The 72,089-nt window shown below is 44.1% G+C and overlaps 4 protein-coding genes across 5 annotated transcripts in view; 2 read left to right on the top strand and 2 right to left on the bottom strand.

Annotated features, from left to right (window-relative positions):
* The window catches only part of LOC110505824 (synaptosomal-associated protein 23), a 20,137-nt gene extending 14,766 nt beyond the window's left edge, over window positions 1-5,371 (bottom strand). Inside the window, exons 1-2 of the mRNA XM_021585279.2 lie at window positions 5,189-5,371; window positions 554-668 (exon numbers count right to left, since the gene is read on the bottom strand). Coding sequence (XP_021440954.2) covers window positions 554-610 — 57 coding nt within the window. The 5' untranslated portion in view covers window positions 611-668; window positions 5,189-5,371. The remainder of the gene's footprint in view (window positions 1-553; window positions 669-5,188) is intronic.
* An 11,081-nt stretch (window positions 5,372-16,452) lies between these two features.
* Window positions 16,453-40,527, top strand: rin3 (Ras and Rab interactor 3). Of its 2 annotated transcripts, XM_036962474.1 has the most exons (14): window positions 16,453-16,974; window positions 24,926-26,246; window positions 26,496-26,610; window positions 28,596-28,668; window positions 29,024-29,115; window positions 30,181-31,349; window positions 31,591-31,754; window positions 31,965-32,119; window positions 34,742-34,938; window positions 35,073-35,184; window positions 35,512-35,646; window positions 35,794-35,957; window positions 36,800-36,933; window positions 37,678-40,527. In XM_036962474.1, exons 1-14 carry the CDS (start codon window positions 16,931-16,933, stop codon window positions 37,985-37,987), a joined length of 4,185 nt encoding a protein of 1,394 aa, XP_036818369.1. In that variant the 5' UTR covers window positions 16,453-16,930; the 3' UTR covers window positions 37,988-40,527. The 2 variants fall into 2 exon arrangements, with proteins under 2 accessions (XP_036818369.1, XP_036818370.1); XM_036962475.1 differs by lacking the exon at window positions 24,926-26,246 and having other exon boundaries at window positions 16,456-16,974.
* A 15,520-nt stretch (window positions 40,528-56,047) lies between these two features.
* On the top strand, window positions 56,048-57,086 carry pth2 (parathyroid hormone 2). Its single transcript, XM_036962730.1, is given in 3 exon segments — window positions 56,048-56,166; window positions 56,288-56,353; window positions 56,636-57,086. Coding segments are annotated over 3 exon segments (549 nt in total). The 3' UTR covers window positions 57,000-57,086.
* Window positions 57,087-70,515: 13,429 nt separating this feature from the next.
* The window catches only part of tmem121aa (transmembrane protein 121Aa), a 4,008-nt gene continuing 2,434 nt past the window's right edge, over window positions 70,516-72,089 (bottom strand). Inside the window, exon 3 of the mRNA XM_021585277.2 lies at window positions 70,516-72,089. This exon is cut by the window's right edge and continues 115 nt beyond it. Coding sequence (XP_021440952.1) covers window positions 71,521-72,089 — 569 coding nt within the window. The 3' untranslated portion in view covers window positions 70,516-71,520.

The following is a 72,089-nucleotide window of genomic DNA, read 5'->3' as shown; positions in this document are numbered from 1 at the left end:
CTGAATCCAATCGAGAATCTGTGGAAAGAACTGAAAACTGCTGTTCACAAATGCTCTCCATCCAACCTCACTGAGCTCGAGCTGTTTTGCAAAGAGGAATGGGAAAAAATGTCAGTCTCTCGATGTGCAAAACTGATAGAGACATACCCCAAGCGACTTACAGCTGTAATCGCAGCAAAAGGTGGCGCTACAAAGTATTAACTTAAGGGGGCTGAATAATTTTGCACGCCCAATTTTTCAGTTTTTGATTTGTTAAAAAAGTTTGAAATATCCAATAAATGTTGTTCCACTTCATGATTGTGTCCCACTTGTTGTTGATTCTTCACAAAAAAATACAGTTTTATATATTTATGTTTGAAGCCTGAAATGTGGCAAAAGGTCGCAAAGTTCAAGGGGGGCGAATACTTTCGCAAGGCACTGTATTTTCCCCCATCAACGTGTTACTGCTTCTCTATAGGAGTTGACACAGGAGCGAAGCTAATACTGCCACATAACACTTCCCCCATTCCCAGCATTCCTATAGTGTCTCCATGGATACGGGTGGCAGCTGTACCTCATCGGTCACTTGGTTGGCCCTCACGGTGATCTCTTCCGCTGACATATCCGCCATTTTACTGCTGTCGAAGTTGGAGGCTCCTCCTGTCACACCAAGCTCTACACTCTGAGGCCTGGGGGAGAGAGGGGTGGCCGGATAGAAGGGCCGAGAGAGAAGGGTTCATAAGTTAATGTTTCAAGAATACAGATATCCATTTGAACATGACTGAAAGGTACCATTGAACTTTGCGGACAGAATCAACATACTATGTAACTTTACAAAAAAACAATGGTTCAACTTTCGTCTCAACAAAGTGGGAAAATTAGATTCCTTTCCTGGCAGCAGAGGGGTCTATGGGGTTTGAATGTTGTGTGGAAAAGGAAACAAAAAAAGTTGACCGACGGACAAATGAGCAGCATTTTTCTGTGCCTACAGACAGCAGTAGGCTAGTTCCTTGTCAGTACCATAATGGCTTGGTGTCATTATGCAGACAGCACGGTTACAATGAGGAGGCTGGTGATAAGGAGAGGCTGATAGAGAAATGAAGATGTGTTTGAAACATCATTAACATGCCAGTCAGGAACACACAGCACTGAATGATGAAACGCTTGGTGTGGACAAGCTGCACCAGATTCTCCACCATGACAGAGTGTTTTTAGACACGTTTCAGTGTGTCCAATATCTAAAACTAGCATACGGCTTAGAATGTAGTGATGGGGGCAAACAATTATACAGTTTGTCAACTATTTACCGTCAAAAATGTAGCCTAAGTCCCAATATTATTCATATTTCTCCAGTTGGCTGTACCTGCACCAAAACTCCAGTATTTTTCCTCCACAGCTTGTTCGCCATCTCCTTTTTAAACGAGAAGCCAATTTGTTTTACACTTATTTCCATAACTGATCAAAACTCGTTTTCTCATGGCTCTCTCTAGTCCCTCTGCAGTAGACATATGGTGAGCAATACGTTCGAAACATCATATCGCAATAAACTCACAGTATTGAATATTTAAGTTGTGTATATTGTTTAATTTGATGAAATTATTTTATTTCAAGTAATCATCTCTATAGAGCTGCTGCCTATGCGGTCTGACAAAAGTCACTATTTTAGTAGTTCAAAGTATACTAACCAAAATATAAAATGTAACAATTTCAAAGATCGATGTCCTTATATGAATTGTACAGTTAATTGAAAGAACTGTATTAGGTCCTAATCTATGGATTTCACATGACTGGGCAGGACTGCAGCCATGGGTGGTCCTGGGAAGATATAGGACCAGCCACTGGGGAGCCAGGCCCACCCACTGGGGAGCCAGGCCCACAAAAGAGCTTGAAAAACAGACAGAATGCTGTTTAACCTCTTGAGACTAGGGGGAAGTATTTTGATGTTTGGATAAAAAACGTACCCATGAAACTGCCCATTTCTCAGGCCCAGAAGCTAGAATATGCATATAATTGGCAGATTAGGATAGAAAACACTAAAGTTTCCAAAACTGTCAAAATATTGTCTGTGAGTATAATAGAACTGATATTGCAGGCGAAAACCTGAGGAAAATCCAACCAGGAAGTGCTGTTTTTCTGAAACCTCTGTTCCATTGCATGCCTTCCCTCAATTTAAAGGGATATCAACCAGATTCCTTTCCCTATGGCTTCCACATGGTGTGAACAGTCTTTAGGCATAGTTTCAGGCTTTTATTCTGAAAAATGAGCGAGAATGATCACATTGCGTCAGTGGATAGCTGTGTGTCTGTAGCTGTGTGTCTGTGTGTGTGTGTGTGTGTGTGGGGGGGGGGATAAATGAACTCTAGACCAACTTTACTCCACACACAGAGACACAAAGCTCTCCCCCGCCCTCCATTTGGCAAATTGCCATAGTTCTATCCTCCCGATTCCAGCTTACAAGCAAAAACTAAAGCAGGATGTACCAGTGACTCACTCAATACGGAAGTGGTCAGATGATACGCTACAGGACTGTTTTGCTAGCACAGACTGGAATATGTTCCAGGATTCATCCAATGACATTGAGTATACCACCTCAGTCACCCACCTTCATCAATAAGTGCAATGACAACGTCGTCCCCACAGTGACCATCCCAACCAGAAGACATGGATTACAGGCAACATCCGCACCGAGCTAAAGCCTAAAGCTGCCGCTTTCACAGAGCGGGACACCAATCTGGACGCTTATAAGAATTCCTGCTATGCCCACAGACGAACCATCAAAACAGGCAATGCAGCAATATAGGAGTAAGATTGAATCAGACTACATCAGATGTGGCTGGGTTTGCAAGCTAGTTTGGACTACAAAAGAGAAACCCAGCCGTGAGTTACCCAGTGTTGTGAGCCTACCAGGCGGCCTAATGACTTTTGTGCTCGCGTCATGGCAAGCAACACTGAAGCATGCATGAGAGCCTCAGCTGTTCCGGTCAACTGTGTAATCACGCTCTCTGTAGCTGATGTGAGCAAGACCATTAAACAGGTCAACATTCACAACGCCGCGGGGCCAGACGTATTTCCAGGACGTGTGCTCAGAGGAAGCACGGACCAACAGGCAAGTGTCTCCTCTGACGTTTTTAGCAGATGACCATAGTCCCTGTGCCCAGGAAAGCAAAAGTAACCTGCCTAAATGACTACCTCCCTATAGCACTCATGTCAGTAGCCATGAAGTGCTTTGAAAGGCTGGCCATGGCTCACATCAACACTATTATCCCACAAACATTCCAATTCGCATACCGCCCCAACAGATCCACTGATAATGTCATCTCAATCGCACTCAACACTGCCCTTTCCCACCTGGACAATAGGAACACCTATGTGAGAATGCTGTTCATTGACTACAGCTCAGCTGTACCAACACAGTCGTGAAGAGAGTACACAAAACCTATTCACCCTCAGGAGACTGAAAAGATTTAGCATGGGTCCTCAGAACTGAATGTGTTCAACTGAAGTGCGTTTTCCGCATTTAATCCAACCCCTCAGAGGGCCCGGGGAACCGCCTTGCTCAGGGGCAGAACGACAGATTTTTACCTTGTCAGCCTGTATATAGCCTCGCTATTGTTATTTTACTGCTGCTCTTTAATTATTCTGTTACTTTTTTGGTGTGGGGGGGGGGGGGGGGGGGGGTGTATTTTTCTTACAACTGCATTGTTGGTTAAGGGCTTGTAAGTAAGCATTTCACTGTAAGGTCTACCTACATCTGTTGTATTCGTCGCATGTGACAAATACAATTTGATAATGAAATTGTGTATGGATTTTTGTATGTTTTCCAGATACATGGATCAAGAGGGACAACACCTTTACAACCAGTTCCTGATGTCAGTCCCTGATGGCAAGGCAGACACCGTCATTGCCGCCATCAAGGAGATGCTCCATCAAAAAGATACCAACAGAGAAATTGTACGGCCTGGGCACTGATGCGGTTGCAGTGATGACTGGTAAGGACTACAAAGCTTTAGAATTAACTTATTTAAAAAAATATATATATATACAGCATGTCTGGAGATAAATTGGATGCGCGCTGTGTTAAAATAAGCAGTGCGGCTTGGTTGGGTTGTGTTTCGGAGGACGCGTGGCTTTCGACCTTTGTCTCCCCGAGCCGGTATGGGAGTTGTAGCGATGAGACAAGATAGTAACTACTAACAATTGGATACCACGAAAAGGGTGAGAAAAGGGGGTCATTATTAAAAAAAAAAAAAGCTGTGTCGTTGGCTAGCTCCTTAACAGTGTATTGATGAGAGCGCACATGTTCTATGCCATGGATGTATCCAAATAAATTACACTAGAAAACAGCTTAAACACCGACTGGGTCGCGTCTCTGGCAACCCAACCAATAGAACGAATGACCAGCCAGCTTGGGTAGCACCCCAATACTTATGTCGGGACTATATCTTGTGGTAGGATGAAATAGTATGAATAAATCATCCAAAATAACGTTAATGAAAATTTGTCAATCATTATTTGTTATATGTTGGTAACCCGTTGTATAAACGTGATAATGACCTCGAAGCCGGTGTTTGGAGGATATGTTGGCAAAGTTTGCCAGGCCTCGACTTGATCTCGGGCCTAACACCCGTGCCAATATCCTACAAACCCGGCTTCGAGGGCATTATCACTTCAATACCACAGCCTTTCGTGCCTTACTGCTTAAATACATAACCCTCAAAGTGGCTGTGCCGACATTGTATGAGTTAGCTAAGTAGCTGGATATGCTGGACGTCAGTTGGCAAGAAGTTTACAAGTTCAGTAGCGAACTCGTTTATTGTAACAAGAGCGAGCAAGGTGATCGCAGACAGACTAACAACACCCAACCAATGAGTTGTTAGCTAGCCTAGATAGCTGGCGAAGTTAAACTAAAATTGGTGAAAAAGTTGTCGAGGGTAACCTGTAATACAGAACTGAGTTGCAATACCTTGAAAACATTGTTAACAAAGTTTACTTGCACTGGACTAACTTAGTTATTTCGTATGACGTAAATAAAAAGTTATTCCTGTAAAGTTTTTTTGTACTGTTGGCTAGCTCAAGGTGCCACTATGCGAGCAGTGGACGCTAGTTCCTCTTCAACACAACTCAGTCGCATAAAACTCCCCGTCAGATGATAATTTGACTGATGAACACATACTGAAAGACGGTTGTCTTCTGAATGACAGCTACTTACTGCTAAGCTTCTCAAATAGAAAGGACTCCTCTTTTTGGTTATCTGTACGTGATATTTGCAATTTCTGAAATTCCTTTAGATGGTGTCGACGAAGCGCATATCCTGTTTCCACAAGTGGAGGAAAGCGATTTTGCGCATGCGTTGGAGCGCACCTAAAACAACAGCGTTTCTGTAGCCTTCTTCCCACACAGCAGAAGTTGTGGTTATTGTTTTGACCTTTGATCACAAGTTGATTATATACCAAATAAATCTTATATTCCTGTCAGTTGAACTTAATATGAAACATCAATTTTCTAAAAAAAATTGTCAGTCAACTAATTTCTACCACTTCTCTCAAAAAATATATATACTTTTGAGCCCTTATGAACGAAGCCTTAATGCGTTGGCATTTGTATTTCGGAATGCCAAGGAAATGAATGCATTTTTAATCAAGTTCCTCCTTCTGTTCTTCAAGAGTGCATTGATGGGAAAAGTAAGTAAGTGGTGAGCTATCTCATGAATTAATATGATGTATTTAGGTGAGTGGACACCTGCAGGGTGGGCAACTCCAGTCCTCGAGGGCCTGATTGGTTAAAATATGTAATAATTAAGTAAGCTTTATGCAACATATTTTTGTGTGAACCCGTTACACCTCTTTGTTTGTCTGAAATCTAAGAAAACCCCACCATACATAAAAAAAAAAAACATTTGTGGTGGCTGTTATCCTCATTGTTTTTCTTCCAGTCCCACACACCACCCATATTCAAAGAGCACCGTATACCAAAAGTCCCCATGGCCTTATAGATTTTATCCATTTGAGTGCACATAGTTTTTTTTACTCTAATATTCTTCTCTATATATTTCCCATATTGCAATTCTTTCTGGAAAATCTATCCCTGGCCTTTTGCTCTATTTAAAAACCTGCACATTTGATTTTATTTACTGTAGTGGCGCAGTGGTCTAAAACACTGCATCTCAGTGCAAGAGGTGTCACAGTACCTGGTAAGAAGGCTACATCACATTCGGTTGTGATTGGGAGTTCCGTAGGGCGGTGCACAATTGGCCGAGTGTTGGCCGGGGTAGGCCATCATTGTAAATAAGAGTTTGTTCTTAACTGACTTGCTGCCTAGTTAAATAAAAACAAAAGTACTGTTGGCTACTTACCTACATAACCCATTAGAGGGTGCTAAATGACCTTATAACGAACCTGGTAAGCACATTGCTCTTTCTGGTGGTGGGTAACAAATGGAATGCCTTTAAGTTGCCCTTAAAAGGATTGATTACCTGTATTGGAGAAACACTGAATATCATTCACGGTTGTGAATTAGGTAGAGTAAACTGATAGTTCAGGTATAGGCTATATGTTATTAATTGCAAATGTTTGCCACTGTCAGTCTTCATTAAAAGTTGAATCAAAACATGAAAGGAATGACAGATGAACTGCATTCCATGACTAACAACAAAAACAACTTTTCATGTTCAACTTCGAGAAGCCATTCTACCCGGTTTGGCTGTTCCATAGAAAGCAGTAGTTATAGATTATATGTTACTTGTTACTTCTTGATAATTACTGAGTCATTATATTCACTCTATTATGTCATGCTTAATAATGCCAGCCAGCCAGTCACAGAACTCGTGATTCTACAATCACCAAACCTTTAGACAGCAGTATTCTCATCCTGTTCTGCTGAGTCCTGCTGCTGAGTGCATTCATTTGGCACCAAATGGAAGAAAAGGGACTAAAACAGTGAGGGACTACCTGGACATGTCCAATAAGAATAGTGTATTTTAATTTTCTGTTGCACAACATTTTAAAACATTTGCCATTGCACTGTAAAAAAAATATATATATATTGTACAATTGTAAGGTTACCAGCTGCAATAGGATTGTGAGTTTGGTCAACATTTTTACACAACATTTTTGTTGAGCAAAGGCACAATCCTATTGCAGCTGGTTGCCACACATTTAACTTATATTTTATTTTACAGTGTGCATGCACTACTGAATACAATCCTGACCACAGGGTGACTCTGGGTGGGGCTTCAGGCTTGACTTTCCGCTGAACACGTAGTAGAGAAGTACAGTCAGGAGTGGAAAGTTTAAGCTCAACACTAATAGTTTGGAATGGGAGTTGGCTGTGAGAGTTTGAGGGATGTGAGCTGTTGATGTGATTTTTTTTCTCTCTCTCTTTACAGTTCTGTATTCCTTTTCTCATGGCCTTCGTGACCAGATCAGCTGATGGTGTGTGTGTCTATGCGTCACAGGAGTTTGGTGGAACCTTTTTTGGGGAGAACGGGCTCGTTCTAATGACTGGAGCAGAATAGATGGAATGGTAACAAATACATCAAACACATGGTTTCCAGGTGTTTGATGCTATTCCATTTGCTTTGTTCCGGACATTATTATGAGCCCCCCCTCCCCCCTCACCAGCCTCCTGTGGTGTGCGTGTTCTTGATAACTACTCCACACACTGTAACAATGGGAGTTAATACACTAAGTAGCTTCCATCGTCTGGCAGGGTCTCTGTTACTCCCCTATCATGGATTAGGGCAATATATCAGGCTTAATTTACGGTAAGGTGCTCTATTTCTGTACAACTTGAGTGTTAGGGCCGGGGGAAAATAGTGCACCTATGTGTTTGCTGTCTACAGAGTTGTTGCACAATCATAGTAGCGGGAAGTAGTTTTGGGGGTGGGGGTGCTGTGATTTTTTTTGCAGAAGGGGTGGGGATGCGCTGAAGAAGTTTATATCAGTCTGCTAATACAGGACTAGTAAAGGCCCAGTGCATCACTTTTCTGCATTTTCTGCATTATTTAATGTATTTGAATGTATTTGAGAGTTTACCAGCATTTGTAATTTGAGTCTGATAATTATCTGTACAAAACAGTTAATCTGATAATACCTGTGGAATATAAAAATACTTGCTTGATATATGTTTTTCTTTAAATACTTTTCAAATACAATTAATTTCTATATGAAAACTGAAAGGATATATTAATTACTTTTTAGTAGACACTCTTATCCAGAACAGCTTACAGTAGTGAGTGCACAATGATTCATACTTTTTTGTACTGGTCACCTGTGGGAATCAAACCCACAACACTAGCGTTGCAAGTACTATGCTCTACCAACTGAGCCATCACCACATCACATTCGATCACATCACCACATCATCATCACATCACCACATCATCACATCACCACATCCCCATCACATCACATCATCACATCACATCATCACATCATCACAAACTACCTGACGTCTCAATGTGCTCTTACTGTTACTGTTTTGTGCCTTGTTTTGTAAAGTCTACAGGTACAGGTACAAACCTAGATGACCTCCTTCATACTTTTTTGTACTGGTCACCTGTGGGAATCAAACCCACAACACTAGCGTTGCAAGTACTATGCTCTACCAACTGAGTCATCACCACATCACATTCGATCACATCACCACATCATCATCACATCACATCATCACATCACCACATCCCCATCACATCATCACAAACTACCTGACGTCTCAATGTGCTCCATTACTGTTTTGTGCCTTGTTTTGTAAAGTCTACAGGTACAAACCTAGACCTCCCTAATCATTTATATTAAGTGGTTTGTAAGGATGGTAAATTAATACTGCACAAAAAGTGGTTGTTTTCCATGTTATTGATTTAAGATAAATATTCCATTTGATGTGGATGTTTTGAGTCTTTGCCCATAACTTCGCACCTTTTTATGTAAATGTTTGAGTACAGCATTTGGATCTTTCTGGATTCCATTAGTATGAAAATCGGAAAGAAAGGCACAGGGCAAAAACTCTTATAATTCCAACAATTAAATCCTGCAATTAAATCTTAATTACATTTTGTTGTTGTTGTTGCCAGCACTACAGACTTCTATATAGGTCCACTATTTTTTATTTATTTAAATTGTACCCCTTTTTCGTGGTATCCAATTGTTGTAGTAGCTACTATCTTGTCTCATTGCTACAACTCCCGTACGGGCTCGGGAGAGACGAAGGTTGAATCCGATACACAACCCAACCAGCCGTACTGCTTCTTAACACAGCGCGCATCCAACCCGGAAGCCAGCCGCACCAATGTGTCGGAGGCTACATGCACCTGGCAACCTTGGGCGCACTGCACCCGGCCCGCCACAGGAGTCGCTGGTGCGCGATGAGACCCCTACCGACCAATCCCTCCCTAACCCGGACGACGCTAGGCCAATTGTGCGTCGCCCCACGGACCTCCCGGTCGCGGCCAGTTACGACAGAGCCTGGGCGCGAACCCAGGGACTCTGATGGCACAGCTGGTGCTGCAGTACAGCCCTTAACCACTGCGCCACCCGGGAGGTCGACTATTACTAGTAAAGGACCAGTGCACTACTTTTGTGTTCCCCAATGTTTTTGTTAAAATAATGTTTTTCTTTCTTCAATTCAGGGGGTGCTGTAGCTACTACACAATAAGTATAGTATGTCTCACACACTCTTACCTATCTTTCACACTATCTTTCCTTCTCCCATTTTCTCTCTGTCTTTGTATCTCTGTTTCTGTGTGGATGTCTCAATAAAGAGTGTCAAAAGTCAAGGTCCCCCTTTCTCTCTCTCTCTCGCTCTCTCAAATCCACTGCCCAGCAGGGGTCACACACTCCACTAACAGGAAGCACCTGCTTTGTTACGCTTGGTTGCTTTAGATAAACAAAGAGAGGAAAAGCATTTGTGCAGATTTCGTTTAGATTTTCAATGACTGCTCACTCAAACAGCCAAAGTAATTGCACTGGCTGAAACTCCAAAAAGGTCCATACAATTATTCTATGAAGATTCAAATACAATACTTCTATGGGCAGGTTTGTTGAGAAGTGGGGATTGAGATGAGGAGTGTAGACTGGGTAGCTCGCATCCAAAATGAACTATGGTGTGAAACGGAGCGAATAGAGTAAAATTGAACAATTCAGTTTGAAGGGGGGTAAGAATGCCATTGTGCAGTGTTCACTAGTGAAACCGACCACATGCTATAGAACCCTACATTCCCCGGGTCTGGGTTTGAGGGGAGAGTAAAGCTGGTTCTGGATCTGTTTAAGCACCAAAGGGACTATATGGGGAGGAGGTTAACAGCTAAAACATACATTATTCTTCATACAAACCCAGATCAAGACGTAACACTGTAAAAAAACACATTATTCTACATATGAACCCAGATCAAGACATCATTTATTTTTAGTCTCCAGACTCCTTCCAGAGAAAAGAAGACGGGACCGTTGCGGAACTACGTGTGCATGAAGGAGAGACAGAGAGAACTACTGAGTGTGTGAGAGAGAGAGCACTACCAAGTGTGTGTGTGTGTGTGTGTGTGAGAGAGAGAGAAGAACACTAGACAATATGGAACACAAAGCTTTTACTATCTCATACTGGATAACAACAGGGTTGGAGGTCATCTGCCATTGGTCTAAAGAGCAGGATCCCAGACTTCATCAAAGAAATTGGAAATATAGACATTGTCATCCTACAAGAAACATGGTATAAAGGAGACGAACCCACTGGTTGCCCTCTAGGTTACAGATAGCTGGTAGTCCCATCCACCAAACTACCAGGTGAAACAGGGAAGCGTCTCAGGGGGTATGCTAATTCGGTATATAGCTAACCCACTTTATTAAATTAGTCCAAACAGGAACATTTTACATCTGGCTAGAAATGAATAAGGAAATTATCTCAACAGAGAAAAATGTCTTCATGTGTGCTACCTAAATCAAATCATATTTATTTACAAAGCCTTTCTTACATCAGCTGATATCTCAAAGTGCTGTACAGAAACCCAGCCTAAATCCCCAAACAGCAAGCAATGCAGGTGTAGAAGCACGGTGGCTAGGAAAAACTCCTTAGAAAGGCCAAAACCTAGGAAGAAACCTGAGAGGAAACAGGCTCTGAGGGGTAGCCAGTCCTCTTGTCTGTGCCGGGTGGAGATTAAAACAACATGGCCAAGATGTTCAAATGTTCATAAATGACCAGCATGGTCAAATAATAATAATCACAGTAGTTGTCGAGGGTGCAGCAAGTCAGCACCTCAGGAGTAAATGTCAGTTGGCTTTTCATAGCCGGTCATTAAGAGTATCTCTACCGCTCCTGCTCTCTCTAGAGAGTTGAAAACAGCAGGTCTGGGACAGGTAGCACGTCCGGTGAACAGGTCAGGGTTCCATAGCCGCAAGCAGAACAGTTGAAACTGGAGCAGCAGCAAGGCCAGGTGGACTGGGGACAGCAAGGAGTCATCATGCCAGGTAGTCCTGAGGCATGGTCCTAGGGCTCAGGTCCTCCGAGAGAGAGAAAGAAAGAGAGAATTAGAGAGAGAGCATACTTAATTTCACACAGGACACCGGATAAGACAGGAGAAGTACTCCAGATATAACAGACTCGCCCTAGCCCCTCGACACATAAACTACTGCAGCATAAATACTGGAGGCTGAGACAGGAGAGGTCAGGAAACACTGTGGCCCCATCCAATGATACCCCCGTACAGGGCCAAACAGGCAGCATATAACCCCACCCACTTTGCCAAAGCACAGCCCCCACACCACTAGAGAGATATCGTCAACCACCAACTTACCATCCTGAGACAAGGCCGAGTATAGCCCACAAAGATCTCCGCCATGGCACAACCCAAGGGGGAAGATCACGTCAGTGACTCAACCCACTCAAGTGACGCACCCCTCCTAGGGACGGCATGGAAGAGCACCAGTAAGCCAGTGACTCTGCCCCTGTAATAGGGATAAAGGCAAAGAATCCCAGTGGAGAGAGGGGAACCGGCCAGGCAGAGACAGCAAGGGCGGTTTGTTGCTCCAGAGCCGTTGCTCCATATACTGTACCTATATCCCCCCAATAAAATCCCCATACTTTAACAATGATAGCTTCTCCATCCTAGAGGGGGAGATCAACAATCTCCAGGCCCAGGGACATGTACTACTCTGTGGCAACCTAAATACCAGAACTGGACAAGAACCTGACACCATCAGCACACAGAGGGACAAACACCTGCCTGCAGGTGACAACATTCCCTCCCCCATATTCCCCTCTAGACAAACTACAACAAAAACAGGTCACAACTCCTGCAGCTCTGTCGGACGCTAGGTATGTACATAGTCAATGGTAGGCTTCGAGGGGACTCCTATGGTAGGTACACCTATAGCTCATCTCTTGGCAGTAGTACTGTAGACTACTTTATCACTGACCTCAACCCAGAGTCTCTTGGAGCGTTCACAGTCAGTCGACTGACACCCCTATCAGATCACACCAAAATCATATTCTACTTGAACAGAGCTTTGCTCAATCATGAGCAATCATGAGCCATCAAAGGAACTGAATAATATTAAGAAATGGTATAGATGGAAGGAAAGTAATGTGGAAATCTACAAAATATATATTAGGCAACAACAAATTTAATACCTCCTAGACAATTTCCTGGACAAAATGTTTCTCTGTAATAGTGAAGATGTAAACTTGGCAGTAGAAAACCTAAACAGTATATAAAATATTTGTTTTTCAAGTAGACAATCTAAGAAAGATTAACAACAATGACAAATTGTTTGATGAAGAATGCAAAAACCTAAGAAAGAAATGGAGAAACCTATCCAACCAATAAAATAGAGACCCAGAAAACCAAACGCCTTGACAATGGTGAATCACTAAAACAATACAGAAATACACTACGGAAAAAGAAGGAACAGCACATCAGAAATCAGCTCAATGTAATTGAAGAATCCATAGATTCTAACCACTTCTGGGAAAATGGAAAAACTCTAAACAAACAACAACAAAGAGTTATTTATCCAAAATGGAGATGTATGGATAAACCACTTCTCTAATCTTTTTGGCTCCATAACAAAGAACAAACAGCAAAACATATACCTGATCAATTACAAATCTTAGAATCAACTATTAAAGACTACCAAAGACTACCAGGACCCACTGGATTCTCCAATTACATCCAATGAACTTCAGGACAAAATACAAATCCTCCAACCCAAAAAGGCCTGTGGGGTTGATGGCATCCTAAATGAAATGATAAAATATACAGACCACAAATTCCAATTGGCTATACTTAAACTCTTTAACATCATCCTCAACTCTAGCATATTTCCCAATATTTGGAACCAAAGACTGATCACCCCAATCCATAAAAGTGGAGACAAATTTAACCCCAATATCTACCGTGGGATTTGCGTCAACAGCAACCTTGGGAAAATCCTCTGCGTTATCATTAACAGCAGACCCATACATTTCCTCAGTGAAAACAATGCACTCAGCAAATGTCAAATTTGATTTTTACCAAATGACTGTACGGCAGACCACTTATTGACCTTGCAGACCCTAATTGGCAAACAAACAGGCCAAAACAAAGGCAAAGTCTTTTCATGGTTTGTGGGGTGAGACAGGGCTGTGGGGTGAGACAGGGTTTGTGATGTTTCCACAGGGCTGTGGGGTGAGACAGGGACGTAGCTTAAGCCCCATCCTCTTCAACATATATATCAATGAATTGGCGAGGGTACTAGAATGGTCTGCAGCACCCGGCTTCAACCTACTAGAATCTGAAGTCAAATGTCTACTGTTTGCTAATGATTGTGGATTTCAGGAAACAGCAGAGGGAGCACCCCCCTATCTACATCGACGGGACAGTAGTGGAGAGGGTAGTAAGTTTTAAGTTCCTCGGCGTACACATCACAGACAAACTGAATTGGACCACCCACACAGACAACGTTGTGAAGAAGGCGCAGCAGTGCCTCTTCAACCTCAGGAGTCTGAAGAAATTCGGCTTGTCACCAAAAGCACTCCCAAACTTCTACAGATGCACAATCGAGAGCATCCTGTTGGGCTGTATCACAGGGTATAGGTACGGCAACTGCTCCGCCCACAATCGTAAGGCTCTCCAGAGGGCAGTGAGGTCTGCACAATGCATCACCGGGTGCAAACTACCTGCCCTCCAGGACACCTACACCACCCGATGTCACAGGAAGGCCATAAAGATCATCAAGGACAACAACCATCCGAGCCACTGCCTGCTCACCCCGCTATCATCCAGAAGGCGAGGTCAGAACAGGTGCATCAAAGCAGGGACCGAGAGACTGAAAAACAGCTTCTATCTCAAGGCCATCAGACAGTTAAACAGCCACCACCAACATTGAGTAGCTGCTGACAACATACTAACTCAACTCCAGCTCACTTTAATAATGGAAAATGATGTAAAAAATGTATCACTAGCCACTTTAAACAATGCCACTTAATATAATGTTTACATACCCAACATTACTCATCTCATATGTATATTTATATACTGTACTCTATATCATCTACGGCATCTTGCCATCTTTATGTAATACATGTATCACTAGCCACTATAAACTATGCCACTTTTATGTTTACATACCCTACATTACTCATCTCATATGTATATACTGTACTCGATACCATCTACTGCATCTTGCCTATGCCGCTCTGTACCATCACTCATTCATATATCTTTTTGTACATATTCTTTATCCCTTCACACTTGTGTGTATAAGGTAGTAGTTGTGGAATTGTTAGGTTAGATTACACGTTGGTTATTACTGCATTGTCGGAACTAGAAGCACAAGCATTTCGCTACACTCGCATTAACATCTGCTAACCATGTGTGTGACAAATTCAATTAGATTTGATTTGATTTGATCTGGTGCTTCTCTCCCCAACCAAGGAGGGCCTACAGCAGCATCTATACCTTCTGCACAGATTCTGTCAGACCTGGGCCCTGACAGTAAATCCCAGTAAGACAAAATGAATGATGTTCCAAAAAAGGTCTAGTTTCTAGGACCACGAATACGAATTCCATCTAGACATCATTGCCCTAGAGCACACAAAAAAATATACATACCCCGGCCTAAACATCAGCGCCACAGGTAACTTTCACAAAGCTGTGAACGATCTGAGAGACAAGGTAAGGGCCTTCTACAACATCGAAAGGAACATACAATTCTGGCAAAATATACTTGAATCAGTTATAGAACACATTGCCCTATATGGGTGTGAGGTCTGGGGTCCACTCCCCAACCAATTATTCACAAAATGGGACAAACACCAAACTGAGACTCTGCATGCAGAATTCTGCAAAAATATCTTCTGTGTACAACATAAAACAACAAATAATGCAGGCAGAGCACCCGCTAATGATCAAAATCCAGAAAAGAGACGTTAAATTCTTCAACCACCTAAAAGAAAGCGATTCCCAAACCTTCCACAACAAAGCCATCGCCTACAGAGAGATGAACCTGGAGAAGAGTCCCCTAAGCAAGCTGGTCTTGGGGCTCTGTTCACAAACACAAACAGACCCCACAGAGCCCCAGGACAGCAACACAATTAGACCAAACCAAATCATGAGAAAACAAAAAAATAATTACTTGACACATTGGAAAGAATTAACAAAAAACCTGAGCAAACTAGAATCCTATTTGGATCTAAACAGAGAGTACACAGTGGCATAATACCTGACCACTGTGACTGACCCAAACTTAAGGAAAGCTTTGACTATGTATAGACTCAGTGAGCATAGCCTTGCTATTGAGAAAGGCTGCAGTAGGCAGACCTGGAGAGAAGACAAGCTATGTTCACACTGCCCACAAAATTAGGTGGAAACTGAGATGCACTTTCTAACCTCCTGCCAAATGTATGACCATATTAGAGGTACATATTTCCCTCAGACTACACAGATCCACAAAGAATTAGAAAAACAAACCCAATTTTGATCAACTCCCATATCTACTGGGTGAAATACCACAGTGTGCCGCCACAGCAGCAATATTTGTGACCTGTTGCACAAGAAAAGGGCAACCAGTGAAGAACAAACACCATTGTAAATACAACCCATATTTATATTTATTTATTTTCCCTTTTGTACTTTAACCATTTGCACATCTTTACAACACTGTATATATATATATAGATAATATGACATTTGAAATGTCTTTATTCTTTACACTCTTCTGTGAGTGTAATGTTTACTGTTCATTTGTATTGTTTATTTCACTTTTGTATATTATCTACTTCACTTGCTTGGGTAATGTTAACATATGTTTCCCATGCCAATGAAGCCCCTTGAATTGAATTGAATTGAGAGAGAGAGAGAGAGAGAGAGAGAGGAGGGAGAGAGAGAGAATAACTGCCAAGTGTGTTAGTGAGAGAGAGAGAGAGAGAGAGAGAGAGAGAGAGAGAATAACTGCCAAGTGTGTTAGAGAGAGAGAGAGAGAGAAAGAATAACTACCAAGTGTGTTAGTGAGAGAGAGAAGTGGGACAAGAAGAGGAGAAAGAGAGGGAGGGTTTGAACCGTTTTTTTAGGAGATCTGTGATCTTCTTGGCAGACCTGAAGGCTAGCTGTGTGAAGGGGGAAGGAGTGGAGGAGAGGAGGGCGGCAGGCTGACCACACTGGTCTACCTCTTCCTGAAAGCAACTCCGCTCAGAGAGACAGGAAGTAGAGACACAGAAAGAGGGGAGGGGGAAAGAAAGAGTCACAGAGAGAGAGAATACTTTTCCTGTCACCAAACTTTTTGAAAACTGCGGGACTAGAGTGTGAAAAATAAAGATAGAGAGAAACACAGTGTGAAATAGAAAAAGGAGATTGAGAACAAATCCAAGGACATGGAGGAGTTCTCAGGCTACCATCATGGATTGTTCCAGTGGAGTTGTGTGTGACTGACAGAGGGGGTTGCTTTGAAGACGGACATTAGGAAAGAGTTTGAGTCCGAACGACAGAATGATAAAAACAGCTGTTCTCTCTCAGGAGACCGCATCTACTGGGTATGAAGAAACAAACTCTGTACCAACCATAGAAATATAATATCTAGAATGGGCTTAACTGTTCCACGCCAGCGGTGGCAGAAAATATTTTTGTATCTCAGATTGTTATGAAAATTCTCACATAGAAACTTAATAGGGAGGAAGAATGTTTTAAATGTTTTTTTTACATTTGTATCACAAACCGTTTTTGAGAAAAATCATTATGAAAGTGGCCATTTTAGGTCCTTTTTAGACACATGTCTCCTGTAAGACCCTATGATCTGTCAACCGTACATGATACAGACATAGGGTCTGACAGTATAATGACTCCAAGATGTTGTCTGTATCATGTACGGTTGACAGATCATAGGATCTGACAGTATAATGACTCCAAGACGTTGTCTGTATCATGTACGGTTGACAGATCATAGGATCTGACAGTATAATGACTCCAAGACGTTGTCTGTATCATGTACGGTTGACAGATCATAGGATCTGACAGTATAATGACTCCAAGACGTTGTCTGTATCATGTACGGTTGACAGATCATAGGATCTGACAGTATAATGACTCCAAGACGTTGTCTGTATCATGTACAGTTGACAGATCATAGGATCTGACAGGAGACATGTGTCTAAAAAGGACCTAAAATGGCCACTTTCATAATGATTTTTCTCAAAAATGGTTTGTGACACAAATATAAAAAGCATGTCCAACATCCTTCCTCCTAATGAAGTTTACATGTGAGAATTTCCAGATCAACCTGAGATACCGAAAAGATTTCCTTCTCCCACTGTCATGGAATTGTCCGTTAGTTCTGTGGCTCTAACTCTGTACTAAAAGGTCAGTTGGGTCTGGTATGTAAAAACAAACAACTGGACAGGAGTTTAGTCTGTGTAACTCTGGGCTCAAGGTCTCTAAACCAAAGATAAGGCCTTCTACTTCAGCAACCTTTTTTGATTATATTCTTTATTTTTTTTAACAATCCTAACTTTTGCAAGCTTATGCCAAACATAACTCACCCTTGGCAAGATGATAGTTCCAAAGCAAACAGTATTAATCTTGCACGAGCCATGGTTTGTGTGAGCCGGAAGGGATCACAAGAGCCAATCTTCTGTTTCTGTAGTGAGACGTGAGTCAGCTTGTTGTACACTGAGTATACAAACATTAAAAACAGCTGCTTTTTCCATGACATAGACTGACCAGTTGAATCCAGGTGAAAGCTATGATCCCTTATTCATGTCACTTGTTAAATCCACTTCAATCAATGTAGATGCAGGGGAGGAGGCAGGAAAAATATTTTAAAATCTTGAGACAATTGAGACATGGATTGTGTATGTGTGCCATTCAGAGGGTGAATGGGCAAGACAATAAATGTAAGTGCCTTTGAACGGGGTCTGGTAGTAGGTGCCAGGCGCACCGGTTTGTGTCAAGAACTTCAACGCTGCTGGGTTTTTTATGCTCAACAGTTTCCTGTGTGTATCAAGAATGGTCCACCACCCAAAGGACATCCAGCCAACTTGACACAACTGTGGGAAGCTTTGGAGTCAACATGGGCCAGTATCCCTGTGGAACGCTTTCAACACCTTGTCATTGCCTCAATGAAGGGGGGTGGGGGGTGGGGGTGGGAGGGATGCAACTCAGTATTAGGAAAGTATTCTTACTGTTTAGTATACTCAGTGTATATCTACACCCCCTGGATGCTAATCTATCACAGGGCCTTACACCCAATCTATCTCCCTACTGCTGAGTGCCAAACAGGGATACACCAGGTCCCATTTTTACAGTCTTTGGTATGACTCGGCCGCGGATCCAACTCCCATCCTTCCAAACTCAGGGAGGCCATTGACTTGGTCTTCAGAGTAAATAGTATATTTACCCCCAAGCTATATTGCACAGAAAATGTCAAATTGGGTTGAGATCCCCCTGCCAGGACTGGGTAGAAATGAAAGCAAGGAGAAAGCAGCTTCAGAGGAAAATCGATTTTTAGATCAACTGAATCTGCTGAGAATGGGGGAAAATGTTCCAAACTGGAAAGGAATGAGACCGGTATATATGATGGAGGGCCCTGTGTTTTGGGATGTCACATCACATGGCCTTGATTTTTACCTTCATCTGAAGCCTTTTCCAGAAATGAGGATGGTGGTGGATCATCTGACACAAAAACAAAAGGGGACAGTTTGTTGAAAAGGCTTTAAATAGAGGTCCAGGTCAGGTGACAATCCAGGTCAGGTGACATAATTATCCAAAACACATGGCCCTACATATGAGTCATGGTTTACAAGCTTTTTCATGATCTCTCTCTCTCTCTCTCTCTCTCTCTCTCTCTCTCTCTCTCTCTCACTCTCTCTGTGTCTCTCTCTCTCTCTCTTTCTTTCTCTCTCTCTCCCTGTCTCTCTCTCTCTTTCTTTCTCTCTCTCTCTCCCTCTCTCTCTCTCTCTCTCTCTCTCTCTCTCTCTCTCTCCCCGTCTCTCTCTCTCTCTCTCCATCTCTCTCTCTCTCTCTTTCTTTCTCTCTCTCGCCCCGTATCTCTCTCTCTCTCTTTCTTTCTCTCCCTCTCTGTCTCTCTCTCTTTCTTTCTCTCTCTCTCCCCGTCTCTCTCTCTCTCTCTCCCTTTCTTTCTCTCCCTCTCTGTCTCTCTCTCTCTTTCTTTATCTTTCCCTCTCTCTCTCCCTCTCTCTCTCTCTCCATCTCTCTCTCTCTCTCCCTCCCTCTCTCTCGCTCTCTCTCTCTCTCGCTCTCTCTCCATCTCCCCCTCTCTCTCTCTCTCTCTCTCGCTCTCTCTCCCTCTCTCTTTCTCTCTCCCTCTCTCTTTCTCTCTCTCTCCCTCTCTCTCTCTCTCTCTCTCTCTCTTTCTCTCTATCTATCCCTCACTATCTTTCTCTCAGTTCAATTAAATTCAAATTAGCTTTATTGGCATGACGTAACAATGTACATTTTGCCAAAGGTTACTTTGAATATTTACAAAATGAAAAATAATGAGAATCCAAATTGTAAATGGGACAGTAGTAACAATAATAACCAAGGGTCAAAATAACCATACATTGAACAATAACAATAAGCATACAATAGAGGACATGTGCTGGTTGATTGGTCTGTCAGACCAATAGGCATTTAACCTCTGAATTGTGGAGACTAACACCAGGGGCTGAGGATTTTTCTAGAATAGTGGCCAATTCGTTGATGTAAATATTTAAGCGTGCAGGGCTCAGATACATTGCAACCCTTGCAAAGGCCCCGCCCCTGGTTAAAGAATTCTGTTATTTTCTTGCCAATTTTAATACTGCACGTATTGCCAGTATACATTGATTTAATTATGTCATATGTTTTACCCCCTACTCCACTTTCAATAACTTTGTAGAACAGTCCTGTGTGCCAAATAGAATCAAATGCTTTTTGGAAGTCGACAAAGCAAGCGTATATGTAACGGTTTCCCTCCTCTTCTGACGAGGAGTATGAAGGATCGGACCAATGTTCATGTTATTTATTGGAACAGAAACACTAAACAAAATAACAAAGAGAGTGCCATGAAAACGAAACAGTCCTGTAAAGGTGCAGCAACACAAAACAGAAAAAAACTACCCACAACCCATAGTAGGAAAACAGGCTGCCTAAGTATGGTTCTCAATCAGGGACAACGATAAACAGCTGCTTCTGATTGGGAACCATACCAGGCCAAACACAGAAATACAAAAACATAGAACAACACATAGAATGCCCACCCCAACTCACGCCCTTACCAAACTAAAATAGAGACATAAAAAAGGAACTAAGGTCCCAGGACGTGACAGTATATTTTGGTATTATTTTGGTGAGCATGTTTATCTATCAGGGTGTGTAGGGTGTAAATACGATCAGTCGTGCAATGTTTTGGTATAAATCCAATTGGACTTTTACTCAAGACATTGTGCTTATTAAGGAAGTTTAGAACTCTTACATTTATAATACTACAAAAAAACTTCCACTGGTTACTGTTCACACAAATGCCTCTGTAATTGTTAGGGTCAAATTTGTCTCAGTTTTTTAAAGACTGGGTTTATGAGTCCTTGATTCCAGATTTCAGGGAAATAACCTACACTCAGGATCAAATTAAACAGTTTTAATATAGCCAATTGACATTTTGCACTAGTGAGTTTGAGCATCTCATTTAGGATGCCATCAGGTCCACATGCTTTTTAGATTTGAGGGCCTGAAGTTTCTTAGAGAGCTCCTGGTCAGTAATAGTTTAGTTTCTTATAGAGCTCCTGGTCAGTAATAGTTTAGTTTCTTATAGAGCTCCTGGTCAGTAATAGTTTAGTTTCTTATAGAGCTCCTGGTCAGTAATTGGGGAGTCCAATGGATTTTGATTGTCCCTTATAGCTTTTTCTAATCCATTCAACTTCTCATGAATCAGACATTGTTCTGCGTTTGTGTCAGTTTGAATGGTGTTGTAGAGTGTTTTAAAATGGGTTGTCCATATGTCACCATTTTGTATCGCTAATTCCTCTAGATTTTTTTTTATTTTTAGGTTTTCCCAATTTTGAAAGAGAAGTTGTTTGTGTTTATGTACTCCTCAATTATTGTCAGCTGCTTGCTGTTGTACTGTGCTTTTTTGGTTCTGAGTGTTACGTTTATAGAGTTGTAAAAGTCTCACAGTAATGAAGGCGTAATTCACCATTATTTGGGTTCTGTGCTTTTGGTTGGAGGTGTTCTAAGTTTGTTCCTTATAATTTTACAATCTGCATCAAACCAGTTGTCATCTGTGGTTTTTTAGTTTAGTTTTTTTAAATTTAATTTCAATTGTGCTTCTTTTGCCATTTGCCTGAATATATAGTTGATGTTTTTGTACTGCTAGATTGATGCCTTCTTTACTGTGAGTGAATGTGGTATCCAGAAAGTTATCTAAGAGTGTCTGGATATTTTGGTTCCAGGTTGCTTTCTGGTTTTCTTCTGTGCTGTTTTGGGCCCATCTGTATGAATGTCTGATGTTGTACAGCTGACTGGGCTGTGAATGTCTGATGTTGTACAGCTTACTGGGCTGTGAATGTCTGATGTTGTACAGCTTACTGGGCTGTGAATGTCTGATGTTGTACAGCTTACTGGGCTGTGAATGTCTGATGTTGTACAGCTTACTGGGCTGTGAATGTCTGATGTTGTACAGCTTACTGGGCTGTGAATGTCTGATGTTGTACAGCTTACTGGGCTGTGAATGTCTGATGTTGTACAGCTTACTGGGCTGTGAATGTCTGATGTTGTACAGCTTACTGGGCTGTGAATGTCTGATGTTGTACAGCTTACTGGGCTGTGAATGTCTGATGTTGTACAGCTTACTGGGCTGTGAATGTCTGATGTTGTACAGCTTACTGGGCTGTGAATGTCTGGTTGTTTCCATGTCTGTTCTTTTGAGGAACAACGTCATTTGATCAGACAGGGGTATTAGTGGCTTGACAGTGAATGAGCTGAGAGAGAAAGGGTCAATGTCTGTAATCATATAGTCTACTGAACTGTGGCCAAGAGGTGAGCAGTAGGTGAATCTCCCCAAAGAGTCACCCGTAACCTACCATTGACAAAGTACAGACCCAGGCTTCTACAGAGCTGCAACAGATCCCTTCCGTTGTTGTTGACGGTGCTGTCACTGTTGTTTCTATGGGGGAGATTAAGACAGTTAGAAACAGTATGGCCTGTATTTTTAGTTATCACTTAGATTTTGTAGTTTGGATTTGTACCAAAGGATCAGTCCTCCACAGTCTCTGCCTCTATTGACAGAGCTGTGTTGTTTTTTTGCCATCATTGTAAGCCTGCAACACACACACTATACATTACATTTATTAAACATAATAATGAGTGTGAGATTTTCTCACAACCCGGCTCGTGGGAAGTGACAAAGAACTCTTATAGGACCAGGGCACAAATAATAATATAATAATAATCAATCATTTTGCTCTTTATTTAACCATCTTACATATGAATCCTTATTTGTTCATCAAAGATTGGGAAATACTCACCACAGGTTAATGAGAAGGGTGTTCTTGAAAGGATGCACATAAATCTGCAGTGTTGGGTTGTATTGGAGAGAGTCTCATTCTTAAATAGTCTTCCACACACAGTCTGTGCCTGTATTTATTTTTCATGCTAGTGAGGGCCGAGAATCCACTCTCACATAGGTACTTGGTTGCAATGGGCATCAGTGTCTTAACAGCGTGATTTGCCAAGACAGGATACTCAGAGCGCAGCCCAATCCAGAAATCTGGCAGTGGCTTCTGGTTAAATAACATTTTCACAGAACCGCTTGATGCAATTTCGATGAGGCTCTCTTGTTCAGATATCGGTAAGTGGACTGGAGGCAGGGCATGAAAGGGATAACGAATCCAGTTGTTTGTGTCATTCGTTTCGGGAAAGTACCTGCGTTATTGCGCACCCAACTCACTCAGGTGCTTCGCTATATCACATTTGACATTGTCCGTAAGCTTGAGTTAATTTGCACACAAACAATCATACAATGATGGAAATACCTGTGTGTTGTCCTTGTTAATGCAGACAGAAAAGAGCTCCAACTTCTTAATCATAGCCTCAATTTTGTCCCGCATTGAATATAGCTGCGGAGAGTGACTGTAATCCTAGATTCAGATCATTCAGGCGAGAAAAAACATCACCCAGATAGGCCAGTCGTGTGAGAAACTCGTCATCATGCAAACAGTCAGACAAGTGAAAATTATGGTCAGTAAAGAAAAGTTTAACTTTAAAAACGAGTCAATTCTTTGCCCCTTTAAAAGCAGCGCACTTCTGTATGTTGTAAAAGCGTTACATGGTCACTACCCATATCATTGCATAATGCAGAAAATACATTAGTGTTGCTTTAACAAAGTTAATCATTTTCACTGTAGTGTCCAAAACGTTGTTCAAGCTGTCAGGCATTCCCTTGGCAAGTGGTGTCGGGAGCAACTGTTTGCACGCGCGTTACCACTCCACTATGTCTCCCTGTTATGGTTTTTGCGCCATCAGTACAGATACCAACACATCTTGACCAAAGTCCATTTGATGTCACAAAGCTGTCCAGGACGTTAAAAATATCCTCTCATGATGTCCTGGTTTCCAATGGATTGCAGAAGAGGATGTCTTCCTTAATTGACCCCCCCATAAACGTAACGGACATATACTAGGAGCTGTGCCAGGCCCGCCACGTTGACTCATCCAGCTGTAACACATAGAATTCACTGGCTTGTATGTGAAGCAGTAATCGTTTCAAAACATCTCCTGCCATGTCACTGATGCGTCATGAAACAGTGTTGTTTGATGAAGGACTTGTCGGGAAAGGTTTTTTGGGCCTTTTCCCCCAGCATTGTCCCAACCATATCCACAGCATCAGGAAGAATTAAGTCCTCCACAATAGTATGGGTCTTGCCTGTCCTAGCCACGCTGTAGCTCACCATATAAGACGCTTCTAGCCCCTTCTTATTAATGGTATCTGTTGCTTTTATACATGTCTTACTACTCGAAAGTTGTCTTTATTCTCGCTCAAAAAACTCCTGTGGCTTATTATTCAAATTGTCATGTTTCTTTTTTAAATGTCTGCGCAAGAGTGAAGGTTTCCTGTGAGAGAGTAACGGTTAATGTGATTGGATGTTCATCATTCATTCATTATTTGACTAGGCTACCTGTATTTGACATTGTGTTGTTATTTTGTTGAACACTAGGAAAAAAAACTCACCCAAATGTATAGCCCCGTTGGAAAATATAAATGTACTGTTTGAAAATATTTTCTTTTATTTTTTAAAATGTGAATCACATTTTTATTTGGCATACCCCTGATGGCATTGCGCGTGCCTCAGTTTGGGAATGCCTGCTCCAGGGCAAAGGTGTTTAGGTGGAATTTGTATTTGTGGTCCTGACAGCTGGACCTTTTTTTCCAACAACATTATTTTAGTCTTTCTCTCTCTCTCTCTCTCTCTCTCTTTCCTATCTTTCTCTCATATCTCTCGTCTCTCTCTATAGGGTGAATGCTGAGCCATGCTCCCCACCTAGACCCCCCCTCACCCCTGCCTTATCTTCAGGATCAACAGTACTATTCCCCCCTCCCAGACCTGCCCTCTCCTCAGGACCACCCCTGATGGCTCCTCCGACTCTCCCCTCCAAACCCTCCCCAGCCCCTGACCCAACTCCCCATGACCCAACTGACCCAACTCCACCTGTCTACCTGGACTCCTCCCCCCTCCTCCCTTCACCCCTCATACCCTCCTCACCCTCCTCACCCACACCGCCCCTCCATTCAGCTTCTGAACCACTCCCTTCTCAAATTGACTTGGCCGTTGATGCCACTGACGCAACTGATGTCCCCAATGCCGCTGTCCCTAAGGAATGCACTCCCCCCTTATCCCTAGTCCTTGATGTCCCGGCTATCTCTACTTCCACCCTTGTCACATCACTACCCCCTCAAGTCTTAGAGACCTCCACTCCCCCACTCCCCACACCCCTGGTACCTGATGTCCCAGAGAGATCTACTCCTCCCCTCCCCACACCAGTACCCCCTCCAGTCTTAGAGACCTCAACTCCCCCACTCCCAACACCCCTGGTACCTGATGTCCCAGAGAGATCTACTCCTCCCCTCCCCACACCAGTACACCCTCAAGTCTCAGAGCCCTCTACACCCCACCTTCCTGACATCCTGGATGTCTCTGCTCCTCCCCTCCCCTTACATATGTCCTCTTCAGTCCCAGAGCTCCCAGTCTCCTCTTCAGAACTAACCCTACCAGCACCTTCATCTCAGCCGTTCCCAAAGCCCTCATCTATGCTCATCTCTGCTCCCACTGTAACTTCCATCTCAAAACCCTCCTCACTTCCTATCTCTTCTCCCCACGTACCTCCTATAGCAAAACCCCCAATGTCCACTCCCCCCATTCATCCTCTCTCAAAACCCTCCGTACCTCCGTCTCCCCGTGTTCCTCCTTTCTCAAAGATCTCCTCACCCCCTCTTCCTAGACCCCCAGCACCTCGAAAACTCTCTGGTCCACCCCAGCCGAGACCCCCCATACCTCACCCTCACTCGAAAGCCAAACCCTCCTCTCCAGCTCTCCCCAGACCCCCACTTCCATCCATGAAGTCCTCCTCTTCCCCTCTACCCTCCCCACTAGTCCCTCTAGCTCCCATGCCCGCCCCAGCTTCGGCCTCATCGACAGCCCCATCTCCAACCCAAGCCACAGCCCCACGACCTAGCATCAGTATCCTGGAGAAACTGATCAAAACTTGCCCGGTGTGGTTGCAGCTGGGTATGGCCCAGGAGAGGACCACACTCATGCTGAAGAAAGAAATCCCTGGGGTGAACTAACATGTTCTTTACATAAACACATAGGCACATGATGTATCTGTGGTCGACTGTGGTCGACTGTTCTGCAGCCGAACAACTGTGATGTAGCTGTACAAATCGTTCACACACTCATTCATTGGTCACATACTCATCAAAAATGCTTACAAAACACATGTAGGGGCAGCCATCTTTGAAAAATGTCCTCATGTATATTTGTTGTATGATAATAGATATTAAAAGCATTACTTTGTGTACCAACAGATATTTTTAGTGCGTAAAAGCCACGACCAGAAATCCATGGTGCTGTCAGTATGTGTATCTGACAAGCAGGAGGAGCTTCAGGTCCAGGACATTCTGATTAAGGAGGAGAAGTCACGTGAGTATCCTAACCAGAGAAGGTAGGGTTAGGAATAGGGTTAGGATAAATCCAGGCTTGTAACTGGATCTATCTATCCTAACCCCAAGTCTCAACAGTCTCCCACTGAAATGTCTGTGTCCTGTCCTCAGACCCTGGTGAACAGTCTGTGGTAAAAAGGTATTGGGACTATCTGTGTCACAGCCATCGGTCCTGCTACGCCATCCATCAATCCACACAATCCACACAATCCATCAATCCACACACAGAACACATGATGCTAGCCCATCCATCAAACCACACACAGAACACATGATACTACCCCATCCATCACACCACACACAGAACATATGATGCTAGCTCATCCATCAAACCACACACAGAACACATGATGCTAGCCCATCCATCTACACTCACAGAACACAAGATGCTAGCCTATCCATCACACCACACACAGAACACATGATGCTAGCCCATCCATCAAACCACACACAGAACACATGATGCTAGCCCATCCATCTACACTCACAGAACACAAGATGCTAGCCTATCCATCACACCACACACAGAACACATGATGCTAGTTCATCCATCAATCCACACGCATAACACATGATGCTAGCCCATCTAGCCACACACACAGAACACATGATGCTAGCCCATCTATCCACACACCTTGAACACATGATGCTACCCCATCCATCACACCACACACAGAACACATGATGCTAGCCCATCTAGCCACATACACAGAACACATGATGCTAGCCCATCTAACCACATACACAGAACACATGATGCTAGCCCATCCATCACACCACACACAGAACACATGATGATACCCCATCCATCACAACACACACAGAACACGTGATGCTACTCCATCCACCAATCCACACACAGAACACATGATGCTAGCCCATCTAGCCACATACACAGAACACATGATGCTAGCCCATCCATCCACACACACAGAACACATGATGCTAGCCCATCCATCCACATACACAGAACACATGATGCTAGCCCATCTAGCCACATACACAGAACACATGATGCTAGCCCATCCATCCACACACACAGAACACATGATGCTAGCCCATCCATCCACACACACAGAACACAAGATGCTAGCCCATCCATCTACACACACAGAACACATGATGCTAGTCTATCCATCTACACACACAGAACACATGATGCTAGTCTATCCATCTACACACACAGAACACATGATGCTAGTCCATCTATCCACACACACAGAACACATGATGCTAGCCCATCCATCTACACACACAGAACACATGATGCTAGTCTATCCATCTACACACACAGAACACATGATGCTAGCCCATCCATCAAACCACACACAGAACACATGATGCTAGCCCATCCATCCACACAGACAGAACACATGATGCTAGCCCATCCATCTACACACACAGAACACATGATGCTAGTCTATCCATCTACATACACAGAACACATGATGCCAGTCCATCTATCCACACAGCTGCTCTATGTGACAAGCTCTATGTATAACTCCTGTGGGGGGGAAGGGTGGGTGAGGGTGATGTGTGACCACAAGCTTCCTGTCCTACAGGACTTCCTGCTACTTTGAGCTCACCAGGCCCTGGTCGCAGCATAGGGATGTGTGTGTGTGTGTGTGTGTGAGTGTGTGTGAGTGTGTGTGTGTGTGTGTGTGTGTGTGTGTGTGTGTGTGTGTGTGTGTGTGTGTGTGTGTGTGTGTGTGTGTGAGAGAGAGAGAGAGAGAGAGAGAGAGAGAGAGAGAGAGAGAGAGAGAGAGAGAGAGAGAGAGAGAGAGAGAGAGAGAGAGAGAGAGAGAGAATCTGTTGAAAAGTATGTTTGCAGTTTCATCTCTTGAATCATTTGTGTAACCTCTCGGTCCCAATCTATCTCTACTGCATGACTAAGAGGTCATTCTGATGTAGAATGTCAGTATTCATATAATTTTGTGTTATAACACCCTCTCCCTCCTCCACCAGTGATGTACCTGGAAGGGTCTGTTCTGGTCTTTGACAACATCTTCAAACTCATGGCCTTCTACTGTGTCAGCCGGTAAGACAAGACTATTATGCAGATTCTACAGGTGTAGGATCTTCATTTGAGCCAGTTTGATACAGCAGGAAAATAATCCTGCAGCAACAGCAAGTGTGAATTATTATGTGATTATTCATGGTCATTTTAGTAGGGGTTGATACATTTTTCTTAAGGAAAAATCAAGCCTGAAATTTCGAAGTGGAAATTAGAAACTTTAGAATCCTTTTTCACCCTCAAATACACTACAAGTTTTAAATGCCCTGAATTACAGGAACCTTCTCCTGCAACAGGCTGATCAAATGAAGATCCTACATCTCGCCCTTGAAAATATTTTTATAATAAATTATTAATGATGTGATTAATTATCTTCCAGGGATATTCTACCCTTCACCCTGAGGTTGCCTCAGGTCATCGTCCAGGCAACCAAGTACGAAGATATAGAGATGATATCGACATTAGGCTCAGGTAGGTAGTGGGACATTCTGAACACCTCTGTAGCATGCCATTATATCACTTTTATGCAAAGTTGACTAGAGTAAGACCCTGTGAGTGAAATGGAGGTGAAGTGTCTCAACAGTGTGAGTGAGTGTGTGGACACGCACAAGTACAGTGTGTGTGTGTGTATGTGTATGTGTGTGTGTGTGTGTGTGTGTGTGTGTGTGTGTGTGTGTGTGTGTGTGTGTGTGTGTGTGTGTGTGTGTGTGTGTGTGTGTGTGTGTGTGTGTGTGTGTCGTTGTGTGTGTGTGTGCGTGCTATATGGGCTAGCTTCCTCCTTTAATAGCTATGAAACAAGACCCTCCCAATTAGTCATAGAACAAAGATCCATTTATAGTCTAATGTATTTAGTTCCTCTCTGCATTGTGAATACTGATCGCTCATCATCAACCAGTTGTCTTTGATAAAGCTTGTTAGTTTGTGAAAATAAAAGTATAATTATCTGACGATAATAGTGTCAGAGTTCAGCCCTAGTGATGGTAGACTGGTAGCTCTTTCTGATGGTAGACTGGTAACTCTTCCTGATGGTAGACTGGTAACTCTTCCTGATGGTAGACTGGTAACTCTTTCTGATGATAGACTGGTAGCTCTTCCTGATGGTAGACTGGTAACCCTTCCTGATGGTAGACTGGTAACTCTTCCTGATGGTAGACTGGTAACTCTTCCTGATGATAGACTGGTAACTCTTCCTGATGATAGACTGGTAACTCTTCCTGATGGTAGACTGGTAGCTCTTTCTGATGGTAGACTGGTAACTCTTCCTGATGATAGACTGGTAACTCTTCCTGATGATAGACTGGTAGCTCTTCCTGATGGTAGACTGGTAACTCTTCTGATGGTAGACTGGTAACTCCTTCTGATGGTAGACTGGTAACTCTTTCTGATGGTAGACTGGTAGCTCTTCCTGATGCTAGACTGGTAACTCTTTCTTTCACACCTCTATGAAAAAGATCGCCAGCACACAGAAATTAAGCATTACCTTGAAAGTAATTACCTTCTCAGTAATCACAAAGACCTATTTCTTTCTCCTTGCAGATTTCTGGGGTTCTCAGCTTCACAGCTCCTCAGAAATGGTAAAACGTGATGACCAGGGTCAGGGCCACAACAGTTCGTCCTGTGAGATCCAGCTGTCCACCAGGAATAGTAATGACCGTCTGTGGTACATCAACCCCATCTTCATCGAGGAGTACTGCAGCAGCCTGGAGGCCTCCACCCTCGTCCCAGCTCCCATCCACAGGAGCCAGAGTCTGAACACCCCAGGCCCGGGGCAGGTGCAGGTACCCCCCAAGTTCAAACGCCCTCCACCCAGGCCCCCAAATGTCCCAGAGGGCTTGATTCTGTCACAGTTGGCTAAGCAGGGTGCCAGAGGGGAAAGTGTCTCCCCCAGGTCTCCACCCCCACCGCGAACAGTAATAGCCAAGGCAGCAGGTCAGAAAGCGGAAGGAGACAGCAGCAAAGACACTGAGGAGGGAGAGGGAGCTGCTTCTCAACTCATCTCAGAGAAAGAGGTGTCAGTTACTGTTACTGACTCAGTAGCAGCTACTCAGCCTCTACAGCCACTGTCACCGCACGGAGCAACAGCAGGACAGAAACACCCAGCACCCCGACCACCCCCACACAGGATACCACTTGTACCCCTTCGGCGGAAACCCTCAGAGAACCGTCCCTCAATCCCAGGACAGGAGGGCGGTGTTGGTCCAGTGCCTGTTGCTTCACTGGTCTGCATCGATGACACCACTAACATGGCAGAGGAGAAGATAGGAGTGGAATCCCATGCCGGTGAGACAGAGACACTGCAGAACAAAGGGACATCAGGGGCTTCAAACATTAGTGAGGTTGTTACCGTGGCTATAGCCCCGCGGACGAAGAGGGCCTCACATCCAGTCCCGCCTCCCAGGAAGAAGAAACCCTCTCAGTTAACGCCCCCCAGACCTCTCTCCCGAAACGTGATAAGCGGAGGACTTCTGTCAATCAATTCATCATCGGATACCCCCCAGAACTCCAGCACCCCCTCGCCTGCCTCGAGGCCCACCTCCATCCCCGTGGGTGAGGCCAGGGGGACAGATGTGTCCTTGTACTCCCCTGATGGGGAGGCTGTCTTCCCTGCCCTGGAACATGACTCCTACTCTACCAGCAGTACAGAGGAGGAGGCTGACACTGTGGCCAGCGGGGCTGTAGGGACCGGTGGGACCAACAACACCAAGGTTCATATATCTTTCATTGATTTATTTCACCTTTATTTCACCAGGAAGTCCCCTTGACTTCCCATTTAACGTTTTTATGAACTGTATAACTAACATCATACAGTAACCTAACTAAAAGCTTAACTTCTGTACCTATTCAATTGCTGCTGTGACTTTGTTACTGTATGTGAATCTGTATGACATTTTCCTGTAACATAATCAAAATAAACACTTATCATTAAAAATCAATAATAACCTCCAGGTGTCGATGAAGAGGACCCCTACCATCATGCTGGACCGAGCCAAGCACCGCCTCTCCAGCGTGTTCACTAACTTCATGAACACCGACCACAAGCTCCAGAAGAGAATCCTAGAGCTGTCTAGGGATGGGAGCTCCTACTTTGGCACCCTGGTGAAGGACTACAGGTAGAAGATCCGTTCAACACAGACGTCTCAGAATCGCTTAGTTGATGGTTGCTAGGGCTGATTGGGGCCACACATATTTTGACTCACAACTGAATCTTGTTCATATCTCTGTCTAATGGAAAATGTCATTTACATTTGTTCAATGTCCCTAATTTTGTAATTGATTTGGACACCCTTGATGTACTAATCAATGAATGTATCTGACCCCAGGGTGTATATCCTGGAGACCATGGGGAAGCACAGCTCCAGCACTGAGCTGCTGCAGGAGATCAGGCAGATGATGACCCAGCTGAAGAGTTACCTCATCCAGAGCACTGAGCTACAGAATCTACTGGAGCCCAACATCTACACAGAGGACAAATTGGGTGAGATATACAGTCTAATTAGAGGCTAGATACAGTAACATAGTCTAGCAGTTGTAATCTTAGAGTTACTGCAGTTAGTAGAGCACAGCGTTGCAACGGAAGGATTCTGGGTTCGATTCCCTGGGCATGCTTAATTCTCCTTGACATACTCAACATGCATCTGTCAATACACAGCGTTAGACACACCATTTTCAAGACTCTTTACATACTTCTTCAAAATACTGAGTTCCTTTTGCTCTTTATTTTGAGACCCCCCCCCCAAAAAAGTGACATTTTATTTGGCTGATACAGTTTCTACTTGGCCGTGGCTATGTACATAACTTACTAACAGTAAAAATACATTCCACTATCAGACTCTTTTATCCAAAGATACTTACAGTCACGTGTAACGTACACATTAACACTGTCTTTCACATGAATGCTTCAGTTCGCACTAATCTTCAAATGAACATGCGGAACATATTCAGTGTCCAACATCACATTTGGCAAAGAGGATGTTCCCCTTATTTACTGTCAAACAGGAGACAGTTGTATATCACAGTCTTCGCTGTGTGCATTGGAAATGAGACTTTCTAGTGACACCTGTGAAATTGCAACAGGGACAGACAACATAATTGTTTATGAGGGTTGTCACTGTTAACATTTGATGGTTGAATTGTGTTTAATATCAAACTTATTTGGCCTCCACTGTGAATGCTGGATGTCAGGTTTTCTTGCATATAAATGCAGTATATATGCAAGTGAGGATAATATTCTTACTGAATGAATAAGCCGACATACACTACATGACCAAAAGTATGTGGACACCTGCTCGTCGAACATCTCATTCCAATATCATGGGCATTAATATGGAGTTGGTCCCCCCTTTGCTGCTACAACAGCCTCTCTTCTGGGAAGGCTTTTCACTAGATGTTTGCTGTGGGGACTTGCTTCCATTCAGCCACAAGAGCATCAGTGAGGTCGAGCACATTGATGCTGGGCGATCAGGCCTGCCTCGCAGTCGGCGTTCCAAATCATCCCAAAGGTGAGGTAAGGGCTCTGTGCAGGCCAGTCAAGTTCTTCCAGATCGATCTCGGCAAACAATTTCTGTACGGACCTCGCTTTGTGCACGAGGGCATTGTCATGCTGAAACAGGAAAGGGCCTTTCCCAAACTGTTGGCACAAAGTTGGAAGCACAGAATCGTCTAGAATATCATTGTATGCTCTAGCGTTAAGATTTCCCTTCACTGGAACTAGGGGGCCTGAACCATCAAAAACATCTCCAGACCATCCTTCTCCACCAACCTCTACAGTTGGCGCTACGCATTCGGGCAGGTATCATTCTCCTTGCCTCTGCCAAACCCAGATTAGTCTGTCGGACTGCCAGATGGTGAAACATGATTCATCACTCCAGAGAACACATTTCCACTGCTCCAGAGTCCAATGGCGCCGAGCTTTACACCACTCCAGCCGGCGCTTGGCATTGCGCATGGTGATCTTAGGCTTGTGTGCGGCTGCTTCGCCATGAAAACCCATTTCATGATGCTCCAGACGAAAAGTTATTGTGCTGACGTTGCTTCCAGTGGTAGTTTTGAACTCGATAGTGAGTGTTGCAACCGAAGATTTTTACGCGTTTCAGCACTCAATGGTCCCGTTCTGTTAGCTTGTGTGGCCTACCATTTCATGCTGAGCTGTTGTTGCTCCTAGACATTGCCACTTCACAATAACAGCACTTACAGTTGACTGGGGCAGCTCTAGCATGGCAGAAATGTGCATGGCTGTGTACACCTGTCAGCAACGGGTGTGGCTGAAATAGCCAAATCCCCTCATTTGAAGGGATGTCCACATGCTTTTGTATATATAGTGTAGCCGGCTGTGGTGGATTGAGACACACCCCATGCAAAAACCTCTCTAGATTAAAGATAAACTCCACCCAAAAACTATATTTCGATATATGTTTCATTAGTTCATTGTTGACAGAGTCCCAAATGTTTGCTTGTCAGCAATCAAGTTTTCAAGATATGTAACTTTGAAAATACAGAAATCATCCCTGTATGATGCATTTTGCATCATTTGATGGGGATTTTTTTTTATTATGTTACTTAAATGGACGCATGGCGTCAATAGACTCTGGATTATTATCAACTGGGTGGTTTGAGCCCTGAATGCTGATTGGCTGACAGCCGTGGTATATCAGACCATATGACAAAACATTTATTTTTACTGCTCTAATTACATTGGAAACCAGTTTATAATAGCAATAAGGCACCTCGGGGGTTTTTGGTATATGGCCAATATTCCACGGCTAAGGGCTGTATCCAGGTGTCACGTCGTACATAAGAACGTCCCATAGTTGTGGTATATTGGCCATAAAAACTAAATATAAATATAAATATAAATATAAATACTGTACATATTCAAGTGGGGATAATATTCAGACTAAATGAATAAACATTTGGTTATCTTTTGTCCATAAAGAACTATAACTGCAGGCAGAAATGCATTAGTCAGAGTGAGTAGAGTAGACAGGGAATCTAAGATAAAGTCAAATCAATACGTAGCTGCCTGCAACAAGCTCTCTTCTCAACTAGAAATGGTGCCCACTGATTTCTAACCCGTGTGTTTTGTCGTGCTCCTCTCCAGAGGTGATTATTGAGGCTGCCCTGTGTAAGGCTATGCTGAAGCCTCTGAGGGAGGCTGTGTATTCAGGCCTGAAAGACATCCACGCCAGGGACGGCTGCCTGAAGAGACTGAGGGAGAACCAGAGTGTCGTCCTGGGTACCACAACCACAGAACTGGGGATCACCACCAGCGTCCCAGAGACCCCTGTCATGGAGAAGGTAGACAGTAATGGGCTGCATCTGAAATGGTACCTTAATGGTTCCTATGTAGTGCTTTACTGTTGACCGGGGCACTCCCGTCAGGAATTAACAAAGTACATCTTTCCATCCATCCATCCGTCCATCTATCTTAGATCCAGCTGAAGTTGATGACCCTCCACCAGGAATACTCCCCTCAGAAGAAGATTGATCTGCTCCTTAAGACCTGCAAGATCATCTATGAATCCATGTCTATAGGCTGTCCATGTGAGGAGCTGTCTTTGTCGCTGGGCAGATTTTGGATTATAATGTTGTTTGTTAGCATAAGAGTAGTCTCACGATGCCATCCTCCCAAGTCTATTTTTAATTAGGACTCCACTATCTCCAAACAAAAGTCAGGAAGCATGAAAATCAGGGCTAGTTTACGAGCGCAGATTGACTTTGATAATGATTGACTATTACTGCCGGACGACACCAGTGTCTACAAATACCTGACTGAGAGGGGAGATTGAAGTTGATGTTGATTGATCATTACTGCCTCACAAATACCTGACTGTCAGGTGAACTGACTAAGATGGTGGTTGACGTTTCCAGCAGGGAGAGCCCATGGTGCAGATGATTTCCTCCCGGTGCTGATGTACGTCCTGGCCAGGAGCAACATGGCCTTCCTGCTACTGGATGTAGAGTATATGATGGAGCTGATGGACCCTGCACTGCAGCTAGGAGAGGGTAGGGACAAACTAAATTCGATCCACGCACACACAAGTAAACACACACATACAAACTCACACATAACAGCACTGACGCACACATAGTACCTGTGTTATATGCAGTGTATGTGCCTCGTGATGATGACTATCTTGTCTGTGTCACCAGGCTCCTACTACCTGACGACTACGTATGGAGTGTTGGAGCACATAAAGAACTATGAGAAGCAGGTGGTGACACGGCAACTCAGTCTGGAGATCCAGAACTCTATCCACCGCTGGGAGAAGAGACGCACCCTGAACAAAGCCAGCGTGTCACGTTCATGTGTTCAGGTCAGTACCACTAGGGTAGCACACACAGAGGGTTAGGGTTAGGTATAAGGGTTAGGGATAAGGGTTGGGGTTAAGGCTAGAGTTAGGATTAGGGTTAGGGATGAGGGTTGGGTTTAAGGACAGAGTTAGGATTAGGGTTAGGGATAAGGGTTAGGGATCAGGGTTGGGGTTAAGGCCAGAGTTAGGATTAGGGTTAGGGATATGGGTGAGGGAGAAGGGTTAGGGATAAGGGTTAAGGATAAGGGTTAGGGTTAGGGATAAGGGTTAACGATAAAGATTAAGGGTTAAGGTTTAAGGGTTAAGGGTTAGGGATAAGGTTTAAGGGTTAAGGGTTAAAGATAGGTTAGGGTTAAGGCTAGGTTAGGGATATAGCTAGAGCTGGGGTTAGGGTTAAAGTTAGGGTTAGGGTTAGGGTTAAGGCTAGGGTTAAGGGTTAGGTTAGGGATATAGCTAGAGCTGGGGTTAGGGTTAGGTTAGGGATAGGGATAGGAATAGGGACAGGGTTAGGGTTAGGGATATAGCTAGAGCTATGGTTTGGGTTAGGGATATAGCTAGAGCTATGGTTAGGGTTAGTGTTAGGGATATAGCTAGAGCTACGGTTAAGTTTAGGGATAGGGTTAGGGATAGGGTTAGGGTTAGAAAGGAGACCCCCGTGAACTAGGCCCGGTAGTCCAGTCAGGCTGGACTCAGAGTAATAGAATATAAAATGTCACGGCAGTATTTTGATATTTGATCATTATGACTATATCAGTATTCTTTGAAATTGTATTGTCATTATGTTGACAATAAAATAAATTGTCATATGATATTTCATGTCCTCTTTCTGCGCTGTCCCGTTGTAGGACTTCATCAACGTGTCATTCCTGGAGGCGGGATGCAACACTAAGACCCTGAGGGTCCGCCCCAACACCACAGCCCAGGACCTGTGTGCCCAGTGTGCTGACAAGTTTGAGGTGGCAGAGCCAGAGTCCTACAGGTACAATCTCCTGCCGTTGTGCCCTTGAATAAGGCACTTAACCACTCCAAAACGTCTCTCTCCATCCACGGGCGTTGCTCCGTGGCTGATCCTGTGCATGCCAATATGTTTATGCTGACCCTGTCTCACAAAATGAAAATAAAGTATTTATTGCATTCTATTCTATTTTGTTCTGTTATATTCTGTTGTATTTTGTTCTGTTATATTCTGTTGTATTCTGTTCTGTTGTATTCTGTTCTGTTGTATTCTGTTGTATTCTATTCTATTTTATTCTGTTCTATTATATTCTGTTGTATTCTGTTCTATTCTATTCCATTCTATTCAATTTGATTCTGACCCTGTCTCACAAAATGAAAATAAAGTATTTATTGCATTCTATTCTATTTTGTTCTGTTATATTCTGTTGTATTTTGTTCTGTTCTATTATATTATATTCTGTTCTATTCCATTCTGTTCTGTTGTATTATGTTGTATTGTGTTGTGTTCTATTCTATTCCATTCTATTATGTTCTGTTCTATTCTGTTCTGTTCTATTCGGTTATATTCTATTCTGTTACATTGCTCTATTCTATTCTGTTCTATTCTGTTCTATCATATTATGCTGTATTCTGTTCTGTTCTATTCTGTTCTGTTCTATTATATTATGTTGTATTCTCTTCTGTTCTGTTCTATTCTAATCTGTTCTGTTCTGTTCTATTCTGTTCAATTATATTCTGTTCTATTCCATTCTATTCTATTTTACAGCCTGAGTGTGCTGGTGGAGGGCCACCACCAACTCCTGGCCCCTGAGGAGTTCCCCCTCCCCATCAAGTCCAGTCTCCACCACAGTCAGCCCCTCAAGGAGTACTGCTTTGTCTACCGGCCTGGAAGGACAGAGTCAGAAGGACAGGAGGCAGAATCCCAGGAGGCAGAATCCCAGGAGGCAGAAGGACAGGAGGCAGAAGGACAGGAGGCAGAAGGACAGGAGGCAGAAGGACAGAAGGTGGAGAGCAAGGAGCCAGCTCCTGCAGCCGAGCCAGAGCCTGAGAAGGAGGAGAGTCTGATCGAGATATGATGAGATCAGTGTGCGGGTGCGTGGGTGTGTGCGTGCGTACATGCATGTGTGGGACAAAGGATCAAGGAGCTGCTCAAGTGAATACAATGGCTTCTGCCTCAATCATTATAGCCATTTTAAATGAGATATTGGTTTTTGCCTTATACACAACCATATTGACAATGTTTAGGCCTGCCCTTGACAACGTGGATACATTCTGAAAGAAGAGAACCTCCATCATCTCCTCACCTTGATCTTCAGGTCTAAATATCAAATCACACAACATGAGACTCAAGTTTACTTTAGCTTCCATACAGATGTGCTCTATCTTAATTTGATCTGTTTCTCACAGCAGGACAGTAATCCTGCAGCAACAGGAAATGTGAATTATTATGTGTATTATAATGAATGGATATTTTTGTAGAAAAGTGACACACTTTTCATTAGGGAAAATCAAGTCTAAAATGTTTAGTGGAAATTACAAACTTTAGAAGCCTTTGAAAAAAATGTAATACACTACAAGTTTGCACTTCCTGCTGCGCAGGAACAACAGAGTGATCAAATTAAGAGAGCACATCTGTATGGCTTCTATTGTAAGTCATATTGCTCAGTGAAGAAGACCTACCACCGGCAACTCATATAGGACTGGTTCATACTTCAGACTTTGAATATCATACAGGGGATCCACACAAGATCACTTCAACTTTTATATTACTTCTATGAGAACTAGCGCTGTGAGCCCTGCTTCCTCTTTCTGCAAAGTTGGCCAAAGCTACAGAGATAAAGAGGATATCGAAAGGGCATAATAGGCTGTATAATTAAACTGTAATGGATCCGGATAAGGAGTCTCTGCCTGCATCCCAAATGGCACATTATTCCCTATGTAGTGCACTACTTTTGACCAGGGCCCATAGTCTGGTCAAAAGTAATGCACTATGTAGGGAATAGGGTGTTATTTGGGACACAGTCCATGTATCCTGTGCGGACGGTGTTCATTTTCATATTTAACAGATTTGCTTCTGCCACAGTTCAGATTGACAATCAGCTGTTCATTGGTTTTGTTAATCGAATTTAGCATGACAATATCCTTGCCAATAATTATGTCACTGGGTTTATATGCTCAAGAAAGACTCTGCGACTCTCTGTACTGTAAATCAATTTTTGCTGTGCTGGTTTGTATACTCTTGTAGCTGTGCTGTGGCCACATTACATTGGTGTCCTGTAAGAACTTTTGAAGTCTCATTCTAGAGGGGTTCTGCTACAATGCCATTCATTTTAAGTTCAAATCCAAGTCTACCAGGCACTGATGGTGTACAGCAATATTACACTGTAATTACATTATATAGCATTATGGCTTTGATACTTTTTTTCACATTGATGAGTTGATTGTTTTGTTTTTAAAAGGTGAAATGTGAAATGGTTTATGTGGATGTATTAAGAGATGAAACCCAGTAAAGCATTGTTTTTTTAATCATTTCATAAATTCCAATATTTCCCATTTTAAATATTTGGGAGTAAATATATTTCCTTTCTTTGTTAAAACCATTGCCAGAACTTTAACAGAACTCTTAAAATCAATTCAATCTGCCTCAGTAGATAGAATAATATCCCAGTTGCTTTAACCAGCAGAATATCTATTGTCAAAATGAATATATTGCCACGGCTGAATTTCTATAGTTCAATGCTTCCCATGTCTCCCCCTTCTGGATATTGGGATACAGTTCATAGTGAGGTTATGAAATGTTTAGTATATGGCAAGTTATGGCAAAATTAACAAACTTGCAAAGAGGGAAAGACGTAGGAGGACCCAAGTTTCAATTGTATTTCCAGGCACTAGCATTTTGCCCCATCCTGTTTGTTTAGAAATGATTCTTCTGCCCCCTGGCTGAGTACAGAAATACATACTGCCCTGGAGGACCAAGTCTTCACTAATATATCCCTAAAACCAGGGATCCTCAACTAGATTAAGCTGCGGACAGATCTTTTTATTTTTCTTGAATGATGGTCGGGGCCAGGAGACATAATTGAAAATAATTTGTACACTGCTAATTGACCGCAAGAAGCCCAAACATATCTAATATTTGACTAAAACATAATCATTTCAAACCTTACTTACATTTGCATTAGTGCTGAGCTATTTAACCAAAATATCAATTATTTTACGGCTTTTGAACAACTATTTGAATTTGTTTGTTTTTTTCTTCTGTGAGCTCAATGCACAGTTTCTCTAGAGATAAATCAGGTCCAGCCGGAACTCTGCGATGTAGTAGGGAGTTGGAAGTAGGGAATACAGGCCAGTATTGTCACATCTTCTCCTGCTCCTCCCTTCTGGCATACGATGTCGCCGACCAACGGTCCTGGGATTCATCATTACGCGCACCTGTTAATCATTATGACTCACACCTGGACTTCATTACCTTCATCATTTCCTCCCCTTTATATGTCACTCTCTTATGTTCATTCACCAGTTGGTATTATTCTTGTGTACCGGTGTGTAGCTACATGGAATTGTCTCGTTCCTGGTTTTGTTGTTTTATTAAACGTTTCACCTGCACCTGCTTCCCCGACTCACAGCTCCATTATTACACGTATTCTACATGGTTTAGCGAATAAAACGTGGTAATTAACTACAATGACCATAATCCATTGCTGCTCTACCTGTCCGGTCTGTCTTTCTTTTAGGCTGCTACGGAAGAGATAATGCGCGATCATGAGGGGATATAGAGAGCAAATGTTGCTTAGCTAGGTATCTCTACCGAAAAATACATGATCAAAGGGGTTTATAGTTGGTATGCAACAATCATAAAAGTATGCCTTATTTACTTTGAAGAACTACAAAATATTGTTTTTGTCAGACAGCAGAGATGAGATTATGACTTGGAATTAAATAATACAGTAATTAAATAAAACAAATGCATAACACAACAACTACTGGTCCTACCGGTACTAGATGGGCATACCTACTGAGTGTATAGTAAGACAGAGAGGCGCTATTTCGCTCTCTTGGAGTCTTTCTCTGGTGAGATAGTTTCAGCCACTTGCTAATTGTAAGACGGTGCCTACAGACATGGAACCTCTGCTTGTATTTCTTACATTATTAGCCCAGGACGTTTTTGCTGTTGTTGTGCTATTACATACAGCTGGAAATAACTTTTGGATATCAGAGCGGAGATAACTCACCAGCATTATGACCAGGAATACAACTTTCCCCAATTAAATTCTTTGTCCGTACACCCCAGGACAATTGAACTCATCCCAGAGGCTTCTCCAAGTCACCGCCGGCAGAGAAGAGGTATTCGGAGTGGACTTCTAATCTGACTCAGGAGGCATGCACACCATCCACCACTTCAGAGTAACGTTCAGTCTCTGGACAATAAAGTAGATGAGCTCAGGGCGAGGATCTCCTTTCAGAGAGACATCAGGAACTGTACATGACTCTGCTTCATGGAATAATGGTTCTCTCCGGATATACTGTCCCTGTCCATACAGCCAGCTGGGTTCTCAGTACATCATACAGACAGGAAGAAAGAAGGGAAGAAAGGCAGTGGTGTATGTTTCATTATTAACTACTGTTGGTGTGATTGTGATAACATATAGAAACTCCTTTTGTTCACCTGACCTAGAATACCTCACAATCAAATGCCGACCATATTATCTCCCAAGATAATTCTCTTCCGTTATTGTCACAGCCCCATATATGCCCCCTCAAACTGATACCACGACAGCCCTCAAGGAACTTCACTAGACTTTATACAAACTGTAAACCGTATATCCTGAGGCTGCATTTATCGTAGCTGGCGATTTTAACAAAGAAAATTTGAGGCAAAGGCTACCAAAATTCTAGAAGCATATCGACTGTAGTACTTGCGAAGGAAAAACACTCAACCATTGTTATTCCAACTTCATGCATACAAAGCCCTTCCCCACCCTCCTTTTGGCAAATCTGACCATGACTCCATTTTGCTCCACCCTTCCTATAGTCAGAAACTCAAACAGGAAGTACCCGTGCTAAGGACTATTCAATGCTGGTATGACCATTTGGAATCCACGCTTCAAGATTGTTTTTTTTTTTACACGGACTGGGATATGTTCCGGGTAGTTTCCGAGAATAATATTGAGGTGTACACTGAGACGGTTACTGATTTCATCAAGAAGTGTATAAGAGATGTTGTACCCACTGTGACTATTAAAACCTTCCCTAACTAGAAACCGTGGATAGATGGCAGGATTCACGCAAAACAGAATGTGCAAACTACTGCACTTAACCATGGCAAGATGACTGGGAATATGGCAGAATACAAACAGAGTAGGCACTCCCTCCACAAGGCAATCAAACAGGTAAAACTTACATATTGAGACAAAGTGGAGTCACAATTCAACAGCTCAGACACGAGACGTATGTCGCAGGGTCTACAGACTACAAAAGGAAAACCAGCCTAGGACACCAACGTCTTGCTTCCGGACTAGCTAAACACCTTCTTTTCCTGCTATGAGGATAACACAGTGCCACAGACATGACCAGCTACCAAGGACTGTGGGCTCTCTGACGTGAAGAAGACATTTAAACGTGTTAACCCTCGCAAGGCTGCCTGCCCAGACGGCATCCCTAGCCGCATCCCCAGAGCATGCGCAGACCAGCTGGCTGATGTATTTACGGACATCTTCAATCTCTCCCTATCCCAGTCTGCTGTCCCCACATGCTTCAAGATGGCCACCATTGTTCCTGTACCCAAGAATGTAAAGGTAACTGAACTGAATGACTATCGCTTCTTAGCACTTACTTCTGCCATCATGAAGTGCTTGACAGGCTAGTCAAGGATCGTATCACCTCCACCTTACCTGTCATCCTAGACCCACTTCAATTTGCTTAGCGCCCAAATAGATCCACAGATGACGCAATCGCCATCACACTGCACACTGCCCTATCCTATCTGGACAAGAGGAATACCTATGTAAGAATGCTATTCATTGACTATAGCTCCGCATTCAACACCATAATACCCTCCAAGCTTGTAATTAAGCTTGAGGCCCTGGGTCTGAACCCTGCCCTGTGCAATTTGGTCCTGGACTTCCAGATGGGCCGCCCCTAGGCGGTGAAGATAGGGATCAACATCTCCACTTCACTGATCCTCAACACTGGGGCCCCACAAGGATGTGTGTTCAGCCCCCAGGAAACAACAGAGGGAGCACCCTCCTATCCACATCGACGGGACAGCAGTGGAGAAGTTTTAAGTTCCTCAGTGTAGATATCACTGGCAAAATGAAATGGTCCACCCACACAGACAGTGTAGTGAAGAAGGAGCACAACCTCATGAGGTTGAAGAAATTTGGCTTGGCACCAATAACCCTCACAAACTTTTACAGATGCACAATTGAGAGCATCCTGTTGGGCTGTATCACCACCTGGTACGGCAACTGCACCACACACAACCACAGGGCTCTCAAGAGGGTGGTGCGGTTTGCACAACATATCACCAGGGGTAAACTACCTGCCCCCCTGGACACCTGGACACCTACAGCACCTGATGTCACAGGAAGGCCAAAAAGATGATCAAGGACAACAACCACCCGAGCCACTGCCATTTCTAATCTGTCTGCCCTGCGGCCTTGTGAATGTTGACATGTTTAAAGGTCTTACATCAGCTGCGGAGAGCGTGATCACACTGTTGTCCGGAACAGCTGATGCTCTTATGCATGTTTCAGTGTTACTTGCCTCGAAGTGAGCATAGAAGTTGTTTAGCTCATCTGGTAGGCTCGTGTCACTGGGCAGCTCTCGGCTGTGCTTCCCTTTGTAGTCTGTAATAGTTTGCAAGCCCTGCCACATCTGACGAGCGTTGCAGCCGGTATAGTACAATTCTATCTTAGTCCTGTATTGACGCTTTGCCTGTTTGATGGTTTGTCGGAGGGCATAGCGGGATTTCTTATAAGCTTCTGGGTTAGAGTCCCGCTCCTTGAAAGTGGCATCTCTATCCTTTAGCTCAGTGCGAATGTTGCCTGTAATCCATAGCTTCTGATTGGGGTATGTACGTACAGTCACTGTGGGGACGACGTCCTCGATGCACTTATTGATAAAGCCAGTGACTGATGTGGTGTACTTATCAATGCCATTGGAAGAATCCCGGAACATATTCCGGTCTGTGCTAGCAAAACAGTACTGTAGTTTAGCATCAGCTTTATCTGACCACTTTGTTATAGGCCGAGTCACTGTTACTTCCTGCTTTAATGGTCAGATTTGCGAAATGGACGGCGAGGGAGAGCTTTGTACGCGTCTCTATGTGTGGAGTAAAGGTGGTCTAGAGTTTTTTTTCTCCCTCTGGTTGCACATTTAACATGCAGATAGAAATTAGTTAAAACTGATTTAAGATTCCCTGCATTAAAGTTCCCGGCCACTAGGAACGCTGCCTCTGGATGAGCGTTTTCCTGTTTGCTTATGGCGGAATACAGCTTGTTGAGTGAGGTTTTAGTGCCAACCTTGGTCTGTGGTGGTATGTAGACAGCTATGAGAAATACAGATGAAATCTCTATAAGTGTAGATAGTGTCGTCTACAGCTCATCATGAGATACTCTACCTCAGGCGAGCAAAACCCTGAGACTTCCTTAGATATCGTACACCAGCTATTGTTTACAAATATGCATAGGACCCCGCCTCGTGTCTTACCAGAGGCTGCTGTTCTGTCCTGCCGACGGAGTGTATAACCCGCCAGCTGTATGTTCTTCATGTAGTCGTTCAGCCACAACTCGGTAAAACATCATATGATACAGTTTTTAATGTCCTGTTGGTAGGATTAAACTAAAAAGTATTTAGTCAGCCACCAATTGTGCAAGTTCTCCCACTTAAAAGGATGACAGAGGCCTGTAATTTTCATCATAGGTACACTTCAACAAAAAGAAAATCCAGAAAATCACATTGTAGGATTTTTAATGGTGACTGACTAAATACTTTTTTGCCCCACTGTACATGCATTCATTTCGCCCCATTTATTTTCCAGCGATTGAACGTTAGCTAGCAGAACGGAAGGCAAGGGCAGATTGTCCACTCGCTGCCTGATCCTCACAAGGCATCTTGATCTCTTTCCGCGAAACCTACGTTTCTTTTCCAGCGAATCACGGGGATCTGGGCCTGTTCGGGTGTCCGTAGTATATCCCTCGCATCCGACTCATTGAAGAGGAACTCCTCGTCCAATTTGAGGTGAGTAATCACATTTCTGATGTCCAGAAGCTCTTAGTCATAAGAGACCGTAGCAGCAACATTATGTACAAAACAATTTACGAACAAGGTGAAAAAACAAACAAAATAGCATGTTTGGTTAAGAGCTGATAACACGGCAGCCCTCCCCTCCGGCAGCCCTCCCCTCCCCTCCGGTGTCAAGTGGTTTGATTGACAATCAGATGAAAACATCATGACTGGTTGTGTTCATGGCCTTTATATTTCCTGTTTTTATGTTTATTTTTATTTTTGAGTGGCAGCCAGCAGGAAAATGTGAACTGAGTATGAGATTGTATGAGTTTGTGTCGTGTACCTGTACCCCCCACCCCACCCCCCCATCTCTACCAATGAAAGAAAAGGATAATATTTTCACAAAATCCCTAGTTTAAGAAAAAATATCTGAATGATGTGAAATGTTGAGTTACTAAAGGAGACAAGATCAGGAGATAGCATGTTATTTGTGTTGGTGAGTGTATGCGTGATTTATTTCTTTCTGTTTGTGATGTTTTTGGGCTACAAAGAAATGAGGGGGTGTTCTGTTTGTCTGTCAGATGGCGAGAGGGAGAGATGAAGATAGGGAGATGGCGAGAGGGAGAGATGGCTAGAGGGAGAGATGGCTAGAGGGAGAGATGGTGAGAGGGAGATATGGCGACAGGGAGAGATGGCTAGAGGGAGAGATGGTGAGAGGGAGAGATGGCAAGAGGGAGAGATGGCGAGAGGGAGAGATGACGAGAGGGAGAGATGGCTAGAGGGAGAGATCGCTAGAGGGAGAGATGGTGAGAGGGAGAGATGGCAAGAGGGAGAGATGGCTAGAGGGAGAGATGGCTAGAGGGAGAGATGGCGAGAGGGACAGATGGCTAGAGGGAGAGATGGCGAGAGGGACAGATGGCTAGAGGGAGAGATGGCTAGAGGGAGAGATGGCTAGAGGGAGAGATGGCAAGAGGGAGAGATGGCTAGAGGGAGAGATGGCGACAGGGAGAAATGGCTAGAGGGAGAGATGGTGAGAGGGAGAGATGGCGAGAGGGAGAGATGGCTGGAGGGGGAGATGGCTAAAGGAAGAGATGGCGACAGGGAGAGATGGCTAGAGGGAGAGATGGTGAGAGGGAGAGATGGCAAGAGGGAGAGATGGCTAGAGGGATAGATGGTGAGAGGGAGAGATGGCAAGAGGGAGAGATGGCTGGAGGGGGATATGGCTAAAGGAAGAGATGGCGACAGGGAGAGATGGCTAGAGGGAGAGATGGTGAGAGGGAGAGATGGTGAGAGGGAGAGATGGCAAGAGGGAGAGATGGCTAGAGGGAGAGATGGTGAGAGGGAGAGATGGTGAGAGGGAGAGATGGTGAGAGGGAGAGATGGCTAGAGGGAGAGATGGTGAGAGAGAGAGATGGAAAGAGGGAGCGATGGCTAGAGGGAGAGATGGCTAAAGGAAGAGATGGCGAAAGGGAGAGATGGCTAGAGGGAGAGATGGCAAGAGGGAGAGATGGCTAGAGGGAGAGATGTTGAGAGGGAGAGATGGCAAGAGGGAGAGATGGCTAGAGGGAGAGATGGCTAAAGGAAGATATGGCGACAGGGAGAGATGGCGACAGGGAGAGATGGTTAAAGGAAGAGATGGCGACAGGGAGAGATGGATAGAGGGAGAGATGGTGAGAGGGAGAGATGGCAAGAGGGAGAGATGGCTAGAGGGAGAGATGGTGAGAGGGAGAGATGGCAAGAGGGAGAGATGGCTAGAGGGAGAGATGGCGACAGGGAGAGATGGCTAGAGGGAGAGATGGTGAGAGGGAGAGATGGCGAGAGGGAGAGATGGCTGGAGTGAGAGATGGCTAGAGGGAGAGATGGTGACAGGGAGAGATGGCTAGAGGGAAAGATGGCAAAAGGGAGAGATGGCAAGAGGGAGAGATGGCTAGAGGGGGAGATGGCTAAAGGGAGAGATGGCGACAGGGAGAGATGGCGACAGGGAGAGATGGTGAGAGGGAGAGATGGCAGGAGGGAGAGATGGCTAGAGGGAGAGATGGCTAGAGGGAGAGATGGCGACAGGGAGAGATGGCTAGAGGGAGAGATGGTGAGAGGGAGAGATGGCGAGAGGGAGAGATGGCTGGAGGGAGAGATGGCGAGAGAGAGAGATGGCGAGAGGGAAAGATGGTTAGAGGGAGAGATGGCGACAGGGAGAGATGGCTAGAGGGAGAGATGTCTAGAGGGAGAGATGGTGAGAGGGAGAGATGGCTAGAGGGAGAGATGGCAAGAGGGAGAGATGGCTAGAGGGAGAGATGTTGAGAGGGACAGATGGCTAGAGGGAGAGATGGCTAGAGGGAGAGATGGCTAAAGGAAGATATGGCGACAGGGAGAGATGGCGACAGGGAGAGATGGCTAAAGGAAGAGATGGCGACAGGGAGAGATGGCTAGAGGGAGAGATGGTGAGAGGGAGAGATGGCTAGAAGGAAAGATGGCAAGAGGGAGAGATGGCTAGAGGGAGAGATGGCTAAAGGGAGAGATGGCGACAGGGAGAAATGGCGACAGGGAGAGATGGTGAGAGGGAGAGATGGCAGGAGGGAGAGATGGCTAGAGGGAGAGATGGCTAGAGGGAGAGATGGTGAGAGGGAGAGATGGCTAGAGGGAGAGATGGCTAGAGGGAGAGATGGTGAGAGGGAGAGATGGCAAGAGGGAGAGATGGCTAGAGGGAGAGATGGCGAGAGGTAGAACAGAAAGGAGCACATAATACAGCACCCCATATGGGGTACACTTGTAGGAGAACAGTGTCAATGACTTTTGAGCTCAGAAAATGTTATGGTATTCAGAGACGGCATGCCGACAGACAAATTTAAATGTTTATTTGATTGGATATAGCGAGCAGTAGAGCATATGAGTAGCATTAGAGGGTGCGCTGTAGACCATATGAGTATCATTAGAGGGTGAGCTGTAGACCATATGAGCAGTAGAGCATATGAGTATAATTAGAGGGTGAGCAGTAGAGCATATGAGTATCATTAGAGGGTGAGCAGTAGATCATATGAGTATCATTAGAGGGTGAGCTGTAGACCATATGAGTATCATTAGAGGGTGAGCTGTAGAACATATGAGCAGTAGAGCATATGAGTATCATTAGAGGGTGAACAGTAGAGCATGTGAGTATCATTGGAGGGTGAGCAGTAGAGAATATGAGTATCATTAGAGGGTGAGCAGTAGAGCATATGAGTATCATTAGAGGGTGAGCTGTAGACCATATGAGTATCATTAGAGGGTGAGCAGTAGAGCATATGAGTATCATTTGAGGGTGAGCAGGAGATCATATGAGTATCATTAGAGGGTGAGCAGTAGAGCATATGAGTATAATTAGCGGGTGAGCTGTAGACCATATGAGTATCATTAGAGGGTGAGCAGTAGAGCATATGAGTATCATTAGAGGGTGAGCTGTAGACCATATGAGCAGTAGAGCATATGAGTATCATTAGAGGGTGAGCAGTAGAGCATATGAGTATCATTAGAGGGTGAGCAGTAGAGCATATGAGTATCATTAGAGGGTGAGCAGGAGAGCATATGAGTATCATTAGAGGGTGAGCAGTAGAGCATATGAGTATAATTAGAGGGTGAGCTGTAGACCATATGAGTATCATTGGAGGGTGAGCAGTAGAGCATATGAGTATCATTAGAGATTGAGCTGTAGACCATATGAGTATCATTAGAGGGTGAGCTGTAGACCATATAAGTATCATTATAGGGTGAGCAGTAGACTATATGAGTATCATTAGAGGGTGAGCTGTAGACCATATGAGAATCATTAGAGGGTGAGCTGTAGACCATATTAGAATTATTAGAGGGTGAGCAGTAGAGCATATGATAATCATTAGAGGGTGAGCTGTAGACCATATTAGAATTATTATAGGGTGAGCAGTAGAGCATCTGAGTTTCATTAGAGGGTGAGCAGTAGAGCATATGAGTATAATTAGAGGGTGAGCAGTAGACCATATGAGTATCATTGGAGGGTGAGCAGTAGAGCATATGAGTATCATTAGAGGGTGAGCTGTAGACCATATTAGAATTATTAGAGGGTGAGATGTAGACAATATGAGTATCATTAGAGGGTGAGCTGTAGACCATATGAGAATCATTAGAAGGTGAGCAGTAGAGCATATGAGTATCATTAGAGGGTGAGCAGTAGAGCATATGAGTATCATTAGAGGGTGAGCTGTAGACCATATGAGCAGTAGAGCATATGAGTATCATTAGAGGGTGAGCAGTAGAGCATATGAGTATCATTAGAGGGTGAACAGTAGAGCATATGAATATCATTCTATATACTTTCGGCCCGTCATTGGACACTGTGCTATCTAACCTCCAAACAAGCTTCAATGCCATACAACACTCCTTCCGTGGCCTCCGACTGCTCTTAAACGCTAGTAAAACCAAATGCATGCTTTTCAACCGATCGCTGCCTGCACCCGCATGCCCGCCTAGCATCACCACCCTGGATGGTTCCGACCTAGAATATGTGGACATCTATAAGTACCTAGGTGTCTGGCTAGACTGCAAACTCTCCTTCCAGACTCATATCAAACATCTCCAATCGAAAATCAAATCAAGAGTCGGCTTTCTATTCCGCAACAAAGCCTCCTTCACTCACGCCGCCAAGCTTACCCTAGTAAAACTGACTATCCTACCGATCCTCGACTTCGGCGATGTCATCTACAAAATGGCTTCCAACACTCTACTCAGCAAACTGGATGCAGTCTATCACAGTGCCATCCGTTTTGTCACTAAAGCACCTTATACCACCCACCACTGCGACTTGTATGCTCTAGTCGGCTGGCCCTCGCTACATATTCGTCGCCAGACCCACTGGCTCCAGGTCATCTACAAGTCCATGCTAGGTAAAGCTCCGCCTTATCTCAGCTCACTGGTCACGATGGCAACACCCATCCGTAGCACGCGCTCCAGCAGGTGTATCTCACTGATCATCCCTAAAGCCAACACCTCATTTGGCCGCCTTTCGTTCCAGTACTCTGCTGCCTGTGACTGGAACGAATTGCAAAAATCGCTGAAGTTGGAGACTTTTATCTCCCTCGCCAACTTCAAACATCAGCTATCTGAGCAGCTAACCGATCGCTGCAGCTGTACATAGTCTATTGGTAAATAGCCCACCCATTTTCACCTACCTCATCCCCATACTGTTTTTATTTATTTACTTTTCTGCTCTTTTGCACACCAATATCTCTACCTGTACATGACCATCTGATCATTTATCACTCCAGTGTTAATCTGCAAAATTGTAATTATTCGCCTACCTCCTCATGCCTTTTGCACACATTGTATATAGACTCCCCCTTTGTTTTCTACTGTGTTATTGACTTGTTAATTGTTTACTCCATGTGTAACTCTGTGTTGTCTGCTCATACTGCTATGCTTTATCTTGGCCAGGTCGCAGTTGCAAATGAGAACTTGTTCTCAACTAGCCTACCTGGTTAAATAAAGGTGAAATAAATAAATAAAAATAAAATCATTAGAGGGTGAGCTGTAGACCATATGAGTATCATTGGAGGGTGAGCTGTAGACCATATGAGTATCATTAGAGGGTGAGCTGTAGACCATATGAGTATCATTAGAGGGTGAACAGTAGAGCATATGAATATCATTAGAGGGTGAGCTGTAAACCATATGAGTATCAGTAAAGGGTGAGCTGTAGACCATATGAGTATCAGTAGAGGGTGAGCAGTAGAGCATATGAGTATCATTAGAGGGTGAGCAGGGGCTGAGTCACTGGCTTACTGGTGCTCTTTCATGCCGTCTCTAGGACGGGTGCGTCACTTGAGTGGGTTGAGTCACTGATGTGATCTTCCTGTCTGGGTTGGCACCCCCCCCTTGGGTTGTGCCATGGTGGAGATCTTTGTGGGCTATACTTGGCTTTGTCTCAGGATGGTAGGTTGGTGGTTGAAGATATCCCTCTAGTGGTGTGGGAGCTGTGCTTTGGCAAAGTGGGTGGGGTTATATCCTTCCTGTTTGGCCCTGTCCGGGGGTATCATCGGATGGGGCCACAGTGTCTCCCCTCCTGTCTCAGCCTCCAGTATTTATGTAGTAGTAGTTTATGTGTTGGGGGGCTAGGGTCAGTTTGTTATATCTGGAGTACTTCTGTCTTATCCGGTGTCCTGTGTGAATTTAAGTATGCTCTCTCTAATTCTCTCCTTCTCTCTTTCTTTCTCTCTCTCGGAAGACCTGAGCCCTAGGACCATGCCTCAGAACTACCTGGCATGATGACTCCTTGCTGTCCCCAGTCCACCTGGCCGTGCTGCTGCTCCAGTTTCAACTGTTCTGCCTGCGGCTATGGAATCCTGGCCTGTGTACCGGACGTGTTCACCGGACGTGTCCCAGACCTATTATTTGACCATGCTGGTCATTTATGAACATTTGAACATCTTGACCATGTTCTGTTATAATCTCCACCCGGCACAGCCAGAAGAGGACTGGCCACCCCTCATAGCCTGGTTCCTCTCTAGGTTTCTTCCTAGGTTCTGGCCTTTTCTAGGGAGTTTTTCCTCACCAACATGCTTCAACACCTGCATTGCTTGCTGTTTGGGGTTTTAGGCTGGGTTTCTGTACACTACTTTGAGATATCAGCTGATGTACGAAGGGCTATATAAATACATTTGATTTGATTTGATTTGCAAATGTCTATGTCGCAAAGATGAGAATGTTCAGATCTTGGCCAACAATCAGACCTATTCTGCTTGTAGGAGTAAGGAGTTCAGTGATGTTGAAACACCGGTATATGTATAGATGTTGAAACACTGGTATAGGTTGTGGCGTACATTAGATCAGCCACCAGGGGGGGACTCGTTGAGGCCTGGTAACAGATGGAGTATGCATCATGATGCGATGGCTCCATCTGCTGGATGTGCCAGGTCTCGTCGGGCTCTCCAGCCAGGACTAATTGGGGCTGATTGGGAGCTGGTGAGTAATCAAGGGCGGATTGCTCACCAGCTGTGCAAGGCCCATAAAGATGCCAGAAGGGCAGCACACAGGAGGAATGGGGGAAGAAAGGACTCCTGTGGTATGGTTGACGGTTGCAGAGGTAAGAAGAGGGCGTTCAGTTTTGTACCCGACAGGATACCCGAAGACGGCATCCCGGAGAGGGTCTCGTGGGGGATACCTATAATTTTCTTTTTGATCTATTATTTAAATAAACACCCTTTAAACTGAGCTAATCCTTCTCTGTCCGTGTCTGATATTGATAAACGTCTTGACCAAACCCCTGGGTCTGCCACAGGGTATAGATGTTGACACACCGGTATGGATTTAGGTGTTGAAACACCGGTATGGATATAGATGTTGAAACACCGGCATGGGTATAGATGTTGAAACACCGGTATGGGTATAGATGTTGAAACACCGGTATGGGTATAGATGTTGAGACACCGGTATGGATATAGATGTTGAGACACCGGTATGGGTATAGATGTTGAGACACCGGTATGGATATAGATGTTGAGATACCGGTATGGATATAGATGTTGAGACACCGGTATGGGTATAGATGTTGAGACACCGGTATGGATATAGATGTTGAGACACCGGTATGGATATAGATGTTGAGACACCGGTATGGGTATAGATGTTGAGACACCGGTATGGATATAGATGTTGAGAAACCGGCATGGGTATAGATGTTGAGACACCGGCATGGATATAGATGTTGAGACACCGGTATGGATATAGATGTTGAAACACCGGCATGGATATAGATGTTGAGACACCGGTATGGATATAGATGTTGAAACACCGGTATGGATATAGATGTTGAGACACCGGTATGGGTATAGATGTTGAGACACCGGTATGGATATAGATGTTGAAACACCGGTATGGATATAGATGTTGAAACACCGGTATGGATATAGATGTTGAAACACCGGTATGGGTATAGATGTTGAAACACCGGTATGGATATAGATGTTGAGACACCGGTATGGATATAGATGTTGAGACACCGGTATGGGTATAGATGTTGAAACACCGGTATGGATATAGATGTTGAGACACCGGTATGGATATAGATGTTGAGACACCTGTATGGGTATAGATGTTGAAACACCGGTGTGGATATAGATGTTGAAACACCGGCATGGATATAGATGTTGAGACACCGGTATGGGTATAGATGTTGAAACACCGGTATGGGTATAGATGTTGAAACACCGGTGTGGATATAGATGTTGAGACACCGGTATGGGTATAGATGTAGAGACACCGGTATGGGTATAGATGTTGAGACACCGGTGTGGGTATAGATGTTGAGACACCGGTATGGGTATAGATGTTGAAACACCGGTATGGATATAGATGTTGAAACACCGGTATGGATATAGATGTTGAAACACCGGTATGGATATAGATGTTGAAACACTGGTATGGATATAGATGTTGAGACACCGGTATGGGTATAGATGTTGAAACACCGGCATGGATATAGATGTTGAGACACCGGTATGGATATAGATGTTGAGACACCGGTATGGATATAGATGTTGAGACACCGGTATGGATATAGATGTTGAGACACCGGTATGGATATAGATGTTGAGACACCGGTATGGATATAGATGTTGAGACACCGGTATGGATATAGATGTTGAAACAGCGGTATGGGTATAGATGTTGAAACACCGGTATGGATATAGATGTTGAGACACCGGTATGGGTATAGATGTTGAAACACCGGCATGGATCGAGCTTGGTACATTGTGCACACAGCATTTTTTTAGACTCAAGTATTTTATTTGTTTGACCCATAGATAAATAAACCACTTACAAAGTGAAGTGGAATAGTAGGTCATAGTTGTCACAGAAGACACGTCGTTGTACTCTAGAGCGTATTCTCTGTATTAACACCCACTTCCATGTTGGAACGGGTGCTCTCTCTGCATCTTTGCTAAGATGTCTGTGTGTGCGTGTGTGTGTGTGTGTTCGGAGAGTGATTTATCTGTATTTGACAGGTATGTAAAGGGATTCTTCCATTTTAACGAGAGCAATACATCTCTTCTTGCTGCGTCCCTGTATTCCACGGTGTGTGTAGGCAGCTAACAGAATGAATGCAAGAAACACCACTCTTGTATTCTGTACTGCACATTCAATGCTCCCTTTGAGTCAAGCCCTTAGTCCCTATTATTGTTGCCCTGATATTCCACCCTGGGTTCAGGAAAGTTTGTGAAGACTTCCGGGGTCATGGAATTAACATAATGGAGTGTGTTGCTAGATTATAACACATTTTGGATTTCTCAGGGGCTGGGCACATGTATCTATCTTCAAATATGTTTTCTTTCATTCCTCAAGACATCATTATGCTCTGTGATGTCCAAGCTAGTCTCTCTCGCTCTCTCGCTCTCTCTATCCTCCTGTCTATATTAAGAATCACACCAAACAATCCATCCATCCAAGGTGTCATTAGTGATGTTTCAGGTAGCTTAAAAAAAAAGACAACGAAATGTGGGCTTTTATCAAATACCATCTTTCCCTACTCTACTCTACCCTACCATCCATCAGAAGCATCCCTTCCCCAAGGGTATATAAGAGCAGGCAAACTCTGACTCCTTTTATCGTGAGCTGTACGTGCCCCATTTCTCACACACCTGAGAGTACTTAAACTCTCCACCACACAGTAAGAGACTCGCTCGGATCGGTGTACCTGTGATAAGAGGTGAAGACAGGAGCAGGAGACTCACTGGAAAAACAAGCCAACATTTCTAAACACTCTGTATGGCAGAGGAACTAACCAGCCTGAAGTCAGAGAAAGCTGAAGACTTGGGTTCCTGACCACAACACACTGGGTTCCTGACCACAACACACTGGGTTCCTGACCACAACACACTGGGTTCCTGACCACAACACACTGGGTTCCTGACCACAACACACTGGGTTCCTGACCACAACACACTGGAGACAAGGCGCCGGTCATTCACTAGTGTAAGAGAAACATTCATGAATTCATGAATTATTTTGTAATACTCTAATTTAATGTTTTGTATTTAATGTTACTTTTGTCTTGCTTTTCTGTGTATTGTTGATTTATTGTATTAGATTTAGTATGTTGAATTTACACTGCTCTCTGGTGTCTGTGAGATTGCTTATGTTTTTAGGCAGGAGAAAATAAAGTTAGAGTTGGCCGAGTATAAATAATATTGACAGCAATTTAGCATTGGTTTCATTATACAGGACAATACAAGGTTACAATACAAATGTATTTAATCACAGTGCATACTGATTTCTGGACTGTGTGATGCGAGTGTCAATGCATTAACACATTGCTGTATAATTCAGTGAGAATATATAACGTACTGATAGGGTGTTTGTATGATATGCTAGACAATTGGTATAGGAGAAGGTACTGCTTTTATATCCAGTGAAGAGTTTAAAGTGACCTTCATTTTTTCACTGAGTATAAATGTAAAAGTAATATTTCAATGAGCAAGTAATCTCTCGTGGACTGACTAGTAAGCACAAATGGTACCGTCGATCTGACACAACAGGATGCGCAAGATAACAAGCAGAATTAGGTCTGGTGCTTGGGTTTCCCCTCACTGGCTATTTGGACAAATCACGATTTCTCAAGGTGTCAGCATCCTTCGAATTTCAGAAGAGGAGGGTACATTTGGACCATAGACTTGAAGCTCTTCGTTCTGGTTCCGATCCTCGTTCTATGTCTTCTCTTAACACATATGGACCCAGAACTTAATCAAGTCAATCTGACCAATTACGCAAGACTTTAGTTCTGGGTTAACCAAGATTAAATAGTGAGTGAATATGAATGTACTGTATCACGAGAATAAAACACTAATGTATTTTCTTCCTATTGGCTGGCTGTGTTGCCTGGCGGGCTCATAGAGTGGGTTTAAGGTATGGCTGCCTTGGCTCCTCCTGCTGCCTCATGCCCTCCTGCTGCTGACCCTAAGTGCCATAACTGGTGTCCTCCAGCTACCCTCAGCCACGCCGCCGACCCATACACATGTAAGACTCAGTATCCCAATTACTTGTCCTTTCTCCCTCTAAGACAGAAGACAGAGTGAATCTCAAGTGTTTCCTCATTCTTCCCGTCCTGTATCTTTCATCTTCTCTATGTCTCCTTCTCAAAATGTCAGAGGTAAGCAGGAGAGAGGGATTGAGGACGGGACTTGTCTTCTCTGCCATTTTGAAAAGGAGGCGAGGTGAGACGGTCGAAAGTGGTCATGGGGAACAAGTAAACAATTTTGAAATGAACCCAGATTGTACATTCTGTTTATCCCCCTTGTCCCCAAAATCAACCCTTTTACTGTTGCAATTTGAGAATACGACACCATGATAGTGACATCAATCTTTCTATTGTAGTGAACACAATTGTTCCTAAATTGAAGTTATATCTATAGAAATGGTTCTATCGTTCCCAGTGACATCCATTGTTCCTATATGGAAGTGAGTTCTATCATTCCTGTTATTTTGTCTGCTTCCAGAGGCACCTCTCCAGGCGATCCAGGAGACAAGAGGGAGGATTGGGAGGGTCTCTGGCCCTCCATCTCGCTCCGTGATTGGAGCATGCAGATGTCAGCCCCAGACTTTGGTGCGGCCAAGAGCAAGGCAGAGCTCCTGGGGGAGCAGTGGCTCCCAATGGTGGGCCCATCACAGATGGACGAGGACATGGCCAAGGGCTGGCTGGGTGACTGGTCTCTGCAGGGATCTAACAATGAGGAGAAGAGGAACATTGTGGTGGCAGATGATGCAGCTTTCAGGGAGAAGAGTTAGCTGCTAACCGCCATTTAGAGAAAGAAGTGGCTTAACTCCTATATGCAGAAACTGTTGGTTGTCAACTCCCAGTAGTAATATGACTGCAAACCCTATACATAACGTACCCTGATTTAAATAAAGTATTTAATATTGTACACTGATTGAAATAATGACATTTTCTTTCCGAATTGAAAAGTCAATAAAGATATTTATATTAATCTTGGCCATGTTCTGTTATAATCTCCACCCGGCACAGCCAGAAGAGGACTGGCCAGCCCTCAGAGCCTGGTTCCTCTCTAGGTTTTTTCCTAGGTTTAGGCCTTTCTAAGGAGTTTTTCCTAGCCAACGTGCTTCTACACCTGCATTGCTTGCTGTTTGGGGTTTTAGGCTGGGTTTCTGTACAGCACTTTGTGACATCAGCTGATGTAAGAAGGACTTTATAAATAAATTAGATATATTTATCAGATCTTTGTGTGATGTTTGATGAAGAATAAACTCTGAATATGGAGCATCAGTCGACACAGGATATACATGCATATGTTTATGTAAATATTTTGATCCAGTTTAATTCTTAATTGAAGTAATGAATACTTTGAGATACTTCCATGGCGACGGCGCCATCGTTGTACAGCTGTGGGGTCTACCATGGGACTGTTCATATGTTGTTAATGAGCCTAAAATAAAACAAATGATTGATCACTGTATTCATATTGTTATTGTTCCTCCATGGTTCCATTGTGTTTATGTTTCATCTTTTTGTCATACGTAAATTCACTTTTCTGTTTTAGCTGATGAACTTAACTGATGGTTTCCTCATTCTGGTGGAAGGTTTAATACAGGGGTGTCAAACTCATTCCATGGAGGGCCTAGTGTCTGCCGGTTTTTGGTTTTTCCTTTCAATTAAGACCTAGACAACCGGGTGAGGGAAGATTCTTTACGAATTAGTGACCTTAATTCATTAATCAACTACAAGGGAGGAGCGGAAACCTGCAGACACAAGGCACACTGGAATGAGTTTGGTGTAATATACAGCAGGGTTAGGGTTAATTGAAAAGCAGTTGTAATTTACTTCTCGTAGGGACTGCAACCGGGATTCAACCTGAGGCGGGATGCAGGGTGCTTGATCTGAAGGTCACTTCCGAATGAGCCGTCATCTGCGCAGGAACATTGACTTTAAAAGGTGCAATGTCGACAGGACTCTACAACGCCCCTCACATTGAATCCTGGCCTGCATTTTGTACATACGTGTGTGTGTGAGTGCGTGTGAGTGCGTGTGTGTGTGTGTGTGTGTGCATCTGTGTGCGTTTCAGAGTGTGTGTGTGTGTCTGTGTGCCTGTGTGTGTATGTGTCTGTGTGTGTGTGTGTGTGTGTTTCCATGTGTGTGCGTGCTAAGAACTTGGACTGCAGATGGTGATCTATTCCCTATCACCCAAGTCATGATGTGTTTAAAATTTAACATTTTAATAAACTTATGATGAGAAAATAAATGGGGGTCGAAGCTAAATACACCAGCCTGACCCCATTACTTCTGGTGAGTGGACCATTAATCTGGTGATGCGGCAGACCTGTGATTTACGAGTCTCTCTCTCTCTCTCTCTCTCTCTCTCTCTCTCTCTCTCTCTCTCTCTCTCTCTCTCTCTCTCTCTCTCTCTCTCTCTCTCTCTCTCTCTCTCTATATATATATATATATATATATATATATACACCGCTCAAAAAAATAAAGGGAACACTTAAACAACACAATGTAAATGCAAGTCAATCACACTTCTGTGAAATCAAACTGTCCACTTAGGAAGCAACACTGATTGACAATACATTTCACATGCTGTTGTGCAAATGGAATAGACAACAGGTGGAAATTACAGGCATTTAGCAAGACACCCCCAATAAAGGAGTGGTTCTGCAGGTGGTACCACAGACCACTTCTCAGTTCCTATGCTTCCTGGCTGATGTTTTGGTCACTTTTGAATGCTGGCGGTGCTTTCACTCTAGTGGTAGCATGAGACGGAGTCTACAACCCACACAAGTGGCTCAGGTAGTGCAGCTCATCCAGGATGGCACATCAATGCGAGATGTGGCAAGAAGGTTTGCTGTGTCTGTCAGCATAGTGTCCAGAGCATGGAGGCGCTACCAGGAGACAGGCCAGTACATCAGGAGATGTGGAGGAGGCCGTAGGAGGGCAACAACCCAGCAGCAGGACCGCTACCTCCGCCTTTCTGCAAGGAGGAGCACTGCCAGAGCCCTGCAAAATGAACTCCAGCAGGCCACAAATGCGCATGTGTCTGCTCAAACGGTCAGAAACAGACTCCATGAGGGTGGTATGAGGGCCCGACGTCCACAGGTGGGGGTTGTGCTTACAGCCCAACACCGTGCAGGACGTTTGGCATTTGCCAGAGAACACCAAGGTTGGCAAATTCGCCACTGGCGCCCTGTGCTCTTCACAGATGAAAGCAGGCTCACACTGAGCACGTGACAGAGTCTGGAGACGCCGTGGAGAACGTTCTGCTGCCTGCAACATCCTCCAGCATGACCGGTTTGGCGGTGGGTCAGTCATGGTGTGGGGTGGCATTTTTGGGGGGGGCCGCACAGCCCTCCATGTGCTCGCCAGAAGTAGCCTGACTGCCATTAGGTACCGAGATGAGATCCTCAGACCCCTTGTGAGACCATATGCTGGTGTGGTTGGCCCTGGGTTCCTCCTAATGCAAGACAATGCTAGACCTCATGTGGCTGGAGTGCGTCAGCAGTTCCTGCAAGAGGAAGGCATTGATGCTATGGACTGGCCCGCCCGTTCCCTAGACCTGAATCCAATTGAGCACATCTGGGACATCATGTCTCGCTCCATCCACCAACGCCACGTTGCACCACAGACTGTCCAGGAGTTGGCGGATGCTTTAGTCCAGGTCTGGGAGGAGATCCCTCAGGAGACCGTCCGCCACCTCATCAGGAGCATGCCCAGGCATTGTAGGGAGGTCATACAGGCACGTGGAGGCCACACACACTACTGAGCCTCATTTTGACTTGTTTTAAGGACATTACATCTAAGTTGGATCAGCCTGTAGTGTGGTTTTCCACTTTAATTTTGAGTGTCACTCCAAATCCAGACCTCCATGGGTTGATAAATTTGATTTCCATTGATAATTTGTGTGTGATTTTGGTGTCAGCACATTCAACTATGTAAAGAAAAAAGTATTTAATAAGAATATATATATACATATACACTGCTCAAAAAAATAAAGGGAACACTAAAATTCATTCAGATCTAGGATGTGTTATTTTGGTGTTCCCTTTATTTTTTTGAGCAGTGTATATATATATATATATATATATAAAGTTTATTTTCATGTTTTACATATACAGTGGGGCAAAAAAGTATTTAGTCAGCCACAAATTGTGCAAGTTCTCCCACTTAAAAAGATGAGAGAGGCCTGTAATTTTCATCATAGGTACACTTCAAATATGACAGACAAAATGAGAAAAAAAATGAGCAGTGATGTTTTGGGGCTGTTGCTGGGCAACACGGACTTTCAACTCCCTCCAAAGATTTTCTATGGGGTTGAGATATGGAGACTGGCTAGGACCTTGAAATGCTTCTTATGAAGCCACTCCTTCCTTGCCCGGGCGGTGTGTTGGGGATCATTGTCATGCTGAAAGACCCAGCCACGTTTCATCTTCAATGCCCTTGCTGATGGAAGGACGTTTTCACTCAAAATCTCACGATACATGGCCCCATTAATTCTTTCCTTTACACTGATCAGTCGTCCTGGTCCCTTTGCAGAAAAACATCCCCAAAGCATGATGTTTCCACCCCCATGCTTCACAGTAGGTATGGTGTTCTTTGGATGCAACTCAGCATTCTTTGTCCTCCAAACACGACAAGTTGAGTTTTTACCAAAAAGTTATATTTTGGTTTCATCTGACTATATGACATTCTCCCAATCTTCTTCTGGATCATCCAAATGCTCTCTAGCAAAATTCAGATGGGCCTGGACATGTACTGGCTTAATCAGGGGGGCACGTTTGGCACTGCAGGATTTGAGTCCCTGGCGGCGTAGTGTGCTACTGATGGTAGGCTTTGTTACTTTGGTCCCAGCTCTCTGCAGGTCATTCACTAGGTCCCCCCGTGTGGTTCTGGGATTTTTGCTCACCGTTCTTGTGATCATTTTGACCCCACGGGGTGAGATCTTGCGTGGAGCCCCAGATCGAGGGAGATTATCAGTGCGTTAGACTCCGACCTCCTGTATTGGTTCCTTATTGTCCAGGGGAAGTGTGGTAGATGAATGACAGGGCAACATTTTAATTTCTGCCTAAATAGACATACCCAAATGTAATTATTTTCCATGAGATGGCCATAAATAATAACTGGTTGTGTTTCATAGTTTTACAAAGGTCTGGAACTAACCTTTCTGGTTAACATGGGAAGACATTGCTGAGGTGTACTCACTTTTGAGGACACTAGCTCAAGTACATAGTACAAATATTATATAAATATAGAAAATCTGAGGGGCTTGAAATGACTGAAATGCTTTCTAAATGTAATGACAATTAAACTGTAAACAACTTACTATAAGATTTAACATTTCTTATCACTGTAAAATAAATATGATCATGCTTAGTGACAGTATAATATTGGCACTATTTCATATAATTGCCAAGAGATAATTTTCCACTTAACGTCCACTGAGCGACGTAGAGACACCATTCAAATGTGTGCAGTCGTTACAATTTCAGTTTTAAGAACAAAGTGATTTCGTCCACCTGTGTCCAAGAGAAAGTGGTCTTAGTTCAATTCTTATGAAACCATTTCCTATTTTTTCATGTTGAGAGCTCTAAATCCGGCTAAGAGTATAACAGACACAGGAAATCATTCCTTTGTCAGGAGAAGCCAGAAGCTATGCAAATATGGGGTCTGAAACCTGACACTGCAAGTCAGCCCTGCTGGGAGAGTGGGAGTGGAGAGCAGAGAGATGGGGCAAGGTTTGCCAAGTCTAACTTAACTTCTAGAACAATGACCACTCATAACCCGCCCACAAGGCCTGAAAAACCAGCCCCCCAAAATGTTTTGCAGCAAAAGAGGAGTGAGCGAGAAGCAGCTAGCTAGTGCTGTTAGTTCCTTCCCGCTGGGCACAGGCGTCGTTTCAACGTCTAGTTTTGATTTAAATGTTTTTGAGATGTCAATTAACGTGAATTCAATGTCAAATCAACAACAAAAAAATTGCCCTGCCATTAGATTTAGGTAAAACATTTGGTGAAAAAAATACGAAATTCCCTTAATCCAATCAGTTTTCCACGTTGATTCGAAGTCATCACATTTAATAGTTAACCAGTTTTTGCCCAGTGGGTTGTTCTCACATCACTTGACATGCACGTCATGACATGTGCTGGCGCTGCTCTCCTCCTGCTTGCTCTCTGAACACACACACACACACACACACACACACACACACACACACACACACACACACACACACACACACACACACACACACACACACACACACACACACACACACACACACACACACACACACACACACACACACACACACACACACACACACAGACACCCCTCCCTCCGGCCTTCCCCCTCCCTCCTTCCCCACCACTCACTCTCCCAGCAACAGCCGGCCTCACTGCCTGATAGTCAGTAGCAGCAGGTCACAGTGAAATTAATAGATAGAAAAAAAAGAAGAGAAATGCCATGGCAGCCGCGGGGCAATTTAAAAGTAGCCCGGAAACCTGCATCCCGCGACCAATACAACCGCAACATTGTTTTCAAAGTAGCCCAGTTTGCAGGAAAACCGTGGACATAGCAACCCTGGTTGGGACTTTCTTGCAATATAAAACACTGAACCCCAACACATTCACAGAACGCTTAGTACGCCAAAATGTCTGTTGGAACCGGTCCAGAAATGCTCAAAGTCCCCCAAATAGGGACTTAACATCTAAGAGTTAAAGATTAAGGCTTGTCTCTTCATCTGTCCTGTTTGGATATCCGTTCTGTAGGCATCTGCAACAATGTTCATTTCATTTCTTGTCTAGGGTCCAAGGGGAAGTGGCCATAGAATCAGAATCAGCTAGAGACCCAGAGACCTGGCCAGCTCTCTGCTCTGCTGTGATAGATAAGTAGACCCAGAATAGCAGAGACTATTATTTATCACCGGAGCCAGTGGTGCTACCTGGCAGACTCACCCAATCGGCAGACTCTAAATTGCTTTCTGCAAACCATTGATTCCCCACCATTGATACTGCTTCTCTATTCTACTATATGGTACCCTATACGGTACCCCCTTTGCTGTAATCTGTTCCCTCTCCTGGCCATGCTACTGTATCACCAGCCCTGGTCGTCTTTTTCACACTCCTGGGCTAAAGCACCCAAACACTCATTTACAGGAACTAAGTAAGAGTTGAGCATCTAATTGTGCATTTTGCATGGTAATGTATAGACTGGGTCTTGGTACTGTATAGCCTGGATCTTGGTACTGTATAGCCTGGTTCATGGGACTGTATAGCCTGGGTCTTGGTATTGTATAGCCTGGGTCATGGGACTGTATAGCCTGGGTCATGGGACTGTATAGCCTGGATCTTGGTACTGTATAGCCTGGTTCATGGGACTGTATCGCCTGGGTCTTGGTATTGTATAGCCTGGGTCATGGGACTGTATAGCCTGGGTCATGGGACTGTATAGCCTGGGTCTTGGTATTGTATAGCCTGGGTCATGGGACTGTATAGCCTGGGTAATGGGACTGTATAGCCTGGATCTTGGTACTGTATAGCCTGGTTCATGGGACTGTATCGCCTGGGTCTTGGTATTGTACAGCCTGGATCATGGGACTGTATAGCCTGGGTCATGGGACTGTATAGCCTGGGTCTTGGTACTGTATAGCCTGGGTCATGGGACTGTATAGCCTGGTTCTTGGTAATGTATAGCCTGGGTCTTGGTAATGTATAGCCTGGATCATGGGACTGTATAGCCTGGGTCTTGGTAATGCATAGCCTGGGTCATGGGACTGTATAGCCTGGGTCTTGGTAATGTATAGCCTGGGTCATGGGACTGTATAGCCTGGTTCATGGGACTGTATCGCCTGGGTCTTGGTATTGTATAGCCTGGGTCATGGGACTGTATAGCCTGGGTCTTGGTAATGTATAGCCGGGAACACTGGAAACGCGTTCTCTGGAGTGATGAATCACGCTTCACCATCTAAAAGTCCAATGGACAAATCTGGGTTTGGCGGATGCCAGGAGAACGCTACCTGCCCCAATGCATAGTGCCAACAGTAAAGTTTGGTGGAGGAGGAATAATGGTCTGGGGCTGTTTTTCATGGTTCAGGCTAGGGCCCTTAGTTCCAGTGACAGGTCATTTTAATGCTACAGCATACAATGACATTCTAGAAGATTCTGTGCTTCTAACTTTGTGGCAACTATTTGGGGGAAGGCACTTTCCTGTTTCAGCATGACAATGTCCCGTGCACAAAGCGAGGTCCATGCAGAAATGGTTTGTCGAGATCGGTGAGGAACAACTTGACTGGCCTGCACAGAGCCTTGACCTCAACCACATCGAACACCTTTGGAATTGGAACGCTGACAGTGAGCCAGGCCTAATCGCCCAACATCAGTGCCCAAACTCACTAATGCTCTTGTGGTTGAATAGAAGCAATACCTTCAGCAATGTTCCAACATCTAGTGGAAAGCCTACCCAGAAGAGTGGAGGCTGTTATTGCAGCGAAGGGGGACCAACTCCATATTAATGCACATGATTTTGGAATGAGATGTTTGACGAGCAGGTGTCCACATACTAGAGTATTCTGTTTCCTCCATTAAAATGATAAGCAAAGACATTGTGTGATTATCTCTCAGATTAACACAGCTATGGTCATTTGAATGGTGTTTGAGAGCTTGGTCTTTGGTGTTTTACGCTAAATATTATGCATGTTTCCTGCCAAAGAGAGAGCATACACACACACACACACACACACACACACACACACACACACACACACACACACACACACACACACACACACACACACACACACAAAGACACATTGGGAAACTATAGGGGCTGTGGGCCCTCTTTATTATTCATTCTATATATAGTGCTGAGCTCAGGGAAACAGAGGATTCCAAATCACCTAATGTACAGTGCCCATATTAGGAACAGCCTCTGAGTCACACGGAGTGAATATAGTCAGAGCCAGTATTCACAAAGTATCTGAGTGCTGAACTACAGTAGGATCAGGTCCCTCATCTTATTCAGTATTATTTATAAGGCAAAATTGATCCTGATCCAGCACTCCTACTCTGAGATGCTTGATACATACGGGCTCTGGCGTCTGACACCTCTTTCTTGTAACTCTAAGGATGTCCTAATATGGACACCATTCATACGGTCTGGTCTCATACTTTAAAAGCCGCACAATAGCAGGGAAATCGGATCCCCTTCTGAGAGGCTTACACCTAATAAGCAGCTTTACCCATCCTCCATCCCTCCATTAAACACACACACACTGCCCCTCTCCCCAGCCCTTTTCCTCCCACTCTCACCCTCCCTTCCTCCCATCGTTCTGTTTCTCACTCGCTCCCTGTCTAAATTCTTGCTTCTCTTCCACCCCACCGCCCATCCCTCCCTTTCTTTGTTTCCCTCTAACCATCCTCGCTCTGAAATTCTCTCACAGAGTATAGAAGTCCTCAAATGAATGCTGCTTCATTGACAGTGTCTATATATATATATATATATATATAGTGGGGAGAATAAGTATTTGATACACTGCTGATTTTGCAGGTTTTCCTACTTACAAAGCATGTAGAGGTCTGTCATTTTTATCATAGGTACACTTAAACTGTGAGAGACGGAATCTAAAACAAAAATCCTGAAAATCATATTGTATGATTTTTAAGTAATTAATTTGCATTTTGTTGCATGACATAAGTATTTGATACATCAGAAAAGCAGAACTTAATATTTGGTACAGAAACCTTTGTTTGCAATTACAGAGATCATACATTTCCTGTAGTTCTTGACCAGGTTTGCACACACTGCAGCAGGGATTTTGGCCCACTCCTCCATACATACATTCTCCAGATCCAACAGGTTTCGGGGCTGTCGCTGGGCAATACGGACTTTCAGCTCCCTCCAAAGATTTTCTATTGGGTTCAGGTCTGGAGACTGGCTAGGCCACTCCATGATCTTGAGATGCATCTTACGGAGCCACTCCTTAGTTGCCCTGGCTGTGTGTTTTGGGTCGTTGTCATGCTGGAAGACCCAGCCACAACCCATCTTCAATGCTCTTACTGAGGGAAGGAGGTTGTTGGCCAAGATCTCACGATACATGGCCCCATCCATCCTCCACTCAATACGGTGCAGTCGTCTTGTCCCCTTTGCAGAAAAGCATCCCCAAAGAATGATGTTTCCACCTCCATGCTTCACGGTTGGGACGGTGTTCTTGGGGTGGTACTCATCCTTCTTCTTCCTCCAAACACGGCGAGTGGAGTTTAGACCAAAACACTCTATTTTTGTCTCATCAGACCACACGACCTTCTCCAATTCCTCCTCTTGATCATCCAGATGGTCATTGGCAAACTTCAGACGGGCCTGGACATGCGCTGGCTTGAGCAGGGGGACCTTGCGTGCACTGCAGGATTTTAATCCATGAAGGCGTAGTGTGTTACTAATGGTTTTCTTTGAGACTGTGGTCCCAGCTCTCTTCAAGTCATTGACCATTGACCCGCCGTGTAGATCTGGGCTGATCCCTCACCCTCATGATCATTGATGCCCCACGTGGTGAGATCTTGAATGGAGCCCCAGACCGAGGGTGATTGACCGTCATCTTGAACTTCTTCCATTTTCTAATAATTGCGCCAACAGTTGTTGCCTTCTCACCAAGCCGCTTGCCTATTGTCCTGTAGCCCATCCCAGCCTTGTGCAGGTCTACAAATTTAACCCTGATGTCCTTACACAGCTCTCTGGTCTTGGCCATTGTGGAGAGGTTGGAGTCTGTTTGATTGAGTGTGTGGACAGGTGCCTTTTATATAGGTAACGAGTTCAAACAGGTGCAGTTAATACAGGTAATAAGTGGAGAATAGCAGGGATTCTTAAAGAAAAACTAACAGGTCTGTGAGAGCCGGAATTCTTACTGGTTGGTAGGTGATCAAATACTTATGTCATGCAATAAAATGAAAATTAATTACTTAAAAATCATATAATGTGATTTTCTGGATTTTTGTTTTAAATTCCGTCTCTCACAGTTGAAGTGTACCTATGATAAAAATTACAGACCTCTACATGCTTTGTAAGTAGGAAAACCTGCAAAATCGGCAGTGTATCAAATACTTGTTCTCCCCACTGTATATATATATATATATATATATATATATATATATATATATATATATATATATATGTACAGTGTCATTATAGTAAAAATAAAGAAAAACCCTTGAATGAGAAGGTGTGTCCAAACTTTTGACTAGTACTCTCTCTCTCTCTCTCTCTCTCTATCTCTCTCTCTCTCTCTCTCTCTCTATATATATATATATATATATATATATATATATATATATATAGCATATATACATACACTGCTCAAAAAAATAAAGGGAACACTAAAATAACACATCCTAGATCTGAATGAATGAAATATTCTTATTAAATACTTTTTTTCTTTACATAGTTGAATGTGCTAACAAAATCACACAAAAATGATCAATGGAAATCAAATGTATCAACCCATGGAGGTCTGGATTTGGAGTCACACTCAAAATTAAAGTGGAAAACCACACTACAGGCTGATCCAACTTTGATGTAATGTCCTTAAAACAAGTCAAAATGAGACTCAGTAGTGTGTGTGGCCTCCACGTGCCTGTATGACCTCCCTACAATGCCTGGGCATGCTCCTGATGAGGTGGCGGACGGTCTCCTGAGGGATCTCCTCCCAGACCTGGACTAAAGCATCCGCCAACTCCTGGACAGTCTGTGGTGCAACGTGGCGTTGGTGGATGGAGCGAGACATGATGTCCCAGATGTGCTCAATTGGATTCAGGTCTAGGGAACGGGCGGGCCAGTCCATAGCATCAATGCCTTCCACTTGCAGGAACTGCTGAAACACTCCAGTCACATGAGGTCTAGCATTGTCTTGCATTAGGAGGAACCCAGGGCCAACCACACCAGCATATGGTCTCACAAGGGGTCTGAGGATCTCATCTCGGTACCTAATGGCAGTCAGGCTACTTCTGGCGAGCACATGGAGGGCTGTGCGGCCCCCCAAAGAAATGCCACCCCACACCATGGCTGACCCACTGCCAAACCGGTCATGCTGGAGGATGTTGCAGGCAGCAGAACATTCTCCACGGCGTCTCCAGACTCTGTCACGTCTGTCACGTGCTCAGTGTGAACCTGCTTTCATGTGTGAAGAGCACAGGGCGCCCGTGGCAAATTTGCCAATCTTGGTGTTCTCTGGCAAATGGGCTGTAAAGCACAACCCCCACCTGTGGACGTCGGGCCCTCATACCACCCTCATGGAGTCTGTTTCTGACCGTTTGAGCAGACACATGCACATTTGTGGCCTGCTGGAGGTCATTTTGCAGGGCTCTGGCAGTGCTCCTCCTGCTCCTCCTTGCACAAATACGGAGGTAGCGGTCCTGCTGCTGGGTTGTTGCCATCCTACGGCCTCCTCCACGTCTCCTGATGTACTGGCCTGTCTCCTGGTAGCGTCTCCATGCTCTGGACACTACGCTGACAGACACAGCAAACCTTCTTGCCACAGCTCGCATTGATGTGCCATCCTGGATGAAATGCACTACCTGAGCCACTTGTGTGGGTTGTAGACTCCGTCTCATGCTACCACTAGAGTGAAAGCACCGCCAGCATTCAAAAGTGACCAAAACATCAGCCAGGAAGCATAGGAACTGAGAAGTGGTCTGTGGTCACCACCTGCAGAATCACTCCTTTATTGGGGGTGTCTTGCTAATTGCCTATAATTTCCATCTGTTGTCTATTCCATTTGCACAACAGCATGTGAAATTTATTGTCAATCAGTGTTGCTTCCTAAGTGGACAGTTTGATTTCACAGAAGTGTGATTGACTTGCAGTTACATTGTGTTGTTTAAGTGTTCCCTTTATTTTTTTGAGCAGTGTACATATATAGAGAGAGAGAGAGCGAGAGAGAGAGTACTAGTCAAAGTTTGGACACACCTTCTCATTCAAGGGCTTTTCTTTATTTTTACTATTTTCTACATTGCAGAATAATAGTGAAGACATCAAAACTATGAAATAACACATATGGAATCATGTAGTAACCAAGAAAGTGTTAAACAAATCAAAATATATTTGAGATTTGAGATTCCTCAAAGTAGCCTTGACGACAGCTTTGCACACTCTTGGCATTCTCTCAACAAGCTTCATGAGGTAATCACCTGGAATGCGTTTGAATTAACTGGTGTGCCTTGTTAAAAGTTCATTTGTGGAATTTATTTCCTTCATAATGCGTTTGAGACAATCAGTTGTGTTGTGACAAGGTAGGGTGGTATACAGAAGATAGCCCTACTTGATAAAATACCAAGTCCATATTGTAGCAAGAACAGCTCAAATATGCAAAGAGAAACGGCAGTGCATCATTACTTTAAGACATGAAATTCAGTCAATGCAGAAAATATCAAGAACTTTGAACGTTTCTGAAACTGGCTCTCACAAGGACCGCAACAGGAAAGGAAGACCATGAGTTACCTCTGCTGCAGGGGATAAGTTCATTAGAGTTAACTGCACTTTAGATTGCAACCCAAATAAATGTTTCACAGAGTTCAAGTAACTGTTCAGAGGAGACTGCGTGAATCAGGCCTTCATTGTCGAATTGAATTAAAGAAACCACTACTAAAGGATACTAATAATAAGAAGAGACTTGCTTGGGCCAAGCAACACGTGCAATGGACATTAGACTGGTGGAAATCTGTCCTTCGGTCTGATGAGTCCCCATTTAGGTTACAACCAGCTCAAACCTGTTCCAACTGTCTTTGTGAGACACAGGGTAGGTGAACAGATGATCTCTGTATGTGTGGTTCCCGCCGTGAAGCATGGAGGAGGAGGTGTGATAGTGTGGGGGTGCTTTGCTGTTGACACTGTCAGTAATTTATTTAGAATTCAAGGCACACTTAATCAGCATGGTTACCACAGCATTCTGCAGCGATATGCCATCCCATCTGATTTGCGCTTAGTGGGACTATCATTTGTTTTTCAACAGGACAATGACCCAACACACCTCCAGGCTGTGTAAGGGCTATTTGACAAATTAGAGTGATGGAGTGCTGCATCAGATGACCTGGCCTCCACAATCACCCGACCTCAACCCAATTGCAATGGTTTGGGATGAGTTGGACCGCAGAGTGAAGGAAAAGCAGCCAACAAGTATTCAGCGTATGTGGGAACTTCTTCAAGACTGTTGGAAAATAATTCCTCATGAAGCTGGTTTAGAGAATGCCAAGAGTGTGCAAAGCTGTCATCAAGGAAAAGGATGGCTACTTTGAAGATCTATAATATAAAATATATTTTCATTTGTTTAACACTTTTTTGGTTACTACTATAGTTTTGATGTCTTCAATATTATTCGACAATGTAGAAAATAGTAAAAATCAAGAAAAACCCTTGAATGAGTAGGTGTGTCCAAACTTTTGACTGGTACTGTATATATATTTAAAATAACAAAGAGAATTACAGCATTACACCATCACTTAAAAACATTGTTTTGGAATTACAAAAAATCCCAGTTTGTCAAAAAGTACAAGGAGTTTACAGGAGACCTGGGTTCAAGTACTACTGGAAATCTTTAAAAAACGTTTGTTTGCTCTAGCCTGCCTGGAGTGCCAGATTGGTGTGGTTTGCAGTCTTGCTACTATTCCATTGGTTCCATTGTGCCAGGAAAGCTCAATCAAGTCCAGATAAAGTATTTGAAATTATTTTGAATAGTATTTGCACCCAGGTCTGGTTACAGGTGGACTTATAAGCTCATGTCAGCTGAGTTGGGCTTTGTATCTGAGGTCACCTGTATGTGTCTGTCTGTCTGTCTGTCTGTCTGTCTGTCTGTCTGTCTGTCTGTCTGTCTGTCTGTCTGTCTGTCTGTCTGTCTGTCTGTCTGTCTGTCTGTCTGTCTGTCTGTCTGTCTGTCTGTCTGTCTGTCTGTCTGTCTGCTAGTCCACTATAGAGAAGTATAGAAACACACACAATAGAATAGAAAAACACATCAGTCTTTATCAGAATGATCTCATCAGTTCATCTGGTAGGCTGGCTGGCAAGGCGCTGGGCCGTTTTCCTGAGCTGGAGCGGACTCAGTGAAACATGATGTTTCTTTCTGCCACCCCATTGGACGGAAACAGTCTTTTTGGGGGTCATCCTGTGCTCTGAGAAGTCTAGTTCAGTCTAGCTGAGCTCTGAGAAGTCTAGTCCAGTCTAGCTTTGCCCAGGGTCAGACACTTGTCACACTTTTCACACTACTAAGCCAAGCTAAGCCAAGCTGTACTGCGCTGGTAGTTGCTGGAAAGCACAGTGTGAAAGAAAAATACCCAAGCCATCACAGTATGGATCCGCTCGGCATTACAGTGTGAAAATGATGTAACTATCCATGGGCGAGGGTCATGTGTCTATGACCTCGGTTGGTGAGGGTTCGTCGGGGAGGCTAGTGGTGGCATTGGGCAAGGTCTGGTTGTGCCCGTGGTTGTGACCCACAGAGTTCCCTTGTTGCAGCTCTAATGCTATACCTGCCATGCTAGGGTCCTGTGGAGGGAACTCCTTCACCTGCCTCCTATACTCCAGAAACGTACAGGCCTTCGTGGCTATGGCCACCACGTTCTTCCCTATGAAGATTGTGGAAACCCTACTATCCTGGAACAGCACCATGTTGACCCCACGGATCATGATTGTCACTATGTTTATGGTAACAAGACTAAGAACAGGGTACAGCATCATCTTCTGGGGCGAGACGTGCTCCCCCTGGACACTGATCTCAGACAGGGAGACACAGGGCAGGATAAGGAGGAGGATGTAGCAGTAGAAGAACATCAGTCCCTCAGCCCAGATGGGTAGGCCCGTCCGCTGGGGCTCCCACAGGTTGGCCTGGATGTCCAGAACATCCAGCAGGTCCAGGGCCACCCAGAACAGCCTCCCCCGCATGTCCTCCTTCTTCCGGAAGGTTCTCACATACT

The sequence above is a fragment of the Oncorhynchus mykiss genome, chromosome 25, assembly GCF_013265735.2.
Source record: "Oncorhynchus mykiss isolate Arlee chromosome 25, USDA_OmykA_1.1, whole genome shotgun sequence".
Taxonomy (NCBI): Eukaryota; Metazoa; Chordata; class Actinopteri; order Salmoniformes; family Salmonidae; genus Oncorhynchus; species Oncorhynchus mykiss.
Note: the sequence above shows the minus strand (reverse complement) of the source record. Positions and strands in the feature narration are given on the sequence as shown.

What these genes read in the sequence shown, in the direction of transcription:
- rin3 (XM_036962474.1), top strand. Translation starts at nt 16,931, where the DNA reads ATGATAAAAACAGCTGTTCTCTCTCAGGAGACCGCATCTACTGG. An exon ending in GATATCGACATTAGGCTCAG is followed by an intron (nt 29,116 to 30,180) that starts GTAGGTAGTGGG and finishes TTCTCCTTGCAG; the next exon opens with ATTTCTGGGGTTCTCAGCTT. An exon ending in TGTCACGTTCATGTGTTCAG is followed by an intron (nt 35,958 to 36,799) that starts GTCAGTACCACT and finishes GTCCCGTTGTAG; the next exon opens with GACTTCATCAACGTGTCATT.